The sequence below is a fragment of the Musa acuminata genome, chromosome BXJ2-8, assembly GCF_036884655.1.
Source record: "Musa acuminata AAA Group cultivar baxijiao chromosome BXJ2-8, Cavendish_Baxijiao_AAA, whole genome shotgun sequence".
NCBI lineage: Eukaryota > Viridiplantae > Streptophyta > Magnoliopsida > Zingiberales > Musaceae > Musa > Musa acuminata.
Genome location: NC_088345.1, coordinates 39,220,338 through 39,292,426, shown reverse-complemented (window position 1 = coordinate 39,292,426; position 72,089 = coordinate 39,220,338). Strand labels below are relative to the sequence as shown.

The 72,089-nt window shown below is 43.2% G+C and overlaps 1 protein-coding gene, 2 non-coding genes and 2 pseudogenes across 4 annotated transcripts in view; 3 read left to right on the top strand and 2 right to left on the bottom strand.

The window, feature by feature from the left end:
• Positions 1 to 14,119, top strand: part of LOC135619453 (probable methyltransferase PMT2) — a 15,549-nt gene extending 1,430 nt beyond the window's left edge. The window contains exons 3-7 of one of the 2 annotated variants that reach the window (XM_065121465.1): positions 104 to 314; positions 452 to 746; positions 11,831 to 12,220; positions 13,296 to 13,373; positions 13,534 to 14,119. In XM_065121465.1, the coding sequence (XP_064977537.1) occupies positions 104 to 314; positions 452 to 746; positions 11,831 to 12,220; positions 13,296 to 13,373; positions 13,534 to 13,762 (1,203 nt within the window). In that variant the 3' untranslated portion in view covers positions 13,763 to 14,119. The remainder of the gene's footprint in view (positions 1 to 103; positions 315 to 451; positions 747 to 11,830; positions 12,221 to 13,295; positions 13,374 to 13,533) is intronic. The other variant, XM_065121466.1, reaches the window with a different exon arrangement.
• An 11,093-nt stretch (positions 14,120 to 25,212) lies between these two features.
• On the top strand, positions 25,213 to 26,809 carry LOC135620391 (sphinganine C4-monooxygenase 1-like; annotated as a pseudogene).
• Positions 26,810 to 26,880: 71 nt separating this feature from the next.
• Positions 26,881 to 26,954, bottom strand: TRNAI-AAU (transfer RNA isoleucine (anticodon AAU)). The gene has a single exon. It is a non-coding gene; the product is annotated as a tRNA-Ile (tRNA).
• A 22,681-nt stretch (positions 26,955 to 49,635) lies between these two features.
• Positions 49,636 to 51,232, top strand: LOC135620390 (sphinganine C4-monooxygenase 1-like; annotated as a pseudogene).
• Positions 51,233 to 51,303: 71 nt separating this feature from the next.
• TRNAI-AAU (transfer RNA isoleucine (anticodon AAU)) lies at positions 51,304 to 51,377 on the bottom strand. The gene has a single exon. It is a non-coding gene; the product is annotated as a tRNA-Ile (tRNA).
• Positions 51,378 to 72,089: the final 20,712 nt, after the last annotated feature.

Genomic DNA, 72,089 nt, shown 5'->3' with positions numbered 1-72,089 from the left:
GTGTTCTTATAATTTAAACTTTTGTTTAGAGGGACATGGATGAAGCTAGTATTTTTGGCCTTTGCTTTGATTTTGACTGTGTTGGTGATATATATTTTTTCAGGTCGCCAGTTGGGGTGCTTATTTATTTAAAAGGAATGTATTAGCCATGTCGTTTGCACCAAGGGACTCACATGAGGCACAGGTACAGTTTGCCCTGGAACGAGGTGTTCCTGCAGTTATCGGCGTTCTTGGATCCATTGAACTTCCATACCCATCTAGAGCATTTGACATGGCTCACTGTTCAAGGTGCTTGATTCCATGGGGTGCAAATGGTTAGAATTAGTTACATTAAATCTGTTTTTTTGTCAAGTTCATTCATTTGTTCTTGATTTCTTTGCAAAAAGCTCCGTTCTCTAATTGATTCTGATCCTTTTTCTTACACTTTGTTTTTGGTCTTCTTTCTCTTCAGATGGAGTTTACATGATGGAGGTGGATAGGGTTCTCAGACCTGGTGGTTATTGGGTGCTCTCAGGTCCCCCAATCAACTGGAAAGTTAACTATCAGGTCTGGAAGCGCACAAAGGACGATTTTGAGGAAGAACAGCGGAAGATCGAGGAAATCGCCGAACTTCTTTGTTGGGAGAAGATCTATGAGACGGCTGAATTTGCCATTTGGAGGAAGAGAATAAATGCTGAATCCTGCACTCAGAGGCAAGATGAAATTGGAGTAAATATATGTGAAACAACAAACCCAGATGATGTCTGGTAAGTGATATTCTTTCTCTAGCCATTGAAATTCTCAAACAAATGCAAGAGTGTTGAAGATATTTGATGACTGCAGTTGTACATGGGATTTATGGTATAAGTGGTTAATGAGGAATGCTGCCTTTATGACGTTATTCTCTCCTTAATGATTCAGTCTCATAATTGAATTACTTCAAAAACCTTGATTCATTGTGATATTCTAATATTCTTCTTTTTCTATTAGAAAGATTAAGAACAGACTTAATACAAGAAGAAGAATAATTCACAGCATATCCTAGCTGTTTAAGGTTGGTTAGATAGATATTTTCCCGCTGTTGATCTCTTTTCAGGGAAACATAAGTAGTCAAAACTGATAGTATGCAAATATATCATGTTAATTTTTGTTCATGATCTCGAATGTGGACTATAAGTGGTCATTTAGTACATCAGTTTCGAGTTGTGACTTAGAACCCCACAACTGAAATCCCAAAAAGACATCTTAGTGATTTTAATCATCTGTTCAACATGTGCTTTGTCTGTGAGCAAAGCACTGATTTAAAAAAGAAATGCACTATATGTTTTTGTACTGTTGTACATGATATTATGATATTAAAGTAGCTCGAGTGAAATGGGATGGTGTTAGTGAACAAAAGTAACGTGACTCTCAGCACGGTTAGGTCTGTAGGTCGATGTTGGGAGCTTCTTGCGGGGTGAGTATGATGATGAGGTGGTCGTGCCCTCGGGAAGGAATGTTGGTTGGGATCCGGGCCGGCTCATTGCTCTCCTTTGTGCGATAGAGGTATCTCCTGGGTCAACATGCTTGTCGCTCAGGGGTGTCCGCCTTCCTGCAAAATGGCCTTCGTCGGGTGCTTCCCGACTTTGGCCCCTCCGACGAGCAAATCAGTGGAGTATTTGATATCGAGTTTTTTTTTCTCCTCTGGCCGGGCATCAGTCAAGGGTTTTTATACTATTGTGTCAGGATTGGTTACGCTTCGGTTCGGTATGGCCGTTGACCCTTGTGGGATGGGATGGCTTTTCTGACGAGCTGGCATCTTGGGGGATGCCTGAGCGGCGTCAGACGGCACCGCCCTAAGCCCTTGGGATAGTCGTGTCATATAGTGTCTCGGTACAGAACCTGGCTTGACGTGCATCACGAGGTTCTAATGGCGTGTGGCGTTGGATTCTGATATTGGTTGGGATGTGGCGTGTGACATCGGTGATGACTCATCTAGGGGTCAAAATATGCCTTATCACTTCTCCCCCCCCTCCAAGGCGTGCCGCTGGGTCCTTAATGGGTCGGGAGACATGCTTGGGGTTGAAGGACGCGATTTGTTGGTTGCCCGCGCGGGGAAGCCAGATTGACTTGTCGGGGGGCGGTTTTAGAGGGGCGGTGCCCTGTGATTTGGATAAGATTAATCCTACTGATCGAACGGTGGGGACCTGATGAAGCAATACCTAAATGTCAAAATCGTCCAGACAAGACCTGCGGAGCGAACCCAATGTGTCTCAGTTCAGATGACGGGTTTCGCATGGCTCGAAGCTACGATTGCCAAGTTTGTAAGTCGGCAAGCGAATCGAAGCATCTCGATTTAAAGACTTATCGGGGGGGGGTGAATCGGAGTCGACGTGAAGCAGCTTGGACAACGGGTTAGGCTGGTGATTCGGGCGCTAGATCGACCGAGATGTGACTCGGGAATAAGATTGGCCGCGAGGTGTAGCTTGAGCGATGGATCGGGCCTGTGGGCTGAGTGATCAAACCCGGTTCTGGTTCCGGTGCCGACAGGTCACAAGTTGGGAGCGATCGGGAGCGACCCGGGCAGGAAACGAGCCTAGGGACCGAGTGACTCCTCTCGGCTATGGATTAAATCTAGGGACTGAGTGAGTAAGCTCGGCTACGAATTGAATATGGAGATTGAGTGAGTAAGCTCGACTCCGATTGAATCTGGGGACCGAGTGAGTAAGCTCGACTCCGAATCAAATCTGGGGACCAAGTGAGTAAGCTCGGCTCTAAATCAAATCTGGGGACCAAGTTAGTAAACTCGGCTCCGAATCGAATCTGGGGGCCGAGTGAGTGAGCTCGACTCCGATTGAATCTGGGGATCGAGTGAGTAAGCTTGGCTTTGAATCGAATCTCAGGATTGAGTGGGTGAGCTCGGTTATGGATTGAATCTGGGGACCGAGTGACTAAGCTCGGCTCCGAATCAAATCTGGGGACCGAGTGAGTGAGCTCAGCTCTGGATTGAATCTGGGGACCAAGTGAGTAAGCTCGGCTTTGAATCAAATCTGGGGACCAAGTAGGTGAGCTCGGCTCCGATTGAATCTGGGAACCGACTCATACCTGAATGCTGAATGCCGTCACACCACGTGGCGAGTCGGGCGGAGTGTCACAGGGCCTGGCGGGAAACTTCGTTTTGAATGGCCTTTCGGTGGGGGGTCTTGGGTGATGGGATGCCTCTGGCGGGAGTTCCGAGGCAGGCGAATCTAGCGGATCCAAGGGGTTGCGACAAGTCTTTAATGCCACGATTGTTCCTCTCCTCGGGAAGCCCTAATTGCCGCCTTGCCATGGGTTACTCGCCTTTTATAATCCCCATACAGGGCGGTTGCCATCACCTTCGCCATCAGTTTTTCGTCTCGCACTTTGGCTCTTTCTTGCAACTTTGCAGTTCTCCTTTCTTTAATCCCTCGCCCTGGACCTTGGGCTTCTTCCTCGCAACTCTGAGGTCGGGATGTCTCTGTCTTTGTCTTCGTTTTCGTCTTTGTCTTCGTTTTCGTCCTTGTCTCCCTCTCCTTCTCCTTCTCCTTCCCCCCCTCTGCAAATTCCCGGGATGAGGTAGTGAGTGTGTCTTCGAGTAGCGCTTCCTCAGAGGCCTCAAAGGGTTCAGCCGCACTTGAGGCCCTCAAGTTATGGCACGACATGGACACGGTGGTGACCGAGAACCTTTTGAAAGTGCTTCGGGATCGCTACCGCATCCAAAAGTGTTACGGCCTGCACGCCCCTCGGCCTGGGCAGTGGTCGTATGACCAGTTTCCCGACAGATTCGGGTTAACCATGGGGGCACTCGAGGTGGGGCTGCGGTTCTCGATGCACCTTGTTATTAGGGATTGTCTTTACTTTTGGAGGATCTCCCCCTCCTAGGTGTTGCCAAACTCCTGGCGCTACTTAGTGGCTTTCATCTGGGAGTGTCGAAGGGCTGGGATCGAACCATTCCGACCCCTCTTTCTGGCTTGTTTCCGCCTAGGCAGGGGACCAGGCGGGTATTACTTGACCGCCCGCAACGGTTTTAAGATCAGTGGTGCGCCCTCCAACAACAAAGGTTGGAAGAGGCATTTCTTTTATATTAGTTATGATCAAGAGTGGGGCTTCAGCACCAAGTGGGCTTTTCAGACCATCGATAACGCCCTCCCGTCGCCTTCTGCTGGAGACGCAGCAGCCGTGGATCATCTGAGGGGTATCCTGTCCTCTTCTCGGGAAATTAAGGAAATGATCAAGGAGTGGATGGTCGAAGCGGAGCTGAGCCCCGCCATCAGGGGTATGGTCATTCATATGTAATGGATTGTTCACTCATCCCAAACCATCTGACCGCTGCCTATTTTGCAGAAATGGTGGATCTGAGATCGATGAAGAAGATGGCTAGCGCCAAGGCCGTTGAGCCCCCGTCTCGGGATGGGGAGGGCTCTGGAGGTGGGGTTGTCCCGTTGGAGGGCACGCTGAAGAGGGTGTCGGCATCACCGGCATCGGAGCGCCCTCTTAAGAAGACGAAGATGGTGGCTCAGAAGATGCCCGCAAGCCGGGCCACCCGCTCGAGCGCCTCCCTGGAATCGCCCGGGCTACTGCCTAGGGGGAGGGCTTGGGGAGTGTGAAGGGGAAAGGGTCAGCCGGGTCGTCCGGCAGCAACCCTTCCAAGAGGGCGTCGACGTGCCCCTTGTCGGTATGGGAATTGTGCCGCATCTATTCCTGGGCTGAGGGTGGGCAGTACTAAGCCCAGCGTATGACCGATCTTCTGGCCGGGGAGCCCGAGGCCCCCTATGCCGCTCGGTGGCCGACTCTCAAGGCCGACAACCGTCTCTGGGGCGATGGGCTAACCGCTCAAGAGTTCGTCCGAGGAGCGTTGCACCCAGGCCTAGCCAAGGACCTCTACAGCTCCACTTCTGAAGTGCTGGTAGAGGGGTGGCCAAGTCGCTCATTTGGGTAAGTAATGGCTTCCTTCTCCTGCCCAATCCCCTCTTTCTTGGGTGCTGACATCGATCCTCATGCAGAGCCAACACTACGATATGGCGTTGATCGATCGGGTCCTCGACGCCGGGCGGGTGATCGGGCGCCAGTTGGAGATCAACACCGTCCTCCGGCTGGAGAACCTGGAGCTGCAAGACAAGGGGGGTCTAGAGGCTATTGCCATGGCCGAAGAGCGCGCCATGACACTGGGTGAGGAGGTGGCTCGTTTGAAGATCGAGCTGGAAGAAAGCCGGTCACATATCCGTTCACTAGATGACGAGCTACTGACCCTCTCCCAGGATGTCGAGACCGCCAGGGCGATGGCCTGGGCTGCAGAGGAGGCCTTGAAGGAGGAGTGGCTGGGGTTACCCAAAAGGGTTGAGGAGGCAATCGCCGGATATAAAGCGTCCCCCAGGTTTGAACGTGGGTTGGTGAGGTCGGGCCGGGTCATGTACGAGTATGGGTACCGGGTGGCCTGCGCTCGCTTCCGGGCGAAGTACCCGGACTTGGAGCTAGAGTTGGACCCGTTTGTCGATAACTCGGTGGATTAGGACGTCGACATGCCGGCGAACGTCCCCTTCGACGATGGGCCCGCGACTCCTCCGTCGAGCTAGGGGCTATGCCCCCTCTCTTTTTGTCTTTTGCTACAGTCAGGCTTAGGGCCGTGCCACCCGACTGCCATGTATATCTCCTCTATCATTAAGAAGCACTTTTATTTTGGAATTATAACTCGCTATTTTCCCCAACCATGGGTGCACGGGCCCCGTATATCTTTTTTGCATCCCGACCAGCCTCATTTTGGGTAGAATTTCTTTAGGTTTGCCGCATTCCATGTTCTCGGTGGGGGACTTCCCTCCATAGTCTCGAGTTGGTAGGTCCCCTCTCGGACTATGTCATAGACTCGATAGGGGCCTTCCCAGTTGGGTGTGAGCTTTCCCCTTGCTCGGGTCGTGTCACTCACTTTTGCTCTTCGGAGGACGAGGTCTCTAATCTTGATCGGGCACGGGCGGACCCGTTAGTTGTAAATCTGAGCTGTCGCCTTCTTATATGACAAGATATGCATATGTGCCTTAGCTCTTCCTTCCTCGAGGAGATCTAGGTTTTTTGCTCGGAGCCCCTCCTCGGAGTCTCCTTGCTCGTAATTGGAGGTGCGCAGGGGCGGGAATAACGTTTCGGGCAGTAGGATCGCCTCGGTCTCGAACGCCAGGTTGAATGGAGACTCCCCCGAGGCGGTTTTGGGAGTCATTTGCATTGCCTATAGGATGTTGGGAAGCTCGTCCACCTAGGCACCATGTGCGCCTGAGATTCTCCTCTTGAGGCCTTCCATAATCGCCCGGTTCATCACCTCAGTTTGGCCGTTAGTTTGGGGGTGCGCGACCGAGCTAAACTTCAACTGGATCCCGTATAATTGGCAATAGGCCTTGAACTTAGTGTTGTTGAATTAAGTTCCGTTGTCGGTGATGATAGCTTTCGGGATCCCGAATCGGGTGATGATATTATTCCACGTGAAGCTCTGGACTTGCTTCTCGATAATGGAGGCCAAGGGTTCGGCTTCCACCCACTTCATGAAGTAGTCGACCCCGACTATGAGAAAGCATCGCTGACCCGATGCTGGAGGGAAGGGTCCAAGGAGGTCGAGGCTCCATTGGGCAAAGGGCCAGGCCACGTCCATCGGAGTAAGGGGAACGGTTGGTTGGTGCGGCAGTCGGGCGTGCCGCTAGCATTGTTGGCACTGCTACATGTATGACATGGCATCCTGGCGCATGGTTGGCCAATAGTATCCTTGTCGGAGGGTTTTGAAAGCTAAGGTTCGTCCCCCGATGTGCTCCCCACAAATCCCCTCATGAAGCTCGGTGAGGACCACCTTAGCTTCTGATGGTGCGAGGCAGCGTAGGAGGGGTTGAGAGAAGGCCCTTCAGTATAACTTTTCGTCGATGATGCAGTACTAGGCTTGAGTTCGCCTTAACCGTCTCGTAGCCACCGGGTCGTCGGGCTCCCCTCCCCCCGCTTTGTATCGGAGGATCTTCTCCATCCAGCTCGGTGATGAACTCATTTCGGTGACCTCGTGAGTCGCTATTGTCAGGACCACTATGAACTCAGTAGCTGGGGCCGACCTCGGGCCATGGGTGGAAGTTGATCTGGCCAGTGCATCAGCCCGTGTGTTCTGCGGCTAAGGTATTATGGTGACTGAAAGGCGGTTGAATCGGTGGGCGAGTCACTTTGCCTCCATTAGGTATGACACCATCATTGGGTCTCGGGCTTCGTAGCTTCCATTAACGTGTCCCGTTACCAACTGGGAGTCGCTGAAGATTTCAAGGTCACCTACATGCATCTCCAGAATGAAGCGTAGGCTGTGGAGTAGCGCATCGTACTCGGCCTCATTGTTAGAGGCTCGGAATTGCAATTGGAGTGACCTCTCATAGGTTTCTCCCGACGGGTCTTAGAGGATAAGCCCGACCCTGATTGCTTCGGAAGTGGACGAGCCATCTACATGCAGGGTCCACGTGTTCTGATCATTCTCCTGCCTCACAGCATGGTCCTCAGGGGTTAGCTCGGAAATGAAATCAACTAGTGTTTAAGCTTTGATGGCAGTCCTGGGGGAGTACTGAATGTCGAATTCGTTGAGCTCGACCAGCCATCGCAGCATGCGACCTGATGCGTCAAAGTTGGAGAGGATTTGTCGTAGTGGTTGGTCGGTGATCACTTTGATTGTATGGGCTTGAAAGTAGGGTCGTAACTATCGGGCCATCTTGATAAGAGCAAGAGCTAACTTCTCGATCGGGGAGTACCATGCCTCGGGCCCCCCGAGGATATGGATGATGTAATGTATGGGTAGCTACGCTGGTGGTATCTCCCAAATTAACACCAAGCTGACGGCTTGTGCCGAGGCCACCAAGTAGAGATCGAGGGTTTCGCCCGGCTCGGGCGAGGCGAGTCGGGGCAAGCGGGCGAGGCACGCCTTTAACTTTTCGAAGGCTTCTTCGCACTCTGAAGTCCAGGTAAAGTTGTTGACTCGCCGCAGAGTCCGGAAGAAGGGGAGGCACTTGTCACCTGAACGCGACACGAACCTATTGAGGGCTACCAACCTCCTGACAAGTCGCTGCACCTCTTTGGCCGAGCGGGGGGAGCGCATCTAGGTAACAACCCGCACCTTTTCTGGGTTGACGTCTATCCCTCGCTAGTGAATGACAAAGCCGAGGAACCTCCCCAAGCTGACTTCGAAGATGCACTTCGTAGGGTTCAAATGCATGTTGAACCACCTGAGCATTTAGAACGTTTTCGTCAGGTCGGCCAGGTGTGTTCTTGCGACCTTGCTCTTTACAATCATGTCTCTACATACACCTCCATATTCCTCCCGAGCTGGTGCTTGAAAAGTTTATCGACCATCCTTTGGTAAGTCGCCCCAACGTTCTTTAGGCCGAAGGGCATCACCTTGTAATAATATGCCCCTCAATTGGTGATGAAGGCAGTGTCTTCTTGGTCTTGGGTTGCCATCCGGATTTAGTTGTAGCCTGAGAATGCATCCATGAACGTAAGGCGTTCATGGCCTGTGGTGGCGTCGACTAACTGCTCTATCCTGGGGAGTGGACAACAGTCCTTGGGGCATGCCCGGTTGAGATCGGTATAATCAACACACATCCTTCAGCTTCCATTAGGTTTTTTAACGATGACTACATTCGATAGCCATCGGGGGTATTTAACCTTAGTAATGAATCCGGCCTTTATAAGGCGATCGACCTCATCCCCGATCGCCTTTTGTCGGTCGGGGGTGAACCTCCTTGGTCTTTGTCTCACCGATCGTGCCTTGGGATCGATGTTGAGCCGGTGTTGGGCCACTTCTGGGTCGATCCCGGGCATCTCCTCGGGGGACCACACGAATATGTCAGCGTTCTTCCTCAAGAAGTCAATGATGTGGAACTGGTCTGCTTCGGGGAGCGTGGCTCTGACCTTGACGGTCTGGTCAGGACGGCTCTTCAGGGGTACCTCAATGAGTGGCTTGGGAGGCTCCAACGGCATTTGCGGTATGGGTTCTTCATGGGGATCGGGAACCGGAGCTAGGTGCGATTTTCTTGGGAGAGTAACCATGGTGACGTAGCATCGCCTTGACTCCCCTGGGTCACTTCAGGCCTCCCTGATCCTTACTGAGGTCAGAAACTTGATGGTCCTCATGGTAGGTGGAAACCACCGCCTTTATCTTGTTAAGCGTTGGGCGGTCGAGGATGACGTTGTAGGCCGAGGGCAGATCGACTACCATAAAGGTGGTCATTATCGTCTTCGCCCTCGGCTCCTCCCCAATGGTGATAGGGAGGACCATGGTCTCGAGCGGGGAGATGGAATCCCCTGTGAATCCTGTGAGGGTTGACATCATAGGGGTAAGGTCTCTCTCGGTCAAGCCAAACTTCTTGAAGGCGTCGAAGTAAAGAACGCTGGCGGAGCTCCCGGTGTCAACCATCACCCTCTTAACTCGGGCATTGGCGATCTGGATGGAGATCACCAGAGCGTCGTCATGGTGGGAGCACTCGGCCTCCCTAGCCTCGAAGGTGATTTCAGGCTCAAGATCGGGCCAGGGACGTTTCTCGACAGTGCTGCGGGCGTAGGCCTTTCTCGCCACAGAGCTGCTGCCATCGGCCGCTGGTCCCCCGAAGACTCTCGATGGGTCCCTTAGGGTGTGGAGTCGCCTCCGGTGATTTGAGGTAACGTCCGAGGTGATCTCTCCGGATCAGCGCCTCTATTTGATTCTAGAGGTTACGACAGTCCTCCGTGTCATGACCGTAGTCCCGATAGAACCTGTAATATTTAGACCGATCTTTTTGAGTGGCCTTCATAGGATGAGGCTATTGCAAGAGAACTGTCTCCTTGATTTGGGGGAAGATCTCGGTGCGGGACGTATTTAGGGGGAGAGGCGGGGGCCTCGGGAGTGGTAGCTCTTGTCGGCCGAGCCCGTGGCGGGGTGTCGCCGGGGCTGCTGAGGTCGTTCCCCAAGATAGTTCTGCCCTTGGCCTTTTGCCTTCCATGTGCTTCCTTGCCACTAGCGCCTCGGTGGCGACGTACTGGTTGGCGCGTTGTAGCATTTCGGAAATGGTCGTTGGTGGCTTCTCAATCGGCGACTAGAAGAACCTCGAATGCTTCAAACCCATCAGAAAGGCGTGCAAGATTAGAGAGGGGTGAACGTCCGGAAACCCCTAGATCTTGGTGGCAAAATGTGCCACGAACTGAGAGAGCGACTCGTCTTCGTGATGGGATAGCGTGAGTAGGTTGGTCATGGAAGGCCTGGGTCGTGCGCTGGTGAGGAAGTTTTGCTCGAACTCCCCGGCAAGTTGGTCGAAGGATGAGACTGAGGATTGGCGTAGCCAGCTGAACCATGTTCGTGCCGACCCCCTTAGAGTGGTTGGAAATGCCCGGCACATCAATGCATCGGAGGTGCCGTAGAGGGCCATTTGGGTCCGGAATGCGGAGATGTGCTCCATGGGATCAGAGCCGCCGTCATATGTCTCCAATGTCGGTAGCCTAAAGTTGAGGGATACTGGCTTGTCCTGTACTTCTTGAGTGAAAGGGGACTCGCCTGAGCCACCTTCACTGGACTCACTCCGTGATTTTCGAAACTCGCGCTAGAATGCGTCCAAGCATTGGTTGACATGGGACAATTGGGCCCTAAGTGAGTCGTCCGTCGAGTCGGACGATATGGTGTCAAGATCGAGATGAGGTAGCGCGGCTCGGTAGGGTGTGGGTATGTTCTGCCCGGGAGGACCTCTCGGGTTTGTCGCTTGCTCTTGGGCTTCTTTGATCCTGACCTGCTCCCCGCTCGGGGGCTACCGGGTTAGGTCGGTCGGGGACGTCGCTAGTCGCATGATTTGGGGAATGATTGGAGCGAGCGTCTGCATCATGCTTGCCATGGCCTACACTTGCTTGGTCAGGCTAAGGAACGCCTCGGGTGTCACAGCCAAGGGCCTTGTGGTGAGCCCTGGGGGTGACAATCCCAGGTCATTGAACAAACACCAGTAGCGATCCGACGTCGAAGCCGGGATCCCCCCGTCTCCGGGGGCGGGGAGGGCCTGACTTTCTAGCTCAACGAAAGGGAGGTTAGTCGGTGGTTCTCTCCCAGGGAGAACTCTTGTCAGCTGCTCCTGCGACATTGGCCCTCCTTCTAGCACCAAAATTTTAGTGAACAAAAGTACCGTAGCTGATGAGTCAGCACAGTTAGGTCCGCAGGTCGATGTTAGGAGCTTCTTGCAGGGTGAGTAGGATGATGAGGTGGCCGTGCTCTCGGGAAGGAATGTTAGCCGGCATTGGTCGGGATCCGGGCCGGCTCACTGCTCTTCTTCGTGCGATGGAAGGTATCTCCTGGGTCGAGACGCCCGCCGCTCGGGAGTGTCTGCCTTCCTGCAAAATGGCCTTCGTCGGGTGCTTCCTGACTTTGGCCCCCCTCATGAGCAAATTAGTGGAGTATTTGATATCGATTTTTTTTTTCTCTTTTGGTCGGACGTCAGCTAGGGGTTTTTATACTATTGTGTGAGGATTGGTTGCGCCTCGGTTCAGTGTGGCCGCCGCTGACCATTGTGAGATGGGATGACTTTTCTGACGAGCTGGCGTCTTGGGGGATGTTTGAGCGGCATCAGATGGCACCACCCCGAGCCCTTGGGATAGTCGTGTCGCATAGTATCTCGGTATGGAACCTAGCTTGACGTGCGTCACGGGGTTCTGATGGCGTGCAGTGTCGGATTCTGATATTGGTTGGGACGTGGAGTGTGATGTCGGTGATAACTCATCTGGGGGCTAAAATATGTCTTATCAGATGGTAAATCACATATGCTTGCTAATGTTTCTCCAAGTTGTTTTTGTACATGCACATATTTATTTCTCCATAGCCTCTTTCATATTTTGGTGATGTTAGGTACAAGAAGATGCAACCTTGCATAAATCGGTATCCTGAGGTTGGTAATCCTGAAGAGTTTGCTGGCGGTGAATTGAAGCCATTCCCTCAGAGGCTAAATGCTGTTCCACCTAGAATATCCAGTGGTTCTGTGCCAGGATTCTCAGTCAAATCTTATCATGAAGACAACAGACTGTGGCAAAAGCATGTCAAAACTTACAAGAAAATAAATGATTTACTTGACACTGGAAGGTACCGCAACATAATGGATATGAATGCACGTTTGGGTAGCTTTGCTGCAGCAATTGAGTCTCCAAAATTGTGGGTGATGAATGTTGTTCCTACAATTGCTGAGATATCCACTTTGGGTGTCATATATGAGCGTGGGCTAATCGGCATAAATCATGACTGGTATTTATTTGTTGATTAATTTTATTAAGAATTTAAATTTTCATAAGAAACATGCTGAATCTTAACTCCACTGAGGAATTTACTATTGCTATCAAACTTATATCTTCTTTTAAACTTGCTCAAATAGCAAGCCTTTTACTTGTGGGAATTGTAATTATCCAAAGAGTTATTTGTTATCTATTCTTCTCGATGACCTGCCTATGTTTGACTGGTTCAGTTTTGCAATATAGGTTTTGATTCGTCATGCGTGCTTGTTTTTATTATCATATGTTTACCAAGTCAAGATATATCTGGACTTTAGATTGTTACAAACAGTGTAAAAGTTTGTACTTCTGAACCTTGGATCTTATTTGCTGTTAGCTGTTACATTGTTGACCTTAGGATCCTATCATTTAAGTTTTTTCCTATATACAAACACATAAAAAGGGCTTATATGCTACAGCCAAAACAACAGAGACCTTAAATTTCCAACTTAGCATTAATATGCAAGTATGGTAAAATTCTCCAGTCCAGCTATAACCAAGGAAGATCATAAGAGTTTCTGTAACACCTAGAAGGCCTGTGATCTGTTACATTGGTTTTAATTAAACCTTGTACATCCAGGAAGCATATTGTTGGTTGCAAAGGAATATTATGGTGTAGGCTTGCTGGTTTTAATTGAAAAGATTTGGTAGCTGCACTAAATTGTCTGCTGTGGCTTTGAAAAACATTTTCTAAATATTATTTGTGGCCTTCTATTATTTATCCTATGTGCATATATAAACTTTGGTTCATTGAAAATTATAAGGCTGATAAATGCCGCCTCTTTTAAATGATACAAGTCATTTAATGCTTACTTAAATATGAAGTGAGTCGACTTCAAGTTTTACTACATTACTTAATGGATTCGAGATGATGGAAACCCTTCAACATGTACTTTTTCTGTATATATTGAAATCACTATATTGAAGCATATGATTTTTCCAATTTTATGAAAAATATCTATTGTTTACTTGTGTTTTTATTACTTTTGTCCTTTAAACTTGTCATTAGGTGTTCTGTCTTCAACCTTTTAACTTTTTGCTTCTTGGTTTAGGTGTGAAGCGTTTTCAACATACCCAAGGACGTATGATCTCATACATGCCAATGGTGTTTTCAGCTTGTACCAGAACAAGTAAGTTCATGTTTGGGTTTTGGGCAATACGTAATGACATGATGGTTTGCACACGTCCACACGAGATGGGTCTGTGGACCAAAATGAGGTTTAAAGATTTCATCCTCATGCTATGATAGAATCTTTTACTAAATTTACATGTTTTATGCAATCATAACAGATGCAAAATGGAAGATATTCTTCTGGAGATGGACCGAATTTTGCGGCCAGAGGGTGCAGTCATATTACGTGATGACGTTGACGTTCTGATGAAGGTAAAGAAGATGGTTACCGGTATGAGATGGAACACTAAGTTGCTTGATCATGAGGACGGTCCCCTCGTTCCCGAGAAGATATTGGTTGCTGTAAAGCAGTACTGGATTGGTGGAAGCAAAAGTGACGAACAATGAGGTTGGCAAAGCATCTGTGCATACCTTTGATCCTGGAACGAGCCTCAACTTGCCGCAATGCTGCCATCAAGTGGGTTCACCAGCATTGACTTCTGACTTCAACCTCAGGTGGCAAATACTTTGGCTAGAGTTTTGTGACCATGTCATTTTGCTCTAAGCCTTTAGCTTTTCAACTACTGAAATTTTCCTTCATCACTCTTGTGTTCTTTCATTTATTTATTTTTTTCCAGAGAAAAACGTAGATGCTTCCTTCTAATTTTCTAGGTCTTGGTTCGTGTAAGATTGAGGTTACAAAACTACTGGTGTTTGTGTATCCTCTTGATTGTGTCTCTGGGTAGGATGAATTTTGTTTTTTCAGTGATCTTGTTTTCCTTGTTAGAACGAAGTTCTACTGTAAGCCAAATTGACGACCATCCTACTTGAGATCTTGATAGGTTCTCCCGGGAGATCTCTTAGGAACATTAACTTGATTCTTGCATCTGTGCTTGTGATGATACTTGGTTGCTAAGTGAAACTTCGACATTGATAATTAGGTTTCTTAAAAGTGGATATATACATTGACGGGGTTTTCAATGTGCTACTTTTTATTATTTCAACAACAAATATAGTCAAATTTGATCATTACCCTATCAAAATTGATCCGACCTTCTCTGTTTGTTTGTTTCAATCTCGTTGTATTGATTCAAAACCTCGAGCAGAGCTGCTTGTGTAGTTTAAGTAGGAGGGTTTCAAGTTCATTTATCTCTTAACTATTGACCGCTGCAATATCGTGAAGCAGCAACAACAATGGGGAATAATAATCTTTAGCCACTGCCTCTAAATCCTCTCCTTCGATCCCATAACCAACACCTTCAAGCGTGAGCCTTGATCTTGAACTGGCCGCGAAGATAATAAGAATACAGAATCCCTCTCGTCATGTCACGGTCCTAGACCTTGATGAAGTAACCATTAGAGACTAAGCCTATATGAAAAATTCATCGGCAAAGCCCCCTTTTTGGAAGTCATCAAGGCGAGGCTCTTGCACTCTCGAAGCTACAATCTAAAGTCTAGCAGCATGCTTTTTATGTTTTAGGTTTTAGTTGGAAGCTGATCTTACAAACACATTCACTAGGGATTCATAGTCGCTAGTTACAAGTGTCATACAAGCCAATTATATGGGTGATATGATGATACATATGACATGATACATACTTTTTTTATTATTTAATTTTTTTATTTTATATTATCTATTACATGTATTATGATTTTTATGGATCTATGCAATGAGAATCGGATTGTGATAAGATCACGATAATGAAATCGATTTATCTTTAAATACGAACCCTAAATAATCTCGGTCATATGTCACTCGAGAGAGACATCGAGATGACCGGATAAACTAGTGTGTTGTATACCCGTCTATATGATTGAGGCAGTTGGTCTCATAGCTGCTCGTGTGGGGACACTAGGGATATCGCTCAGGTGCTCATTGGAAAATGAGTTCACTGATTGATCCGCTCATGGAATATTAGATAGTTGATAATACTTCATTGTTAAACAACAATTTCGTCATCCTAGTAGTATATCTAGTCCTTTGACTTGAGGTACTAAGGATATCCTGTATGAGTACTTTACTCTTTGATTCCAAAATTATAGACTTGGAAGTTCCAAATCTAGCACAATCAGTCATCAAAAGTGGGAGTCAATCTTACGAGAGCTATTGACTATCGATAGAGGATCATCTACTCTCGGTGTCATAAGAGAAATATCCTATGTGTTCTTGCTCAGGAAAATCCTTAGCTAGGGTCATTCGGATTGAGAGAGAAAGAGTTCTCCAGGAGAAAATAATTCACGGAGCTAGAAAAAATTTTGATAGGTATGACTCATGGCCAGCTCAATATTAGGTCTAGAGGGTCACACACATATGGTAGGTGTTACGACAAGTAGAGATTCATATATGAGATATCCGTTGAAGCCCATATCTTATTAGATATCCAATAAACCCCTGAATTATTAGATTCTATGGATGAGATCAAATAAGAGCCAATGAGATTATTGGGTAGTTGGATAGAGATTCAGTACCCAATAGGGCATGATCCATCAGGGTTAAGTTGACAAAGGGTCTCTATAAATAGGAGGGAACCAAAAGGCCATAGGCTATACCCCTTTTGACTATCACCTCCTATTCTCCTCTCTCCCTCTCCTCTTCAACCAACAACCCCTATTTGAGGCATGTGGACAATAAGAAGGGTCGACCCCTTCTTGATTGCATGGTGCGTGTGAGGAGGAGATATGTGCAGCGATTTAAGGAGCATATTCATAGCCCCTATCATATGGATCACCGCTAATGAGGAGGATATTTGACCTTCTTTATCCTCTCCTATAGATCTGTAGGTTTTCAGAGATATATAATCTCCCTAAGTAACACACATCCCTTAACATGTGTGGTTTTTTGGTTTGATGGGTTTTTGCGCATCAATCTTCGCACGACGACAAAAGACTATTTTTCTGTGAAAATTTAAGAATTTTTATTTCTGTTCTTCTGTTGTGCATGTGATATCGCCCTAGATTTTCTAATAATCACTTATAAGGTGGCAAGCTTTGAATCTATTCCCATGGAGGGAGTGTTCCTAATCATTGAAGAAATCCATCACGATTGCCTCAATAAGGATCCATTTCTCAGGTCTACCCATCAAACTATTGTTCCTAAGAATTTTCCTCTAAATCATAGCCACTATCGACAACCTAATGAAGATGGATGCCGTCACGACCTCTAGAGCAAGGGTGAGGTTTGATAGAGTCTATATCATGATCGACTTCTCTCAATTATTCCCATGAGGGATTTAGGTAAAAATAGAAGCATCTAACTTCTTCCAATTGATCACCTATGAGAATCTATCGAACTTCTACTTCTATGAAAATGACCCATGGTATGGGCTTTGGATTGAGGTCTAGTGTAGAACTTGCTATATTATCATTACCCACCCATTATTGCATAAAACGACTTCATCCCTATGCCCAGTGAACCTAACCCCAACTAGCTCCAACTCAGATAGGGCCATTCCAAGTCTAGCTCCATCCCTTCCAAACCAGCCAAGCTCAACACAACCAAGTCTAACTCAAACCCCAATGGACATTCACTAAACCTTGTCAACTTCACCTCTCACAAATTTAGCATGTTTCGTGCCGTCGGTGTATGCTTTGTCATCATTGATGACCTTCCTCCTCCCAAGATGCATCTATGTTAGGGGCATGTCTCTCCCCGCCTCTCTCCAAGATGATGTTACAGTCTCCTACCTCTAATCCTACATCCTCATCAAATGTACCTCTTGACAACCTATATCATCATACCCATTCCCATGAGGTATGCCCCTTTCTTGAGCCCCCACTCCCTCAATATTCCTCCTTGCAACCTCCGCCTTCAATCTCTCCTTCCCCAGGTGTCTCCCAGTTCATCCCCAAATGTTTCTCCTTCCCCTCTTATCACCTACATTCTCCTACCTCTGATCCTACATCCTCATCAAATGTACCTCTTAATAACCCATATCATCATACCCATTCCCCTGAGTATGCCCCTTTCTTGAGCTCCCACTCCCTCAGTATTCCTCCTTGCAACCTCCGCCTTCAATCTCTCCTTCCCTAGGTGTCTCCCAGTTCATCCCCAAATGTTTCTCCTTCCCATCTTATCACCTAACACTCCCCCAAATCAGCTAGCAACCCTCCTTATCTATAATCCTTTTGAAGTCCTCTGTCACAAGGATGCATTCCATATCCAAACCGACCCCATAGTCCCTTTGTCTTTTAGATCTCATTCCTCTCTCATTGCCCTGAAGCCCATGACCAAGGTTCCGCTAGATAAAGATAGACTAATCAACAATCTATTTAAATCTCTAGTTGATAGGGTCATTGAGGCATTCAAGAGGACTGCTGACAATATACTTGAGGATGATAGTCTAGGATCACTCGTAAGCTTGGCCCCAAGTATCGTAAGCCACCCGTCTCATCTATTCCCAACCAAAGCCTTGACACCCGAAGAATAACCCAAGAAGAACTCAAGGAAAGATCAGCAAAGGGTTTGTACTATGATGAAAAGTGGAGTATGGAGCACCAATGTAAACAAGGGCAATATATAATGATTGAGCCAATTGGAGAGGAACCGAAAGCAGAAGAGTTGGACTCCGATTATGAAGGTATGGAAACTTATGAAGATATTGAAGTCATTACACATCCCTCATCCATATAATATCCCAGAGATCATATATTGGGTATGGTGCTATCAGACATATACGATTTCTTCTCGAGTCTCGCTCTAATCGAATTCTCCCGGAGAACTCTTTCTCTCTCAATCCGAATGACCGTGGCTAGGTATTTATCTGAGTAAGAACACATGGGATATTCCTCTCATGATGTTGAGAATGAGTGATCTTCTATCGACACTCAATAGCCCTTATAAGGTCGACTGTCACTCCTAATAACCGAGGACATCCAAACCTATAAGTCCGGTATCAAAGAGTGGAGCACTCATACAGGACATCCTTGGTGTCTCAAGTCTAATGACCAGATACACCACTAGAACTATTGAGTCACTGTTTAATAATAAGGCATCATCAACTATCCAGCATTTAATAAGCGGATCAATCAGTGAACTCATTCTCCAATAAGCAACTGTACTGTATCCCTAGTGCCCCCACACGAGCAGCTGTGAGATCAGCTACATCCATCATATAGACAGGTATATAGCACACCAGTCTATCTGGTTATCACAATGTCCCTCTCGAGTAACCTATGACCGAGATTATTTAGGATCTGTGTTTAAAGGTGAATCGATCTCATTGTTATGATCTCATCACGATCTGATTCCCATTATACAGATCCAAGGACATCACAATATATATATATATATATATATATGCAATAGTTAAAATAAAGTGATAAATATCAAAATATAATAAGCAAACAGATTTCTTGTCAAGTCACACGTGCCATCACTCACGTGATTGGCTTGTTGGGCACCTATGACTAACAATCTCCCATTTGACCTAAAGCCAATCACTTATATGTCTAATCCTCACCAGACCCTTGTGACGCTTAAAGACAATCTAAGACAATGGCTTTGTCAGTGGATCTGCAATGTTATCTTCGAATGTAACTCTTTCCACTACTACATCTCCTTAGGTCATAATCTAAGACAGTTGGAACCTCCTCAGAACACTTCTGATGAGACTTGGGTTCCCTTATTTGAGTAATCTCCCCACAGTTGTCGCAATATAAGGAATCAGCTCTTTGCTACTTAGCCCGACTCTTAGACCGGTGATGAACTTCTTCACCCAATCTCCCTCCTTTGCTGCATCTGCTGTAGTAATGTACTCTGCCTCTATGGTCGAGTCAGTAGTAGTATCTTGCTTGGAACTCTTCTAGGATACTGCTCCTCCATTCAAGGTGTACACATACCCCAAATTCGACTTGCTATCATCGACATTAGACTAAAAACTTGAGTCTGTGTAGCCTTCAACCCTGAGGCTACTACCTCCATATACTAGTAAAAGACTCTTAGTCCTTCTCAAGTACTTAAGGATACACTTTACTACTTTCCAATGCTCCAAGCCTGGATCCGCCTAATACCTGCTTGTGACACTCAAAGCATGCGTTATATTAGGCCTAGTACATAGCATGACATACATGATAGACCTTATCGCTGTGGCATAAGGTATCATATCAATGTTCGCCCTTTCTTCTGGAGTCTTTGGGAACATACTCCTAGAAAGCAATATCCTATGTCTCATCGATATAAGACCTCTCTTGGAAATTTCCATGCCAAACCTTTTGACAATAGTTTCTATATACCTGGACTGGGACAAGCCAAGCATCCTCTTGGACCTGTCTCTATAGATCCGAATCCCTAGATGCTTCCCCTAAGTCCTTCATGGAGAAGTATCTAGATAACCAAGCCTTTACTACGTATAACATTCCTATGTCATTCCCAATGATCAGGATGTCATCCACATATAATACTAAAAAGGTGATAGCGCTCCCACTTACCTTCCTATATACACAAGGCTCATCTTTATTCTTAACGAAGTCATAAGATCTGATTGCCTCATTAAATCTTATATTCTAACTTCGGGAAGCTTACTTTAGTCCATAAATGGATTTAAGCAACCTGCACACCTTATCTGGGTAGTTTTTTGGATATGAATATCTCATGTTGTGTCATATACACCTCCTCCTCGAGGTTCCCATTGAAGAATGTAGTTTTCATATCCATTTGCTAGATCTCATAATTATAGTGTGTTGCAATGGCCAATAGAATTCGGATGGATTTTAGCATTGCTACAGGTGATAATGTTTCGTCATAGTCAACACCAAGTCTTTGACGATACCCTTTAGCCACTAGCCTTGCTTTATAGGTCTTTACCTTTCCACCTACTCCGATCTTTTTCTTAAAGATCGACTTATAACCGATGGGTACAATACCATCGGGTGCATCAACTAGGTTCTAAATCTTGTTGAAGTACATAGAATCCACTCAGACTTCATAGCTTCTTGCCACTTCCCAGAGTCTATACTCATAATAGCCTCCTCGTAGGTTTGAGGATCAATGTCCTCAACATCTTCTCCTCTAATATGTCCCACATATCTCTCAGGAGGATGAGATACTCTGCCAGACCTATGTAAAGTTGAAACTTATGTGTTAGGTACCTGAACAGACTTAGGATGTAGAGTGGTGCTTGAGCTTGGTTCTCCGACCTCGCTCAACTCTATCATGCTCCCACTATCTCCGCCAAGAATGTGTTCATTCTCAAGGAACACTGTTCTCTTGGCTAGAAAGACCTTTTGGTCCTCGAGATGATAGAAATAATACCCACAAGTTTCCTTGGGGTATCCCACAAATTTGCATCGCTCTATCCTCGATTCTAACTTATATGGGTTGTGTCTTTTAACGTGGGTAGGGCAGCCCCAAATCTTAACAATCTTAAAATTAGGCTTCTTCCCTTTTCATATCTCATATGGTGTAGACACTACCGACTTAGTTGGAACCCTGTTCAGAAGGTAAGCTGTAGTCTCTAGGGCATATTCCTAGAATGAGATGGGTAGGTCAGCGAAACTCATCATGGACTATACCATGTCTAATAGCATACGATTTCTCTTTTCAGAGACACCATTGAGCTGAGCTGTATAAGAAGGTGTCCACTGGGATAATATCCCATGGTCCTCGAGGAACTAAGTAAACTCTGTAATTAAGTACTCACCTCCTTGATCTGATCGAAGAGTCTTGATACTCTTTCCAGTCTGGTTCTCCACTTCATTCTTATACTCTCTAAATTTTTCAAAGACATCGGACTTGTACTTCATTAAGTATACATATCCATACTTTGAGAAATCATCAGTAAAAATAATGAAGTAGGAGTAACCACCAATGACATTAATTGACATGGGTCCGCATACATCACTCGGTATGAGTTCCAGCAGCTCAGTGGTTCTCTCTCCAATTCCACTAAATGGAGAGTTGGTCAATTTTCCATGAAGGCAAGGCTCGCAAGTTGCATATGACTCATAGTCGAATGGATCTAGATATCCATCATTTAGCAACTTTTGAATCCCTCCCTCTTGGATGTGACCTAGCCGACAATGACACAGGTAAGCACTATTCATCTCATCTCGTTTCTGCTTAGACACACTTACATTCATGATATGTTGAGTAGTGTATAGCATAAATAAACCATTATGCAATGTTCCTTTCATGATGATTTCATCATCTAATAATATCAAACAACCATTATTCTCAAAAACTAATTTATATCCACTAACATAAAATGGAGATAATGTTTTTGATAATTGAAGTAACAAAATAACATGCATCTAATGCAATAAAAGCTCAATCAAGTAGATGTAGGGCGACCTCGCCGACAGCTACTATAGTAACTTTTGCTCCATTACCCATCTTTAGGTCCATCTCATCTCTTTCTAGTCTCCTAGGCCTTGCTAGAACCTATAATGAATTGCATATATAATAAGCACTACCAGTATCCAATACCCATGTGTTATCATAAGAGTCTGACAAATGGAGACTGATCGTGAATATACCTAAAGCTTCTCCAAGCTTCTATTTCGCCCTCTCTGCAAGGTACTCTTTGCAATTCCTCTTCCAATGCCCATCTTTGCCACAGTGGAAGCACTGGCCTTAGTCCTTTGTCGGGTCTTTCTTAGCAACCTTTGGTTTACCTAGTCTGCCCTTGCTCTTACCTTTCTTAAGGGACTTTTTTGCTTTCCTTTTCTTTCTGGTCTCACTAGTGTAGAGAATTAACTTCTCTTTCTTAATAGTACTCTCTGCCTCCCTCGACATATTGAAGAGCTTTGGGAGAGTCACCTCAAGCTTGTTCATATTAAAATTCATTATGAACTGTGAAAAGGAATCTAGTAGGGACTGAAGCATAAAGTCCACACATAAGTTATCCTCTAGGACCATTCCTAGTTCTATGAGTTTCTCCATCCACTCGATCATCTTTAAGACATGGGTCTGAACCAGTGTCCCATCAGTTATCTTAGCTTGGAAGAGGCTTTTGGATATCTCATATCGCTGGTCCTTCCTTGTTCCTATAGTAACTTTTGCTCCATTGCCCATCTTGAGATCCATCTCGTCTCTCTCTAGTCTCCTAGGCCTTGCTAGAACCTACAACGAATTGCATATATGATAAGCACTACCGGTATTCAATACCCATGTGTTATCATAAGAGTCTGACAAATGGAGACTGATCGTGAATATACCTGAAGCTTCTCCGAGCTTCTATTTCGCCCTCTCTTCAAAGTACTCTTTGCAGTTCCTCTTCTAGTGCCCATCTTTACAACAATGGAAGCATTGACCTTTGTCCTTTGCCGGGTCTTTCTTAGCAACCTTTGCTTTACTTGGTCTGCCCTTGCCCTTACCCTTCTTAAGGGACTTTTCTGCTTTCCTTTTCTTTCTGGTCTCACCAGTGTAGAGAACTGGCTTCTCTTTCTTAATAGTACTCTCTGCCTCCCTCAACATATTGAAGAGCTCTGGGAGAGTCACCTCAAGCTTGTTCATATTAAAATTCATTATGAACTGTGAAAAGGAATCTAGTAGGATTGAAGTATAATGTCCACACATAAGGTATCCTCTAGGACCATTCTTAGTCTTATGAGTTTCACTATCCACTCGATCATCTTTAAGACATAGGTCTGAACTAGTGTCCCTTCAGTTATCTTAGCGTGGAAGAGGCTCTTGGATATCTCAAATCGCTGGTCCTTCCCTGTTTCTCAAACAATTTGTGGACATGTAGGAGAATGGATTTGGCATCCATCTTTTCATTTTGTCTCTGTAACTCAAGAGTCATAGAGCCCAATATGTAGCACTGAGCAAGAGTGGAGTCATCAATGTACTTCACGTAGCGAGCGATCTCATCCTCACTTACCCCTTCCTCGGGCGTAGGCATTACTGTATCAAGGACGTACGCGATTTTCTCCGCAATGAGAACAATTCTCAAGTTGCGGAGCCAATCTATATAATTTAGACCAATGAGGCGGTTGACATCAAGTATGCCACGTAAGGGATTTGAAATCGATATTTTCTGAAAATAAAGATATAGTAAAAATAAATAACATGCAGATTTTACAAGAAATAAACAATCAAGATATGGACTTCTATCTTAATATGCTTCCACTATTTTACTAGTGTGTCATACGACACCCTCAGCACATGAAACGGAAGTCTCCGACAGACTTCTAGTGGGGATCAGGATCCAATCAGCGTCTTAGTGTAACCTCAAGGAACTAGACCAATCACACTAATCTTAAAAGGTAGGCAACTCTTGTCGATCACAACTCCTTATGATTCCCGTCCTGTTTAGCCTCCTAATCACCATGGTCTCGAGGGACTCGACCAACCATGATGTTCGGTTAAGTCAACACATTCTTTACAAGATGAATATGATTTGATGATATACCCTCGAGGGACTCGACCAAGCATACCATGTCCTCAGGTCACTGGTGACATCTCTATGTCGTAAGCAAGATAGCGAATCGCGATATAAGTGAGTCTCAAGGGACTCGACCAACTCAACATACACCGGGAATCGGTTCCTACCTATAACGATGGAAAGCCACGTGGGTCAATCTAATTGCCTCACGTTTACAGACTTAATATTATCGAGAGAGAGATGTTTCTATGATTCGATCTCCTAATATGACATGTCACACGTATACATATTTAATATATATCTACATCGCATATAAATATATATACATATGTAGTATGTGTATAAGCAATCACACCAGATGATCTTGGACCACAACCTAATGTGATCAGGCCCGAGCCAGTAGGCCTAATCACTCACATCAAAATCTATGTGTGCAACGGTGCATCTCGATGCCCTATGATCGTCCATCTCATCTTCGTCGGTTCCATTGACATCTCGATGCATCTTTATGCATCGCGATCATCCGTCTCGTGGGTCCCACGATTGCATCCATGCTCCCGTTGTGCCTTCTCATGTGATTACAACTTAATCATAAGCATACGGACCCGACAATAGATGAGAAATATAATGGAGGCTCGTAGACCCCAATAATAATAATCACAAGTACACACATCACACGGTCCATGATCATCCGTCCACACATCAAACATTATATATATATATATAAATCATTATCATGTAGGACTACTAGAGAATAATAAAAAATAATAATCAACTAAACTTTTTAATTAATTATATTTTCTGAAAACAAGGACATATAGGGAATTTCTAAATTCCTAGGGGTATTTTCGTAATTATAGTAAGGGAGGGGTCTAAATTGTTGTTTCCACTATTAAGTAATAATCCCTTCACCGATTCGTATCCCAAATTATCGATCGTCTTCCATCATCTTTCATGTATCACCAAATCATCATGTTCATATGATCTTTATAATCAATTTTCATATCACCAAACTAGGATAATGATATAATTGATATGCGGATTCTTATAGTAAACCATTGTCCCTCGTTTTTATATTTTCTTTCTTCATATTTCCCACTATATCTCTAACCGGCTAATACACAACTCTCGTTCAATGGACCATAGTTGAACTAGTCTAATTCATATAAAAACATTATAACTGATATAAAAATCTTCTTATTTAATTATTTTTGTTCCTAAATCAATATTGATATTTATTTAAAATTATATTATTGTATAATTTTATTAAGTTTGAAGTCAATTTATCTCAATTATAATATTTTTAAAAATGTTTATAATATTTCGATGAAGGTGCCAAAAATAAGGTAATAACAATGTGAATCTTGGCTTAGACTGATTCATCCTATTGTCCGATCCATAGGTAGTAATTCTTTTGTTTCAACTATCTCCCTCATGATGTCTTCATTGAGCATCAATATACTCCAAATTACTTCACATATCGGGCATCAATATAGTCCAAATCACCTAGCCAGAATAGTACATAAGAGGCCTAATATGACGTTGAGTCCACATGACATATCCTCTAGCTCAATTTTAGTTGAGCTCCAGGTCAATCTTAATACCATTGGTTACGACTTGAGCTTATGAAATAGGTGATACATTAATTTGCATGTTGTGAGCGACGAGAGCGGGATAGCGAAGCCACAGCCGTCGCCGGTGGTGATCGCCGCCCAGTTCTTGGCGGCTATGTTGGTGCTCGACACATGGCAGTGCTTCATGCAGACGTACATGCACGCGAACAAGTCCGTGTACAAGCACGTGCAGTCGAAGCACCACACGCTGGTCGTCCCCTACGCCTTCGGCGCGCGGTACAACCATCCACTGGAGGATCTGCTACTCGACACCGTTGGCGGCGCGCTCGCCTTCTTCGTCTCCGGCATGACGCCGTGGACGGGCTTCTTCTTCTTCTCCTTCGCCACCGTGAAGACGATGGACGACCACTGCGGGCCGCCTTCGTCGTCTCCGGCATGACGCCGCGGACGGGCGCCTTCTTCTTCTCCTCTGCCACCGTGAAGACGGTGGACGACCACTGCGGGCTGTGGCTCCCGGGCAACCTGCTGCATGCGTTGTTCAGCAACAACAGCGCCGACTATGACGTCCACCACCAGCTTAACGGCAGCAAGTACAACTTCTCGCAGCCCTTCTTTGTGATGTGGGATAGGATTATGCGAACCTACATGCCCTGCTCGCTGGAGACGAGGAAGGAGGGGAGGGTTCGAAGCCCGGCCGATCAAACCCAAGAGCTAATGGATCCATCCATATCTTGCGTTTAAGATTCTCGTGATTAAAGGTGCCACTGTGTTCTGATTCGTGTTGGATTGGTTGCAAATATGAAGCAAATAAAAGGTAAATTTCTTTTTTTTTTTTGTAATAGAAAATTTAAATGGAAACATGAAATGTGGATTTTTATTATATTTTAATCTTAAGAATATTTTATGATTAATGATTAAGAGGAATCTAGATTATTTATTTATATGTTTTCATATTTTCGATATAATAAGTTTATCTATAATTTTTAATATCGTTCTTTAAGAGCCACGTGATTAAAGGTGTTTCGCGTTCAGATTCGTGTTGCATTTGTTGCTAATGTGAAGTAAATAAAAGGGAACTTTATTTTTTTTTTCTGTGATAGAAAATTTATGGTTTATAATTGATGATAGGATGAAATTGTCAATGCAATGGAAACTTGACAAGTGGATGATTTTTATTATATTTTAGTTTGAAAAAAAATAAAAGGTTCTGAAGAAGATGTTTTGATTAATGATTAAGATCGTATGAATCTAGATTATTTATTTGTTTGTAGATTTTTTTATTTTTAATATATAAAGTTTATTTATATTTTTATTGTATTTTAATTTGAAGAAAAAAAAGCTGTTTGGATTTTATCAAGCAGATTCGAAGCTTCGACATTCACAGTTGATGTTTGGATCAATGGGTAAGATTGTCCGAATCTATATTTTTATTTATTTATTCTTTATCTATTAAGTTTATTTATAACTTTTAAAATATTAATACAAATATTCTGTAATCAAGCAGATTCGAAGCTTCACCAACTGTGATCGTTTAACACCGAGTTACATTGTTAATAAGATATTTTGTTTTACCAAACTATATTTATTAAAATGTATATTATTATATTAATAAAATAAAAATTATAACTAATGGCCCATGCAGGTTTCGAACCTGCGACCTTCGCGTTATTAGCACGACGCTCTAACCAACTGAGCTAATAGGCCAATATATTTTTATTATTACGATATACTTATTAATAAAATATTAATATAGACTACTCGATGTCTATGTTTTAATATCATTATTTTTACAATATTTTATTTATTTAGTTATTAATTTTGTATCTCACCTCGAATGAGCTAATAGATCGATATATTTCTTAAATAAATAATAATTCCTCAATTATTTTATAGTTTGATTAAAATATAACTTAATTTGATATTTTTAAAATTAAATTTTTGTATATCCCATTAAGCCAAAACCAACTAAGTTCATTTTGTAAATAAAAAGTATAATGATTGTTGTTTTCAATAGATTAAAAATTTTAATATATTATTTATATAATAATACTCTAAAATTAAAATTTTTTATTGGCCATGGCGTATGCGTTTTTTTTAGCATGAAATTTACTAACTCAAGGTTGGTTGTCTTATGACAAGAGGGAGGAACGACCCAACTCGATTTGGGCTCGATGATGGACAATGCGTGTGATCCTGAGAAGCTAAGAATGGTCAGAGAAGGAATAAGGCGTAATAAATTTAGATTTTGATTGATCACTTACTGTATTATCCGAAATCTCATAAAAATTTGATATCGAGGTTGCCTGACCCTTATCCATCTGATGATCAAAGTTAGTATTGTATGATATATATCGAAAGTAAGGATGTGGAAGAGCTTGAGAAAGGATAAAAAGAGAGTATTTAAACCTAATCACTTGTGACAGTTTTAGCCGTTAGGTAGTTATAGGGAGGCATAACCACCTACTAAGATGGCAATTGAGGTGGAACAACCTTCACTGAAATGGATTAACCACTCATTATGGTGGCATAATATATGTTGATGTGACTCAACCATCTATCAAGGTGGTATAGCGTTTGTTAATATGGCTCGACCACTTGAAAATGTGGCATAACATCTACTTATGTAGCTCAACCACTTGTCAAGGTGGCGTAATGTCTAATGATATGGCTCAATCAATTGTTATGCTAGCATATTGCCTAATTGTTGAAGTGGTGACCTTCATTAATGAGGTGGAGGTGTCCATGTGTTGGTCCTTGAGCAGTCAATATGTGTCCCCTTATTGTGTTTCATCGTGGAAGATTTTTTAAGCGAAATACAATGTTCATTTTTGATGGGCATTGAATACCTCTTAGGAGAGGATTGGCCATGGATCAAGTGTTGTTGTGCTAGGTCTCAATCGGTTATACTTTGAGTCTAACCTACCAATGTTAGGTTGGGAGATTGTTAGCACGCTTGTCCCGTCCACATTGTAAAGGAAAACCGAACGATGATCGTTAGGTTAGTGAGACTTTTGTCGATCAACTACGATAATACTGACCCACTCGGATCGGGTAGGGAGAACTTTACAACCTATCAAACTGTCTACTTAGGGAAAGTGGGGCCTACGATAGAGCTGGAGAAATCACATTGAACTAATATGATTGATTGTAGTAATTCCCCTTTTTTTTCTCCTAATTTGTCCACATTAGGAAGAGATCTCTTGGAGTTCTGTTACGCCCATATTGGGTATATTTTCTACATCTGGATCTACTTACATTGGAAAGATATTAGTTAGCGCCACCTACTTTTATTTCTCTCGACCTCCTAATCTGCCCTTTTTTTAGGATTATATAAGGTGCCTCTATGATAGAAATGACAAGCTCCTAAGGTGCCACTTATACGAAGATTGAGGTTGGAAAATGTTTCTCATCCCTACGATGTCCAAGTTAGTGACTCGAGATTTATAAGTGCAGGTCCAAATAATACCCCTTTCCTCTATGTTAAAGGTGAGCTTTTATACCTAATCGTAAAGAATAATAAGGATGCTTCCAATTACGTTTTTGACTATAAATGCACCCCGAATACATTTGGCCTTATACCTCCTTTATGATAAATTTCTTTTTATATGGGTCGGGTTTTCTTGAATTACGCATTTCAGACATATTTAGCTTTGTGCCTACACTGTGATGAATTTTTCTTTATGTGGATCAGACTTTCCTAACTCATGTGCCTTAGACATATTTAATCCTGTGCATTTATTGTGGTTGATTTCTCTTTACTCGAGTCAGGTTTTCCCGAGCATGTTTGGCCTTGTGCCTTTGCCATAGTGGATTTCTCTTCATGTGGGTTAAGTTTTTTCGAATCATGCCTCGGGCACATTTGATCTCGTTACTCCATTGTGACAAATTTTTCTTTACGTGGGTCAGGTTTTTTAGACTCGCACCTCGAGCATATTTGGCCTCATACCTATACCATGATGAATTTCTCTTCATGCAAGTCAGGTTCTCTCGACTCACAAGCCTTAGGCACATTTGATATTATGCCTCCGTCGTGACGGATTTCTTATCATGTGGGCTAAGTTTTCTCGATTCCTTGGGGTATAACCTAAACATTATATCACTTTACTTCATCTATCTTTTTAATCCACTATAGCCTTGTGATTGTGATCCTCTCTGGACATGAATATACATTCCTTAAAGAGGAAGATGCCTTGCTCCTCTTTGGGCATGGCGGTGGCCTCTTCGGCCTCGGCCATTATTTGTGAGTCATCGCTCAAGGCTTTGAGTCTAACTTAGTATAACTACCATGGTAGCACTGACAAGCCAAGAAAGAAGTAGAAGGTTATCATGAAAAAGGTGCCTCACCCCCAAAGGGGTGGGGAAACTGAGGAGCCAGGTCTACAGAAAGAGCCTCCTACCTTCATAGCATTAGCACCTTCAAAGGGTTCTCGAAGTTCTCGATCTTATTCAAGGAAAAGAGGGGATCGGTCAAGGTCGATGTTTGACTTATGCAAGGGTAAGCCCTTGTTGTTCACGGCTATATAAATAGATGACATGTCAGACTTGGCCCTATGAGCTCCACTACAACCAAGATGGGAGGGTTTGCATGAGGAGCAGAAGGTGTAGAGTGATAGCATGGCCTTGGAGCAGTACAACCATGAGTCCTTATGTTCGGGGGGGTAGCGAACCAGATCTACCATTCCCTTTTGAAGGTTCTGATTGACACTTGCTACCATAATGATGTGTTGATAAGTTAGGCCGTGGTTAGTCCCTTCAATTTCACATTGCTCACCTATCCAACTTTGATTTATAACATCACCACTATGTAATGGCCCTTATCGACTATGTACACAACGCTAGCTTTGTCATCCACTAGTAGGCCCTTATAATCGATGATCTTCGAGAAGAGATCAAGGGGCTGAAGAAGGGAGGAGCTTTTACTACGGTTGCCGAGGTAGAGGTTCGAGGAGCCGAGCTAGTGTAGCAATTTGAGGAAGCTGAGCTATGCCTCGTCGACCTTTCCAAGTAGTTGAAGGAACTTCGAAGTAATAACCAAGCCACAGAGGTGATTTATTGTAGCTCACCTAGGAGCTAGATTCGATAAGGGCGCATGACTCGGAGATTGACAAGCAGGTTGTGGCAGACAATGAGTAGGCTCAAGATCTATGTGATGCACTAAAGACTGAGTGACACATGATACCAAAATATCGGGAGGTGGCGATTGTCGATTACAAGGCATCTACCGATTTAAAAGGAGTCTAGAGAGGATGAAGGTCATCTTATATGAGTTCGGGTACCAAATCACCTTAGCATATTTCAAGATAAGGTATCCCAAGTTGAAGCTTGAGGAGGACCCATTCATTGATTATCTCGAGGATTAAAGTGTTTTGATAGTAGACAAAGTACCCTTTGATAATAGCCACAATCCACCGCGTTATCCCGATGCCTAAGTTACCATCTTTGATCATGCTTGTCTTTTGCTTTAGAGTCATCGGGATGTTGGGTGTGTTTGCCCTATTAAGCCTTTATTTTGATAGATCGGGGTCTTATTCTAGATGTAGAAGCTGAACCAGTTTGATGTAATTTTGTTTAAGTAATGAAGTTTCTTTTTCTTAATTTGTAATGATTGTCTCTTGAAGATACACTCAACAACTAGTGTCTTAGATTTTGTAGATCAACATCCAATGCTCAGGGTATAGTCTTCCCTGACCTGATCTCAAGGGAGGCCTTAGGGGTAAAACTTCTTTAAGTTTGTAATACACCATATTCTCAACAATATCACACCTTTTGTTGTCTCGAGGTGATATGTTTCATCTCGAACAATCTCGATGATTCGATACGACCCTTTTCGGTTTGGCCTTAACTTTCCCTGGGGCCCAATCGGGTCACTGACTTCAACTTTGCGGAGATCTAAGTCTCCGAATCCAACTGCTCGAGGGCAAATGCTTTAGTTATATTGCTTGTCCACTGGCTTTTTATATCTAAGTGTCTGTATATATGCTTCTACTCTAACTTTACTGATTAGATCAAGTCCGACTCAATGTCCTTCAAAGGTTTTCTCATCAAAGCTCTCAACCCAAGGTGTCGAAAAGACTATCTCAGATAGTATGAAAGCCTTAGTGCCAAAGGCTAAGCTAAATAGTGATTCTCTTGATCTAGTCTTAGGTGTCATCTAGGTGGCCTGCAAGATGCTCGGTAGTTCATCTACTCAAGTACCCTTGGCTCCATCGACTCTCTTCTTTAACCATTCGAAAATGGCTCGGTTGGTAATCTCAATAAGACCATTGATTTGAGGATGAGCCATCGAATTGAACCTTAGTAAAATCCCATAAGATTGATAGAATTCCTTGAACCACACATTGTTGAATTATATTCCATTATCGGTAATGAGGACCTATGATATTTTGAAGTGGGTGATGATATTTTTTATATAAATCCCTCGACTTGTTTCTTAGTGATCAACACTAATGGCTTAGTTTTTATCCACTATATGAAATAGTCCTCTCTCACGATGAGGAATCTCTATTGGCCTTAAGCTGGCAAAAAGGGTTCGAGTAGGTCTATCCTCCATTAGGCGAAGGGCCATCCATAGTCGATTAGGCTTAAAGGGACTACTGATTGATGTTGTATCTTAGTAAACTTTTGACATCTGTGACATCTTTAAGCATAGATTATTGCATCCTTGTGTAACATCAGCTAATAGGACTCCTGCTAAAGCACTTTGAAGGCAAGAGTTTGTCCATCAATGTGCTCCCCAAAAATACCTTCATGCACCAAAGCGAGTATGCTCTCGGCCTCTTGTGGTGTTAGGTATTTAAGGGGTGGTTGGCTAAAAGATATAGGATATAGACGGTCATTAATTATACAATACCATGCTTAATGATACTTGACTCTTTTGGCCATTGTGGGGTTAGTTGGGAGTATCTCATCTCTTTTGTAGCATGAGATCTCACCCTTCTAGCTTGATTCTTCCTTGATTATAAACACATCATGCTTTTCAATGGTTTAGGTCGACAACGCCTCGACCAATGGCCAACCCTCGCTCAACGCTCGAGTGGATGCTAACTTGATGAGTCTATCAGTTTTGGTGTTTTCTTCATCGGGGACCCATAACACATTGAGTTGAGAGAAACTATGAGCCAATTTTTGTACCTCGATGAGGTATTTCACATATTGGGAAATCTAAAGGCAACATCACATGTGTAGCAGAAGAACATAAAATAAAAATATCAAATTTTTCAAAAGATGTTCATCGTCATACAAAGATTAGTACATAAAAATCCGTCAAATTGAAAACCACGTTTGAGATAGTTGTGTTACCTAGAGAGATCGTATATCCTTGAATTCCTGTAGAACTATGGGAGAGGATGGAGGAGGTCAAGTGCCCTCCTCTCTAGCAGTGATCCACTCGGCAAGGGCTGTGAAGACACTCCTCAAATTGCTACCTAAATCTATACACCATCTATCTAAGAAGGGGAAGGGGAGAGGAGAATAGGAGGTGGTAGCCAAATGGCCTAGCCTATGGTCCTTTAGTTCTCTCCTATTTATAGAGGCCCCTATCAATTTAACCTTAATGGATCCTACCCTATTGGGTATTGGATCTCTATCCAATTACCCAAACATCTTAGATTAGTGGGTGTCTACCCAATAATCTATTATTAGCTCTTATTGGATCTCATCTATAGGATCCAATAATTTAGGGGCTTAATGAATATCTAATAAGATAGGGGCCCCAATAGATATCGAGCTAGTCATGAGTCATACCTATTAGAACCCCTTCTGGCTTAGTGAATTATTATCTCCATAATAGTTTGTTCGACTCATCGACTACGAACGTACTAGGCCACTATGCCGCAGTCCCTAAACGATACAAGAAAATACTATCCTTTGGACCTATCTATCCTCAATTATCGTGTACCTATAGTCCCTCATCCATTTAATATGGTAAAGACCATATACCGAGCATGGTGCTATTAGGCCCATATAGTTTCTCCTTGAGTCTTGCTCTAATCGGATTCTCCTAGATAATTCTTTCTCTCTCAATCCAAATGACTTTAGCCAATGATTATCTGAGCAATAATACATGGGATATTTTTCTCATAATACTAAGAGTGGATGATCCGCTATAGACACTTAATAGCCCTCGTAAGGTTGGCTGCCACTCCCAATGACCGGCTGTACTAGATCTGAGACTTCCAAACCTACATGTCTGGTATCAAAGAGTGGAGTACTCATATATGATATCTTTGGAATCTCAAGTTTAAGGACCAGGTATACCATTGGGATGACGAAATCATTGTTTGATAATGAGGTATCATTAACTATCCAGTATTCTATGAGCGGATCAATAAGTGAACTCATTCTCTAATGAGTACCTGCACTATAGCCCTAGTGTCCCCACATGAGCGACTATGAGACTAGCTGCCTCTATCATATGGATGAATATACAATACATCAGTCTATCTTATTATCTCGATGTCCCTTTGAGTAACGGAGGACTAGAATCATTAGTATTTATAAGCCCCAACCCAGTTCAAATTTGGAGATCAAAACTGTCAATTCCCGGAATTCCGGGATCAGGCGGTTACACCTCTTGACTGGGGTGGTTGCATCGCCTGGCAGAGCTCGAAGACTGAGCCTCTAGGCGGTGCCACCTCTGTCAGGGGCGGTTGCACCTCTCTGCTAGAGCTCGAAGACTGAGCTCAGGCGGTTGCACCTCCTGACTGGGGCGGTTGCACCGCTTGCCAAAGCTCGAAGACCGAGCTCAGGCGGTGCTACCTCCTGTCAGGAGAGGTTGCACCGCCCAGTCTCGCATGGAGACTGAGCCCAGGCGGTTGCACCTCCTGGCTGGGGCGGTTGCACCGCCCAGTCTCCCTGGGAGACTTAGCCCAGGCGGTGCTACCTCCTGGCTTGGGCGGTTGCACCTCCCACAGTAATCAAGGTCCGAATGGGTAGATCCATTCGGCCCAAATTGGGTCTTTCAGGGGCCCAATTGCCCTAAGATTAAGCCAATGGGATCACCTCTCATTACCAACTTAATCATTGTGCTAACTATGATAAATCCTAAGACAATTTCTGCAGCTTGCTCCGGTGCGTCAATCGCTTCTTCCGACGAGTTTTCGGCGAACTTCCGTCGATCATCCGATGAACCCTCGGTGATTCTCCTGCGGACTTCCAGCAAACTCCTGGACTTGCAACGATCCACTTGGCGAGTTCCGACGAGCTTCTTTGGCAAGCTTATGGACTTCTCGGATTTGTTCCCGCAGAACCTCCGACGACTGTCCTAACTTCCGTCGAGCTCTCGAACTCCCAACGTGATCATTGTCATGACTCCGGCGTAACTCCTGCTGCATGTCTTACTTTCATCGTAGTTAATCGTGCACACTTATCTCAACATATAGGTTAGACAACAAATGACAATTGATTTCATCATCAAAATCCGAGATTCAACATGATGGACCTAAGTAATCTGCAAACCTTATTTGGGCTTTCTTTGGATATAAATCCCTCAGGTTGTATCATATACACCTCCTCATCGAGGTTTCCATTGAGGAATATAGTTTTCATATCCATCTGCCAAATCTCAAAATCGTAATCACTTGTGACAGTTTTAGCCGTTAGGTAGTTATAGGGAGGCATAACCACCTAATAAGATGGCAATTGAGGTGGAACAACCTTCAATGAAATGGATTAACCACTCATTATGGTGGCATAATATATGTTGACGTGACTCAACCATCTATCAAGGTGGTATAGCGTTTGTTAATATGGCTCGATCACGTGAAAATATGGCATAACATCTACTTATATAGCTCAACCACTTGTCAAGGTGGCGTAATGTCTATTGACATGGCTCAATCAATTGTAATGCTAGCATATTGCCTAATTGTTGAAGTTGTGACCTTCATTGATGAGGTGGAGGTGTCCATGTGTTGGTCCTTGGGCAGTCCATATTATTCATATTCATATCACGTGTCCCCTCATTGTGTTTCATCATGGAATACTTTTCAAGCGAAATGCAATGTTCATTTATGATGGGCATTGAATACCTCTTACGAGAGGATTGGCCATAGACCAAAGTGTTGTTGTGCTAAGTCTCAATCGGTTATACTTTGAGTCTAACCTACCAATGTTAGGTTGGGAGATTTTTAGCACGCTTGACTCGTCCACATTGCAAAGGAAAACCAAATGATGATTGTTAGGTTAGTGATACTTTTGTCGATCAACTACGACAATACTGACCCACTGGGATCAGGTAGGGAGAACTTAACAACCTATCAAACTGCCTACTCGGGGATGTTAGGATCGAGAGCACTAAGAGGGGGGGGGGTGAATTAGTGCAGCGGAAATCTTATAATAAATTAAAAACCAAAAGCTGCGTTCGTTCAAAAACTATTATGATGCAAAAGCAAATTCTCAGTTTGTATCTAAGTGCAGTTTGCGTCTAAGCGCAGATTGCGTCTAAGCGCAGTTTTGCGTCTAAGCGCAGATTGCGTCTAAGCGCAGTTTTGCGTCTAAACTCAGATTTACGTCTAAATGCAGATTTACGTCTAAACGCAGATTTACGTCTTAACGCAGTTTTACGTCTAAACGTAGTTTTACGTCTAAACGCAGATTTACGTCTAAACGCAGTTTTACGTCTAAACGCAGTTTTACGTCTAAACGCAGTTTTACGTCTAAACGCAGATTTACGTCTAAACGCAGTTAGACGCAGATTTACGTCTAAACTTTGAAACTCGTTTGTATACTCGCAGAAGGCAGTATGCAGTTCAAACCAAGACGTAAACGTGAACTGAAGTCTGATGATTGAGCGAAGAAAGCCGATTTACGTCTGAATGCAGTTTTACGTCTAAATGTTGAAACTCGTTCGTAAAATCGTAGAGGACAGATTGCAGTTATCAATAGGATTAAAATGTAAGCGTAAACTGCAAGGAAGCTCGTTCGTAAAAACACGGAAAACAGTTCTGCAGAATCAAACGTAAACGTAAACTGTAATGTATGAAAATACGAGTTTACGTCTGAATGCAGATTTGGAAGAACAGCACTTAGAACTTGTTCGTGAAAGCGCAGAGAGCAGTAGTGATGAGGGAGGTTTGCAGTAATGATAAAGTGCTCGAAAATAAACGCAAACCAGAGATTTAGAGTGGTTCGGTCAGCCTTGACCTACTCCACTTTTGGCTTCCTCCACCGATGAGGTTGCCGACGTCAACTAGGTGCCTTCCTTCAATGGGCGAAGGCCAAACTTCCCTCTTACAGTTTCTCTCCTTTTGGCAGGCTTAGGAGACAACCTTTACAGACCTTTCTCTCCTCACTTTACAATTGAAAACTTGAAGAACAGAAGGAGGAGACTTAAAGGCTTTACAACACTTTTGAGCTCTTTAGAATCACAGAAAAGATCACAATTTCGGTATGGGTCTGTGTCTTTTCAGTGCTGAATGGGTGGGGTATTTATAGGCCCCAACCCAATTCAAAATTCGAGCTCAAAACGATCAAATCGATCAAATCCCAGAATTTCTGGGATCAGGCGGTTGCACCTCTCGACTGGAGAGGTGGCACCGCCTGGCAGAGCTCGAAGACTGAGCTCTGCCGATTGCTTCTCTCTGCCAGAGCTCGAAGACTGAGCTCGATGGTTGCATCACCTGGCAGAGCTCGAAGACTGAGCTTGGTGATTGCATCACCTGGCAGAGCTCCAAACTGAGCTCGGTGGTTGCATCACCTGGCAGAGCTCCAAGCTGAGCTCAGGCTGATCCACCTCTCTGCCAGAGCTCGAAGACTGAGCTTGGTGAATGCATCACCTGGCAGAGCTCGAGACTGAGCTCAGGCTGATGCACTTCTCTGCCAAAGCTCGAAGACTGAGCTTGGTGGTTGCATCGCCTGGCAGAGCTCGGGACTTGAGCTCTGGCGGTGCAACCTCTTGGCTGGGGCGGTTGCACCTCCCAGCCGTGCAGCCCTGGCGGTTGCACCTCCTGGCTGGGGCGGTTGCACCTCCCAGCCCCACAGCCCAGGCGGTTGCACCTCCTGGCTGGGGCGGTTGCACCTCTCAACCCCACAGCCCAGGCGGTTGCACCTCCTGGCTGGGGCGGTTGCACCTCCTGGTGCAATCAGGGTCCGAATGGTTCACTCCATTCGACCCACTTTGAATCTTTTCAGGGGCCCAATTGCCCCAAGATTAAGCTAATGGGATCACCTCCCATTTTCATGCTTAATCATCGTGCTAACTACGATTATCTCTAAGACAACTTCTGCAGCTTGCTCCGATGCGTCAATCGCTTCTTCCGGCGAGTTTCCGGCCAACTTCCGTCGATCAACCGATAACCCTCGGTGATCCTTCTGCGGACATCCGGCATACTCCTGGACTTTGCGACGATCCACTTGGCGAGTTCCGACGAGCTTCGCTTGGCAAGCTTCTGGACTTCTCGGATCTGTTCTCTCTGAACCTCCGACGACCGTCCGAACTTCCGTCGAACTCTCGAACTCCCAACGTGATCATGATCTTGACTCCGGCGCAACTCCTGCTGCTTGTCTTACTCTCATCGTAGTTAATCCTGCACACTTATCTCAACACATAGATTAGATAACAAATGACAATTGACTTCATCATCAAAATCCGAGATTCAACAGGGGAAAGTGGGGCCTACGATGGAGCCGGAGAAATCACATTGAACTAATATGATTGATTATAGTAATTCCCCCTTTTTTTTTTCCTAATTTGTCCACGTTAGGAAGAGATCTCTTGGAGTTATGTTACACCCATATTGGGCATATTTTCTACATATGGATCTGTCTACATTAGTAAGATATTAGTTAGCTCCACCTACTTTTATTTCTCTCGACCTCCTAATCTGCCCTTTTTTTAGGGTTATATAAGGTGCCTCTAAGATAGAAATGGTGAGCTCCTAAGGTGCCACCTATACGAAGATTGAGGTTGGTAAAGGTTTCCCAACCTGATCCCTATGATGTCCAAGTTAGTGACTCAAGGTGTATAAGTGCAGGTCCAAATAATCCCCCTTTTCTCTATGTTAAAGGTGAGTTTTTATAACTAATCGTAAAGAGTAAGAAGGATGCTTTCAATTACCTTTCTGATCATAAATGCACCTCGAACACATTTGGCCTTATGCCTCCATTATTGTAAATTTTTCTTTATGTGGGTCGGGTTTTCTTGCATTGCGCACTTCAGGCACATTTACCCTTGTGCTTACACTGTGATGAATTTTTCTTTATGTGGATCAGGCTTTCCTAACTCATGTGTCTTAGACACATTTAGCCTTATGTATTTATTGTGGTTGATTTCTCTTCACTCGAGTTAGGTTTTCCCGAGCACATTTGGCCTTGTGCCTCTGCCATGGTGGATTTCTCTTCATGTAGCTTGAGTTTTTTCGAATCATGCCTCGGGCATATTTGATCTCATGCCTCAATCGTGACAGATTTCTCTTCACGTGGGTTAGGTTTCTCAAACTCGCACCTCGAGCATATTTGGCATCATGCTTATGCCATGATGAATTTCTCTTCATGCAAGTTGGGTTCTCCCGACTCATAAGCCTTAGGCACATTTGACATTATGCCTTCGTCATGATGGATTTCTTATCATATGGGCTAGGTTTTCTTAATTCCTTGGGGTATAACCTAAACCTAATATCACTTTACTTCATCTATCTTTTTAATCCACTATAACCTTGTGATTATGATCCTCTATGGACATGAATATACATTCCTTGAAGAGGAAGATGCCTGGCTCCTCTTTAGGCATGGTGGTGGCCTCTTTGGCCTCGGCTACTATTTATGAGTCATCGCTCAAGGCTTCAAGTCTGACTTAGTATAACTACCATGGTAGCACTGACAAGCCGAGAAAGAAGTAGAAGGTTATTATGACTATTTATAGAGGTCCCTTGTCAAACTCTAATGGATCCTCGCCTAGTGGGCATTGGATCTGCATCCAATAACCCAAGTCTTTCAGATTAGTGGATTTCTATCCAATAATCTCTCTTATGGGATCCAATAATTCGGGGGCTTATTAGATATCCAATAAGACAAGGGCTCCGTCGGATATCTCATATCCGAACCTCTACTCATCGTAATGCCTACCATATGTGTGTGACACTCAAGGCCCAATATCGAGCTGGCCGTGAGTCATACCTGTCAGAACTCCTTCTGACTCAATGAATTATTATCTCTGTAATAATTCACTTGACTTATCGACTACGGACATACTAGGCCACTACACCGTAGTCCCCAGACGATATAGGGGAATCCAATCCATTGGACCTGTCTGTCCTCAATTACCGTGTACCTATAGTCCCTCATTCATCTAATATCCCAGAGACCGTATATCGAGCATGGTATTGTCAGACCTATACGGTTTCTACTTGAGTCTCGCTCTAATCGGATTTTCCCGGGGAACTCTTTCTCTCTCAACCCGAATGACCCTGTCCAGGGATTTGTCTGAGCAAGAACACATGGGATATTCCTCTCATGACGCCGAGAGTGAATGATCCTTTATTGATACTCAATAGCCCTCATAAGGTCGACTACCACTCCCAATGACCAGTTGTACTAGATCTGGGACAACCAAACCTATAAGTCTAGTATCAAAGAGTGGAGCACTCATACAGGACATCCTTGGTGTCTCAAGTCTAAAGACCAGATATACCACTAGGACTACAGAATCGTTGTTTGACAATTAGGCATTATCAACCATCTAGCATTCTGTAAGCGGATCAATCAGTGAACTCATTCTCCAATGAGCACCTGTATTGTATCCCTGGTGTCCCTACATGAGCAGCTATGAGACCCACTGCATCCATCATATGGACGGGTATACAGAACACCAGTTTGTCCGGTTATCACGATGTCCCTCTCGAGTAACTTATGATCGGGATTATTTAGGATATGTGTTTAAAGGTGAATCGATCTCATTTTCGTGATCTCATCACGATCCGATTCCCATTGCACAAATCCAAGGACATCACAATATATATATACATATATGCAATATTTATAAAGTGATATATGCAAAAATATAATAAGTAAAAATATAATAAGCAAAAAGATTCTGTATCAAGTCACACGTGCCATCACTCATGTGATTGGCTTGCTGGGCACTTATGACTAGTAAGGCCTTCGATGGAGTCGAAGAAATCACATTGAACTAATATGATTAATTGTAGTAATTCCCCTTTTTTTTCTCCTAATTTGTCCATATTAGGAAAAGATCTCTTAGAGTTCTGTTACGCCCATATTGGGCATATTTTCTACATCTGGATCTGCCTATATTAGAAAGATATTAGTTAGCGCCACCTACTTTTATTTCTCTCGACCTCCTAATCTGCCCTTTTTTTAGGGTTATATAAGGTGCCTCTATGATAGAAATGGTGAACTCCTAAGGTGCCACCTATACGAAGATTGAGGTTAGTAAAGGTTTCCCAACCTGATCCCTACGATGTCCAAGTTAGTGACTCAAGGTGTATAAGTGCAGGTCCAAATAATCCCCCTTTTCTCTATGATAAAGGTGAGTTTTTATAACTAATCATAAAGAGTAAGAAGGATGCTTCCAATTACCTTTCTGATCATAAATGCACCTTGAACACATTTGGCTTTATGCCTCCATTATTGTAAATTTCTCTTTATGTGGGCCGGGTTTTCTTGAATTATGCACTTCAGACACATTTAGCCTTGTGCCTACACTATAATGAATTTTTCTTTATATGGATCAGGCTTTCCTGACTCATGTGCCTTAGACACATTTAGCCTTATGCATTTAATGTGGTTGACTTATCTTCACTCGAGTCAGGTTTCCCCGAGCACATTTGGCCTTGTGCCTTTGCCATGGTGGATTTCTCTTCATGTAGGTTGAGTTTTTTCTAATCATGTCTCGAGCACATTTGGCCTTGTGCCTTTGCCACGCTGCCCTAGTCCGCCATTGTGCTGCCCCCTTGGGTCGCAACCGCAGACGCCCGTTGCCGCAGCCCCTCCTTGCAACGGTTGGAGAAACATAGCTTCCTCTATTGCCGCAGCCCCTCGTCGATCGCAGCCACGCCTCGAGCGCCGTTGCCTTCCAACCGACCCACCACTGCTGCCAGCCACTGTGCGACGACCGCCGCTCGCCTCCCAACCGCCGCTCCCCCTGGCTCGGGCAAGAACGACCACCACCACTCCCCCTTGCTCTGCCCCCTTGGTGACCGAAACATGGCAATCCTCTTGCTGTTGCGAAATAGTCATCGGTCCTCTTGCTACTGCGAACGTCGGTTGCCACCACCGTCGCCGCTGCTGCCCAACCAGCGACGACGCCACTCGTCGCTTAGCCTGCCACCATCAATTCTTATTTTCCACTGCAACCTCAACCTCGGCAATGCCACTGTAGCCGCCCTCCAATAGCATACGCAGCAAGCTCTTGTGCAGCCGCTTCAACCTCGGCAACACACGCACCGACTCCTATTCTCAACCTCGGCCGCTTCAACGGCACCATCATGTCCTCAACTGCACGCAATCACTCGGCATCACCAAGGCCTCCTTCCATAGTGCGGTAGAGACAGAGCAACACTGCCTTCCATCCGTGCCATCGCAACCACCGTAGCGATAGGCCCTTGGCGACGCTGCCCCCAGCCGCACCACCATCGCTGCCTCCCAGCCCTCAGCAGTAGCGATCCCTCCACGCAGCGACCACAGCAAGCATCGTTGCCTTATATGCAGTGAACACAGCTACATCCCCGCATCCTCGCAGCAACCCTTCATTCCAATAGTGCTACCACCGATTGCATCACAACAACAACAACATCGAGTAGGGCAGTGATTTATGCCTTAGTCTTGATACCAAAAACATAAGTTGAGATTACAGATTTGCAGTCTTACGAAATGGCCACCAATAACTTAGTGAAGACACAAATGGAAGCATTGGAAATTAGAATTAAGAACCGATTGTAAAAAATACTTAATGATTTCAAAAAGGACTTACTGGGGAGCCTTAGTAAATTTCAACAAGATAGAAGCTCAAGTTCTATGTTGCATAGATCTAGAAATACTAGAAAAGGGCCCCAAGATTATGACATAATCTACTCATATATGAAGGTAAATGGATAGCTCGTCAAAATTTGTCAGATTTCTACTGTGTTGAAATATTATAGTAGGTTTAAAAGATTGTCAAATCAAGCTAGAGATTGGTCGGAATGATAACTTCTAGATACATTTATTGAAGTGCTTATTCCAGAGATCCGATATGAAGTTAAGGCTCGTCAACCCCGCACTATAATAGTTGCGATCTCATTCTTGTTGAATCTTGTATTTTGATAATGAAACTACTTGATATGTGTTTATGTTTTAATCTGCGTTTTGAGTGACGCAGGATGCTTCGATCAGGATGAGACAATTAAAGCAGGAAAAATCATGTTGTGTTGGAGGAGCATGTCAGAAGATTGGATGTCGGGCCGGTGGATCGGTCGACGTATCGACAAAAGGCTTCGGGCCGTGGACTCGGGCATCAGGCTAAGAAGAGCAGGTATTGTGCCAAGGATATCAGAGTTGCCGAGTCAACTGGCCGATTAGGCAATAGACTACAGGAGAGGACGATGCACCGAAGAATCGGACGAAGCATCGAGGGATGCATTGTGCTTGTGACAAATTCTACTTGCATCTTCAAGAGCAGATTTTGGACAAAGTTATTCCATATGCAGGGTACTAAATTGAAAAGGAGTACGACATATCACCCACAAACCAACAGCCAGACGAAAGTTTTAAATAGGTGCTTGGAGACAGCCCAAAGCCACCCACCAAATATGACTACCCAAAGAGAACTCCAGACCCAGCCAAGTGCCATTATTGATCGACGGATCGTGACTCGACGACGACGACCCACTAATGAAGTGCTAATACAGTGGGCGAACCTACCAATAGAAGATGCCACTTGGGAGAACTATGACGACTTGAAGATCAAATTCCCAGAATTCACGAATCATCAGCCTCGAGGACAAGGCTGATTTGAAGAGGGCAGGTCTGTTAGGACTCTAGTTTGGAGAGTCCTAATTGAGAGGGACATTCATGTAAAACTGTTAGGACCCTAGCTAGGAGAGTCCTAATTGAGAGGGACATTTTGTTAGGACTCTAGCTAGGAGAGTCCTAATTGAGAGGGGCATTCATGTAGGAGGTTTTTTCTTATAGAAGAATTAGGAGTTGTAAAGGAATAGGAGTCTTGAGTAGGAGTCCTATTAGGAGTTGGTTAGAAGTAAGAGTCTTAAGTAGGATTCCTATTAGGAGTTAGGGTTTAGAAGCCCTATAAATAGCCATGTATTCCTTCTCTTTTCTTAAGCAATAGATGAATCTTTTCTGCAGCCTTTGAGTAGCAACTTGGAGGGAGGAACCCCTATAGAGCTCCAAGGAGGTCGATCCCCTAAAGAGATCAACCCCAAGTTTAGAATCTGCAAGGGTTCTAACAAACCGCCCCTGATAGGAGGTGGCACTGCTTAAGCTCAATCTTCGAGCTTTGGCAGGAGGTGCAACCGCCTCAGTCAGGCGGTGGCACCGCTTGAGCTCAGTCTTCGAGCTCTGACAGGAGGTGCAACTGCCCTTAACAGGAGGTGGCACCGCCCAGAGGCTCAGTCTTCGAGCTCTGCCAAGCGGTGCAACCGCCCCAGTCAGGCGGTGCAACCGCCAGATCCCGGAATTCCGGGAATTGACAGTTTTGAGCTCCAAATTCAAACTGGGTTGGGGCCTATAAATACCCCACCCTTTCAGTGCTGATAGTGCACCCAGAAACCACCAAAATTCTGATTTTACATTATGATTTTGTGAGCTCAAAAGTGTTGTATGAGTTGAAAGTTCTTCTTCCTCTTTTCTTCCAAGTCCTAATATGTTAAGAGAGGAAAGGAAATTCTGTAAGGGTTGTCTCCTAAGCCCGTCAAAAGGAGTGAAACTGTAAAAGGGTGGTTGGCCTTTGCCTATCGAAGGAAGGCCTCTAGTTGACGTCAGTGACCTCGTTGGTGGAGGAAGACAAAAGTGGAGTAGGTCAAGATTGACCAAACCACTCTAAATCTCGGTTTGCATTTACTTTGAGCATCTTATGTTTACTGCAAACCTCCTCAAAAGCTTACTGCTTTCTGTGCATATACGATTGGGTTTCAAGCTTTACACTTTCCGAATCGGCGTTTAGACGTAAATCAGTTTTATCGTACGATCATCATATTTCAATTTGCATTTACGTTTTGATTTCTATCATAACTGTAAACTACCTTTATATCTTTGCTTTAACTGCATCTCGCTTAATCAAATGATTTATGAATCAGCATTTAGACGTAAATCAGTTTTTTCGTACGAATATCATATTTCAGTTTGCGCCTACTATCTGATTTGAACCATAACTGCAAACTGCATTTATATCTTTGCTGCATCTCGCTTATTCAAAAGTTAAAGTGATTTACGAATCGGCTTTCTTACTGAAATCACTTTTATCGAACGAACACAGTTTTTTTTTTTAATCGAAAAAGGTTTTCTACTGTACTAATTCACCCCCCCCTCTTAGTGCTCTTGATCCTAACACTAAGTCCTTCATGGAGAAGTATCTAGATAACCATGCCTTTACTAGCGATAACATTCCTATCTCATTCCCAATAATCAGGATGTTATCCACATATAATACCAAAAAGGTGATAACGCTCCCACTTACCTTCCTATACACACAAGACTCATCTTTATTTTTAACGAAGTCATAAGATCTGATTGCCTCATCAAATCTTATATTCTAACTTCGAGAAGCTTTCTTTAGTCCATAAATAGATCTAAACAATCTGCACACCTTATTTGGGCAGTTTCTTGGACACGAATCTCTAAGGTTGTGTCATATACACCTCCTCGAGGTTCCCATTGAGGAATGCAGTTTTCACATCCATTTGCTAGATCTCAAAATCATAGTGTATTGTAATGGCCAATAGAATTCGGATAGATTTTAGCATTGCTATGGGTGATAAGGTTTCATCATAGTCAACACATTGTCTTTGACGATACCCTTTAGCAACTAGCCTTGCTTTATAGGTCTCTACCTTTCCACCTACTCCGATCTTTTTCTTAAAGATCGATTTACAACCGATGGGTACAATACCATCGGGTGCATCAACTAGGTTCCAAACCTTGTTGGAGTACATAGAATCCATCTCAGAATTCATAGCTTCTTGTCATTTCCCAAAGTCTATACTCATAATAGCCTCCTCGTGGGTTTGAGGATCAATGTCCTCAACATCTTCTCCTCTAATATATCCCACATATCTCTCAGGAGGATGAGATACTCTGCCAGACATATGTAAAGTTGAAACTTGTGTGTTAGGTACCTGAACAGACTCGGGCTGTAGAGTGGTGCTTGAGCTTGGTTCTCTAACCTCGCTCAGCTCTATCATGCTCCCACTATCTCCGCCAAAAATGTGTTCCCTTCTCAAGGAATACTGCTCTCTTGGCTAGAAAGACCTTTTGGTCCTCGAGATGATAGAAATAATACCCACAAGTTTCCTTGGGGTATCTTACAAATTTGCACCGCTCTATCCTCGATTCTAACTTAATTGGGTTGTGTCTTTTAACGTGGACAGGGCAGCCCCAAATCTTAACAACTTTAAGATTGAGCTTCTTCCCTTTTCATATCTCATATAGTGTAGACACTACCGACTTAGTTGAAATCCTGTTCAGAAGGTAAGCTGTAGTCTCTATGGCATATCCCTAGAATGAGATGGGTAGGTCAGCGAAACTCATCATGGACCGTATCATGTCTAATAGCATACAATTTCTCCTTTCAGAGACACCATTGAGCTGAGGTGTATAAGGAGGTGTCCATTGGGATAATATCCCATGGTCATCGAGAAACTAAGTAAACTCTGTACTTAAGTACTCACCTCCTCGATCTGATCGAAGAGTATGGATACTCTTTCCAGTCTGGTTCTCCACTTCTTTCTTATGCTCTCTGAATTTTTCAAAGACATCGGACTTGTACTTCATTAAGTACACATATCCATACCTTGAGAAATCATCAGTAAAAATAATGAAGTAGGAGTAACTACCAATGGCATTAATTGACATGGGTCCACATACGTCACTATGTACGAGTTCCAGTAGCTCAGTGGTTCTCTCTCCAGTTCCACAAAATAGAGAGTTGGTCAATTTTCCACGAAGGTAAGGCTCGCAAGTTTCATATGACTCATAGTCGAATGGATCTAGGTATCTATCATTTATTAACTTTTGAATCCTTCCCTCATGGATGTGACCTAGCCTACAATGACATAAGTAAGTACTATTCACCTCATCTCATTTCCGCTTAGATATACTTACATTCATGATATGTGGAGTAGTGTCTAACATAAAGAAACCATTATGCAATATTCCTTTCATGATGATTTCATCATCTAATAATATCGAACAACCATTGTTCTCAAAAACTAATTTATATCCACTAATTGTTAAACATGAAATGGAGATAATGTTTTTGATAATTGAAGTAACAAAATAACATGCATCCAATGCAATGAAAACTCTATCAGGCAGATGTAGGGTGATCTCGCCAACAACTATTATATCAACTTTTGCTTTATTGCCCATCTTGAGGTCCATCTCGTCTCTCTCTAGTCTCCTAGGCCTGGCTAGAACCTACAACGAATTGCATATATGATAAGCACTACCGGTATTCAATACCCATGTGTTATCATAAGAGTCTGACAAATGGAGACTGATCGTGAATATACCTGAAGCTTCTCCAAGCTTCTATTTCGCCCTCTCTTCAAAGTACTCTTTGCAGTTCCTCTTCTAGTGCCCATCTTTGCAACAGTGGAAGCATTGGCCGTTGTCCTTTGCCGGGTCTTTCTTAGCAACCTTTGCTTTACCTGGTCTGCCCTTGCCCTTACCCTTCTTAAGGGACTTTTCTGCTTTCCTTTTCTTTCTGGTCTCACCAGTGAAGAGAACTGGCTTCTCTTTCTTAATAGTACTCTCTGCCTCCCTCAACATATTGAAGAGCTTTGGGAGAGTCACCTCAAGCTTGTTCATATTAAAATTCATTATAAACTGTGAAAAGGAATCTAGTAGGATTGAAGCATAATGTCCACACATAAGTTATCCTCTAGGACCATTCTTAGTCTTATGAGTTTCTCTATCCACTCGATCATCTTTAAGACATAGGTCTGAACTAGTGTCCCTTCAGTTATCTTAGCGTGGAAGAGGCTCTTGGATATCTCATATCGCTGGTCCTTCCCTGTTTCTCAAACAATTTGTGGACATGTAGGAGAATGGATTTGGCATCCATCTTTTCATTTTGTCTCTGTAACTCAAGAGTCATAGAGCCCAATATGTAGCACTGAGCAAGAGTGGAGTCATCAATGTACTTCACGTAGCGAGCGATCTCATCCTCACTTACCCCTTCCTCGGGCGTAGGCATCACTGTATCAAGGACGTACGCGATTTTCTCCGCAATGAGAACAATTCTCAAGTTGCGGAGCCAATCTATATAATTTAGACCAATGAGGCGGTTGACATCAAGTATGCCACGTAAGGGATTTGAAATCGATATTTTCTGAAAATAAAGATATAGTAAAAATAAATAACATGCAGATTTTACAAGAAATAAACAATCAAGATATGGACTTCTATCTTAATATGCTTCCACTATTTTACTAGTGTGTCATACGACACCCTCAGCACATGAAACGGAAGTCTCCGACAGACTTCTAGTGGGGATCAGGATCCAATCAGCGTCTTAGTGTAACCTCAAGGAACTAGACCAATCACACTAATCTCAAAAGGTAGGCAACTCTTGTCGATCACAACTCCTTGTGATTCCCGTCCTGTTTAGCCTCCTAATCACCATGGTCTCGAGGGACTCGACCAACCATGATGTTCGGTTAAGTCAACACCTTCTTTACAAGATGAATATGATTTGATGATATACCCTCGAGGGACTCGACCAAGCATACCATGTCCTCAGGTCACTGGTGGCATCTCTATGTCGTAAGCAAGATAGCGAATCGCGATATAAGTGAGTCTCAAGGGACTCGACCAACTCAACATACACCGGGAATCGGTTCCTACATATAACGATGGAAGGCCACGTGGGTCAATCTAATTGCCTCACGTTTACGGACTTAATATTATCGAGAGAGAGATGTTTCTATGATTCGATCTCCTAATATGACATGTCACACGTATACATATTTAATATATATCTACATCGCATATAAATATATATACATATGTAGTATGTGTATAAGCAATCACACCAGATGATCTTGGACCACAACCTAATGTGATCAGGCCCGAGCTAGTAGGCCTAATCACTCACATCAAAATCTATGTGTGCAACGGTGCATCTCGATGCCCTATGATCGTCCATCTCATCTTCGTCGGTTCCATTGACATCTCGATGCATCTTTATGCATCGCGATCATCCGTCTCGTGGGTCCCACGATTGCATCCATGCTCCCGTTGTGCCTTCTCATGTGATTACAACTTAATCATAAGCATACGGACCCGACAATAGATGAGAAATATAATGGAGGCTCGTAGACCCCAATAATAATAATCACAAGTACACACATCACACGGTCCATGATCATCCGTCCACACATCAAACATTATATATATATATATAAATCATTATCATGTAGGACTACTAGAGAATAATAAAAAATAATAATCAACTAAACTTTTTAATTAATTATATTTTCTGAAAACAAGGACATATAGGGAATTTCTAAATTCCTAGGGGTATTTTCGTAATTATAGTAAGGGAGGGGTCTAAATTGTTGTTTCCACTATTAAGTAATAATCCCTTCACCGATTCGTATCCCAAATTATCGATCGTCTTCCATCATCTTTCATGTATCACCAAATCATCATGTTCATATGATCTTTATAATCAATTTTCATATCACCAAACTAGGATAATGATATAATTGATATGCGGATTCTTATAGTAAACCATTGTCCCTCGTTTTTATATTTTCTTTCTTCATATTTCCCACTATATCTCTAACCGGCTAATACACAACTCTCGTTCAATGGACCATAGTTGAACTAGTCTAATTCATATAAAAACATTATAACTGATATAAAAATCTTCTTATTTAATTATTTTTGTTCCTAAATCAATATTGATATTTATTTAAAATTATATTATTGTATAATTTTATTAAGTTTGAAGTCAATTTATCTCAATTATAATATTTTTAAAAATGTTTATAATATTTCGATGAAGGTGCCAAAAATAAGGTAATAACAATGTGAATCTTGGCTTAGACTGATTCATCCTATTGTCCGATCCATAGGTAGTAATTCTTTTGTTTCAACTATCTCCCTCATGATGTCTTCATTGAGCATCAATATACTCCAAATTACTTCACATATCGGGCATCAATATAGTCCAAATCACCTAGCCAGAATAGTACATAAGAGGCCTAATATGACGTTGAGTCCACATGACATATCCTCTAGCTCAATTTTAGTTGAGCTCCAGGTCAATCTTAATACCATTGGTTACGACTTGAGCTTATGAAATAGGTGATACATTAATTTGCATGTTGTGAGCGACGAGAGCGGGATAGCGAAGCCACAGCCGTCGCCGGTGGTGATCGCCGCCCAGTTCTTGGCGGCTATGTTGGTGCTCGACACATGGCAGTGCTTCATGCAGACGTACATGCACGCGAACAAGTCCGTGTACAAGCACGTGCAGTCGAAGCACCACACGCTGGTCGTCCCCTACGCCTTCGGCGCGCGGTACAACCATCCACTGGAGGATCTGCTACTCGACACCGTTGGCGGCGCGCTCGCCTTCTTCGTCTCCGGCATGACGCCGTGGACGGGCTTCTTCTTCTTCTCCTTCGCCACCGTGAAGACGATGGACGACCACTGCGGGCCGCCTTCGTCGTCTCCGGCATGACGCCGCGGACGGGCGCCTTCTTCTTCTCCTCTGCCACCGTGAAGACGGTGGACGACCACTGCGGGCTGTGGCTCCCGGGCAACCTGCTGCATGCGTTGTTCAGCAACAACAGCGCCGACTATGACGTCCACCACCAGCTTAACGGCAGCAAGTACAACTTCTCGCAGCCCTTCTTTGTGATGTGGGATAGGATTATGCGAACCTACATGCCCTGCTCGCTGGAGACGAGGAAGGAGGGGAGGGTTCGAAGCCCGGCCGATCAAACCCAAGAGCTAATGGATCCATCCATATCTTGCGTTTAAGATTCTCGTGATTAAAGGTGCCACTGTGTTCTGATTCGTGTTGGATTGGTTGCAAATATGAAGCAAATAAAAGGTAAATTTCTTTTTTTTTTTTGTAATAGAAAATTTAAATGGAAACATGAAATGTGGATTTTTATTATATTTTAATCTTAAGAATATTTTATGATTAATGATTAAGAGGAATCTAGATTATTTATTTATATGTTTTCATATTTTCGATATAATAAGTTTATCTATAATTTTTAATATCGTTCTTTAAGAGCCACGTGATTAAAGGTGTTTCGCGTTCAGATTCGTGTTGCATTTGTTGCTAATGTGAAGTAAATAAAAGGGAACTTTATTTTTTTTTTCTGTGATAGAAAATTTATGGTTTATAATTGATGATAGGATGAAATTGTCAATGCAATGGAAACTTGACAAGTGGATGATTTTTATTATATTTTAGTTTGAAAAAAAATAAAAGGTTCTGAAGAAGATGTTTTGATTAATGATTAAGATCGTATGAATCTAGATTATTTATTTGTTTGTAGATTTTTTTATTTTTAATATATAAAGTTTATTTATATTTTTATTGTATTTTAATTTGAAGAAAAAAAAGCTGTTTGGATTTTATCAAGCAGATTCGAAGCTTCGACATTCACAGTTGATGTTTGGATCAATGGGTAAGATTGTCCGAATCTATATTTTTATTTATTTATTCTTTATCTATTAAGTTTATTTATAACTTTTAAAATATTAATACAAATATTCTGTAATCAAGCAGATTCGAAGCTTCACCAACTGTGATCGTTTAACACCGAGTTACATTGTTAATAAGATATTTTGTTTTACCAAACTATATTTATTAAAATGTATATTATTATATTAATAAAATAAAAATTATAACTAATGGCCCATGCAGGTTTCGAACCTGCGACCTTCGCGTTATTAGCACGACGCTCTAACCAACTGAGCTAATAGGCCAATATATTTTTATTATTACGATATACTTATTAATAAAATATTAATATAGACTACTCGATGTCTATGTTTTAATATCATTATTTTTACAATATTTTATTTATTTAGTTATTAATTTTGTATCTCACCTCGAATGAGCTAATAGATCGATATATTTCTTAAATAAATAATAATTCCTCAATTATTTTATAGTTTGATTAAAATATAACTTAATTTGATATTTTTAAAATTAAATTTTTGTATATCCCATTAAGCCAAAACCAACTAAGTTCATTTTGTAAATAAAAAGTATAATGATTGTTGTTTTCAATAGATTAAAAATTTTAATATATTATTTATATAATAATACTCTAAAATTAAAATTTTTTATTGGCCATGGCGTATGCGTTTTTTTTAGCATGAAATTTACTAACTCAAGGTTGGTTGTCTTATGACAAGAGGGAGGAACGACCCAACTCGATTTGGGCTCGATGATGGACAATGCGTGTGATCCTGAGAAGCTAAGAATGGTCAGAGAAGGAATAAGGCGTAATAAATTTAGATTTTGATTGATCACTTACTGTATTATCCGAAATCTCATAAAAATTTGATATCGAGGTTGCCTGACCCTTATCCATCTGATGATCAAAGTTAGTATTGTATGATATATATCGAAAGTAAGGATGTGGAAGAGCTTGAGAAAGGATAAAAAGAGAGTATTTAAACCTAATCACTTGTGACAGTTTTAGCCGTTAGGTAGTTATAGGGAGGCATAACCACCTACTAAGATGGCAATTGAGGTGGAACAACCTTCACTGAAATGGATTAACCACTCATTATGGTGGCATAATATATGTTGATGTGACTCAACCATCTATCAAGGTGGTATAGCGTTTGTTAATATGGCTCGACCACTTGAAAATGTGGCATAACATCTACTTATGTAGCTCAACCACTTGTCAAGGTGGCGTAATGTCTAATGATATGGCTCAATCAATTGTTATGCTAGCATATTGCCTAATTGTTGAAGTGGTGACCTTCATTAATGAGGTGGAGGTGTCCATGTGTTGGTCCTTGAGCAGTCAATATGTGTCCCCTTATTGTGTTTCATCGTGGAAGATTTTTCAAGCGAAATACAATGTTCATTTTTGATGGGCATTGAATACCTCTTAGGAGAGGATTGGCCATGGATCAAGTGTTGTTGTGCTAGGTCTCAATCGGTTATACTTTGAGTCTAACCTACCAATGTTAGGTTGGGAGATTGTTAGCACGCTTGTCCCGTCCACATTGTAAAGGAAAACCGAACGATGATCGTTAGGTTAGTGAGACTTTTGTCGATCAACTACGATAATACTGACCCACTCGGATCGGGTAGGGAGAACTTTACAACCTATCAAACTGTCTACTTAGGGAAAGTGGGGCCTACGATAGAGCTGGAGAAATCACATTGAACTAATATGATTGATTGTAGTAATTCCCCTTTTTTTTCTCCTAATTTGTCCACATTAGGAAGAGATCTCTTGGAGTTCTGTTACGCCCATATTGGGTATATTTTCTACATCTGGATCTACTTACATTGGAAAGATATTAGTTAGCGCCACCTACTTTTATTTCTCTCGACCTCCTAATCTGCCCTTTTTTTAGGATTATATAAGGTGCCTCTATGATAGAAATGACAAGCTCCTAAGGTGCCACTTATACGAAGATTGAGGTTGGAAAAGGTTTCTCATCCCTACGATGTCCAAGTTAGTGACTCGAGATTTATAAGTGCAGGTCCAAATAATACCCCTTTCCTCTATGTTAAAGGTGAGCTTTTATACCTAATCGTAAAGAATAATAAGGATGCTTCCAATTACGTTTTTGACTATAAATGCACCCCGAATACATTTGGCCTTATACCTCCTTTATGATAAATTTCTTTTTATATGGGTCGGGTTTTCTTGAATTACGCACTTCAGACATATTTAGCTTTGTGCCTACACTGTGATGAATTTTTCTTTATGTGGATCAGACTTTCCTAACTCATGTGCCTTAGACATATTTAATCCTGTGCATTTATTGTGGTTGATTTCTCTTTACTCGAGTCAGGTTTTCCCGAGCATGTTTGGCCTTGTGCCTTTGCCATAGTGGATTTCTCTTCATGTGGGTTAAGTTTTTTCGAATCATGCCTCGGGCACATTTGATCTCGTTACTCCATTGTGACAAATTTTTCTTTACGTGGGTCAGGTTTTTTAGACTCGCACCTCGAGCATATTTGGCCTCATACCTATACCATGATGAATTTCTCTTCATGCAAGTCAGGTTCTCTCGACTCACAAGCCTTAGGCACATTTGATATTATGCCTCCGTCGTGACGGATTTCTTATCATGTGGGCTAAGTTTTCTCGATTCCTTGGGGTATAACCTAAACATTATATCACTTTACTTCATCTATCTTTTTAATCCACTATAGCCTTGTGATTGTGATCCTCTCTGGACATGAATATACATTCCTTAAAGAGGAAGATGCCTTGCTCCTCTTTGGGCATGGCGGTGGCCTCTTCGGCCTCGGCCATTATTTGTGAGTCATCGCTCAAGGCTTTGAGTCTAACTTAGTATAACTACCATGGTAGCACTGACAAGCCAAGAAAGAAGTAGAAGGTTATCATGAAAAAGGTGCCTCACCCCCAAAGGGGTGGGGAAACTGAGGAGCCAGGTCTACAGAAAGAGCCTCCTACCTTCATAGCATTAGCACCTTCAAAGGGTTCTCGAAGTTCTCGATCTTATTCAAGGAAAAGAGGGGATCGGTCAAGGTCGATGTTTGACTTATGCAAGGGTAAGCCCTTGTTGTTCACGGCTATATAAATAGATGACATGTCAGACTTGGCCCTATGAGCTCCACTGCAACCAAGATGGGAGGGTTTGCATGAGGAGCAGAAGGTGTAGAGTGATAGCATGGCCTTGGAGCAGTACAACCATGAGTCCTTATGTTCGGGGGGGTAGCGAACCAGATCTACCATTCCCTTTTGAAGGTTCTGATTGACACTTGCTACCATAATGATGTGTTGATAAGTTAGGCCGTGGTTAGTCCCTTCAATTTCACATTGCTCACCTATCCAACTTTGATTTATAACATCACCACTATGTAATGGCCCTTATCGACTATGTACACAACGCTAGCTTTGTCATCCACTAGTAGGCCCTTATAATCGATGATCTTCGAGAAGAGATCAAGGGGCTGAAGAAGGGAGGAGCTTTTACTACGGTTGCCGAGGTAGAGGTTCGAGGAGCCGAGCTAGTGTAGCAATTTGAGGAAGCTGAGCTATGCCTCGTCGACCTTTCCAAGTAGTTGAAGGAACTTCGAAGTAATAACCAAGCCACAGAGGTGATTTATTGTAGCTCACCTAGGAGCTAGATTCGATAAGGGCGCATGACTCGGAGATTGACAAGCAGGTTGTGGCAGACAATGAGTAGGCTCAAGATCTATGTGATGCACTAAAGACTGAGTGACACATGATACCAAAATATCGGGAGGTGGCGATTGTCGATTACAAGGCATCTACCGATTTAAAAGGAGTCTAGAGAGGATGAAGGTCATCTTATATGAGTTCGGGTACCAAATCACCTTAGCATATTTCAAGATAAGGTATCCCAAGTTGAAGCTTGAGGAGGACCCATTCATTGATTATCTCGAGGATTAAAGTGTTTTGATAGTAGACAAAGTACCCTTTGATAATAGCCACAATCCACCGCGTTATCCCGATGCCTAAGTTACCATCTTTGATCATGCTTGTCTTTTGCTTTAGAGTCATCGGGATGTTGGGTGTGTTTGCCCTATTAAGCCTTTATTTTGATAGATCGGGGTCTTATTCTAGATGTAGAAGCTGAACCAGTTTGATGTAATTTTGTTTAAGTAATGAAGTTTCTTTTTCTTAATTTGTAATGATTGTCTCTTGAAGATACACTCAACAACTAGTGTCTTAGATTTTGTAGATCAACATCCAATGCTCAGGGTATAGTCTTCCCTGACCTGATCTCAAGGGAGGCCTTAGGGGTAAAACTTCTTTAAGTTTGTAATACACCATATTCTCAACAATATCACACCTTTTGTTGTCTCGAGGTGATATGTTTCATCTCGAACAATCTCGATGATTCGATACGACCCTTTTCGGTTTGGCCTTAACTTTCCCTGGGGCCCAATCGGGTCACTGACTTCAACTTTGCGGAGATCTAAGTCTCCGAATCCAACTGCTCGAGGGCAAATGCTTTAGTTATATTGCTTGTCCACTGGCTTTTTATATCTAAGTGTCTGTATATATGCTTCTACTCTAACTTTACTGATTAGATCAAGTCCGACTCAATGTCCTTCAAAGGTTTTCTCATCAAAGCTCTCAACCCAAGGTGTCGAAAAGACTATCTCAGATAGTATGAAAGCCTTAGTGCCAAAGGCTAAGCTAAATAGTGATTCTCTTGATCTAGTCTTAGGTGTCATCTAGGTGGCCTGCAAGATGCTCGGTAGTTCATCTACTCAAGTACCCTTGGCTCCATCGACTCTCTTCTTTAACCATTCGAAAATGGCTCGGTTGGTAATCTCAATAAGACCATTGATTTGAGGATGAGCCATCGAATTGAACCTTAGTAAAATCCCATAAGATTGATAGAATTCCTTGAACCACACATTGTTGAATTATATTCCATTATCGGTAATGAGGACCTATGATATTTTGAAGTGGGTGATGATATTTTTTATATAAATCCCTCGACTTGTTTCTTAGTGATCAACACTAATGGCTTAGTTTTTATCCACTATATGAAATAGTCCTCTCTCACGATGAGGAATCTCTATTGGCCTTAAGCTGGCAAAAAGGGTTCGAGTAGGTCTATCCTCCATTAGGCGAAGGGCCATCCATAGTCGATTAGGCTTAAAGGGACTACTGATTGATGTTGTATCTTAGTAAACTTTTGACATCTGTGACATCTTTAAGCATAGATTATTGCATCCTTGTGTAACATCAGCTAATAGGACTCCTGCTAAAGCACTTTGAAGGCAAGAGTTTGTCCATCAATGTGCTCCCCAAAAATACCTTCATGCACCAAAGCGAGTATGCTCTCGGCCTCTTGTGGTGTTAGGTATTTAAGGGGTGGTTGGCTAAAAGATATAGGATATAGACGGTCATTAATTATACAATACCATGCTTAATGATACTTGACTCTTTTGGCCATTGTGGGGTTAGTTGGGAGTATCTCATCTCTTTTGTAGCATGAGATCTCACCCTTCTAGCTTGATTCTTCCTTGATTATAAACACATCATGCTTTTCAATGGTTTAGGTCGACAACGCCTCGACCAATGGCCAACCCTCGCTCAACGCTCGAGTGGATGCTAACTTGATGAGTCTATCAGTTTTGGTGTTTTCTTCATCGGGGACCCATAACACATTGAGTTGAGAGAAACTATGAGCCAATTTTTGTACCTCGATGAGGTATTTCACATATTGGGAAATCTAAAGGCAACATCACATGTGTAGCAGAAGAACATAAAATAAAAATATCAAATTTTTCAAAAGATGTTCATCGTCATACAAAGATTAGTACATAAAAATCCGTCAAATTGAAAACCACGTTTGAGATAGTTGTGTTACCTAGAGAGATCGTATATCCTTGAATTCCTGTAGAACTATGGGAGAGGATGGAGGAGGTCAAGTGCCCTCCTCTCTAGCAGTGATCCACTCGGCAAGGGCTGTGAAGACACTCCTCAAATTGCTACCTAAATCTATACACCATCTATCTAAGAAGGGGAAGGGGAGAGGAGAATAGGAGGTGGTAGCCAAATGGCCTAGCCTATGGTCCTTTAGTTCTCTCCTATTTATAGAGGCCCCTATCAATTTAACCCTAATGGATCCTACCCTATTGGGTATTGGATCTCTATCCAATTACCCAAACATCTTAGATTAGTGGGTGTCTACCCAATAATCTATTATTAGCTCTTATTGGATCTCATCTATAGGATCCAATAATTTAGGGGCTTAATGAATATCTAATAAGATAGGGGCCCCAATAGATATCGAGCTAGTCATGAGTCATACCTATTAGAACCCCTTCTGGCTTAGTGAATTATTATCTCCATAATAGTTTGTTCGACTCATCGACTACGAACGTACTAGGCCACTATGCCGCAGTCCCTAAACGATACAAGAAAATACTATCCTTTGGACCTATCTATCCTCAATTATCGTGTACCTATAGTCCCTCATCCATTTAATATGGTAAAGACCATATACCGAGCATGGTGCTATTAGGCCCATATAGTTTCTCCTTGAGTCTTGCTCTAATCGGATTCTCCTAGATAATTCTTTCTCTCTCAATCCAAATGACTTTAGCCAATGATTATCTGAGCAATAATACATGGGATATTTTTCTCATAATACTAAGAGTGGATGATCCGCTATAGACACTTAATAGCCCTCGTAAGGTTGGCTGCCACTCCCAATGACCGGCTGTACTAGATCTGAGACTTCCAAACCTACATGTCTGGTATCAAAGAGTGGAGTACTCATATATGATATCTTTGGAATCTCAAGTTTAAGGACCAGGTATACCATTGGGATGACGAAATCATTGTTTGATAATGAGGTATCATTAACTATCCAGTATTCTATGAGCGGATCAATAAGTGAACTCATTCTCTAATGAGTACCTGCACTATAGCCCTAGTGTCCCCACATGAGCGACTATGAGACTAGCTGCCTCTATCATATGGATGAATATACAATACATCAGTCTATCTTATTATCTCGATGTCCCTTTGAGTAACGGAGGACTAGAATCATTAGTATTTATAAGCCCCAACCCAGTTCAAATTTGGAGATCAAAATTGTCAATTCCCGGAATTCCGGGATCAGGCGGTTACACCTCTTGACTGGGGTGGTTGCATCGCCTGGCAGAGCTCGAAGACTGAGCCTCTAGGCGGTGCCACCTCTGTCAGGGGCGGTTGCACCTCTCTGCTAGAGCTCGAAGACTGAGCTCAGGCGGTTGCACCTCCTGACTGGGGCGGTTGCACCGCTTGCCAAAGCTCGAAGACCGAGCTCAGGCGGTGCTACCTCCTGTCAGGAGAGGTTGCACCGCCCAGTCTCGCATGGAGACTGAGCCCAGGCGGTTGCACCTCCTGGCTGGGGCGGTTGCACCGCCCAGTCTCCCTGGGAGACTTAGCCCAGGCGGTGCTACCTCCTGGCTTGGGCGGTTGCACCTCCCACAGTAATCAAGGTCCGAATGGGTAGATCCATTCGGCCCAAATTGGGTCTTTCAGGGGCCCAATTGTCCTAAGATTAAGCCAATGGGATCACCTCTCATTACCAACTTAATCATTGTGCTAACTATGATAAATCCTAAGACAATTTCTGCAGCTTGCTCCGGTGCGTCAATCGCTTCTTCCGACGAGTTTTCGGCGAACTTCCGTCGATCATCCGATGAACCCTCGGTGATTCTCCTGCGGACTTCCAGCAAACTCCTGGACTTGCAACGATCCACTTGGCGAGTTCCGACGAGCTTCTTTGGCAAGCTTATGGACTTCTCGGATTTGTTCCCGCAGAACCTCCGACGACTGTCCTAACTTCCGTCGAGCTCTCGAACTCCCAACGTGATCATTGTCATGACTCCGGCGTAACTCCTGCTGCATGTCTTACTTTCATCGTAGTTAATCGTGCACACTTATCTCAACATATAGGTTAGACAACAAATGACAATTGATTTCATCATCAAAATCCGAGATTCAACATGATGGACCTAAGTAATCTGCAAACCTTATTTGGGCTTTCTTTGGATATAAATCCCTCAGGTTGTATCATATACACCTCCTCATCGAGGTTTCCATTGAGGAATATAGTTTTCATATCCATCTGCCAAATCTCAAAATCGTAATCACTTGTGACAGTTTTAGCCGTTAGGTAGTTATAGGGAGGCATAACCACCTAATAAGATGGCAATTGAGGTGGAACAACCTTCAATGAAATGGATTAACCACTCATTATGGTGGCATAATATATGTTGACGTGACTCAACCATCTATCAAGGTGGTATAGCGTTTGTTAATATGGCTCGATCACGTGAAAATATGGCATAACATCTACTTATATAGCTCAACCACTTGTCAAGGTGGCGTAATGTCTATTGACATGGCTCAATCAATTGTAATGCTAGCATATTGCCTAATTGTTGAAGTTGTGACCTTCATTGATGAGGTGGAGGTGTCCATGTGTTGGTCCTTGGGCAGTCCATATTATTCATATTCATATCACGTGTCCCCTCATTGTGTTTCATCATGGAATACTTTTCAAGCGAAATGCAATGTTCATTTATGATGGGCATTGAATACCTCTTACGAGAGGATTGGCCATAGACCAAAGTGTTGTTGTGCTAAGTCTCAATCGGTTATACTTTGAGTCTAACCTACCAATGTTAGGTTGGGAGATTTTTAGCACGCTTGACTCGTCCACATTGCAAAGGAAAACCAAATGATGATTGTTAGGTTAGTGATACTTTTGTCGATCAACTACGACAATACTGACCCACTGGGATCAGGTAGGGAGAACTTAACAACCTATCAAACTGCCTACTCGGGGATGTTAGGATCGAGAGCACTAAGAGGGGGGGGGGTGAATTAGTGCAGCGGAAATCTTATAATAAATTAAAAACCAAAAGCTGCGTTCGTTCAAAAACTATTATGATGCAAAAGCAAATTCTCAGTTTGTATCTAAGTGCAGTTTGCGTCTAAGCGCAGATTGCGTCTAAGCGCAGTTTTGCGTCTAAGCGCAGATTGCGTCTAAGCGCAGTTTTGCGTCTAAGCGCAGTTTTGCGTCTAAACTCAGATTTACGTCTAAATGCAGATTTACGTCTAAACGCAGATTTACGTCTTAACGCAGTTTTACGTCTAAACGTAGTTTTACGTCTAAACGCAGATTTACGTCTAAACGCAGTTTTACGTCTAAACGCAGTTTTACGTCTAAACGCAGTTTTACGTCTAAACGCAGATTTACGTCTAAACGCAGTTAGACGCAGATTTACGTCTAAACTTTGAAACTCGTTTGTATACTCGCAGAAGGCAGTATGCAGTTCAAACCAAGACGTAAACGTGAACTGAAGTCTGATGATTGAGCGAAGAAAGCCGATTTACGTCTGAATGCAGTTTTACGTCTAAATGTTGAAACTCGTTCGTAAAATCGTAGAGGACAGATTGCAGTTATCAATAGGATTAAAATGTAAGCGTAAACTGCAAGGAAGCTCGTTCGTAAAAACACGGAAAATAGTTCTGCAGAATCAAACGTAAACGTAAACTGTAATGTATGAAAATACGAGTTTACGTCTGAATGCAGATTTGGAAGAACAGCACTTAGAACTTGTTCGTGAAAGCGCAGAGAGCAGTAGTGATGAGGGAGGTTTGCAGTAATGATAAAGTGCTCGAAAATAAACGCAAACCAGAGATTTAGAGTGGTTCGGTCAGCCTTGACCTACTCCACTTTTGGCTTCCTCCACCGATGAGGTTGCCGACGTCAACTAGGTGCCTTCCTTCAATGGGCGAAGGCCAAACTTCCCTCTTACAGTTTCTCTCCTTTTGGCAGGCTTAGGAGACAACCTTTACAGACCTTTCTCTCCTCACTTTACAATTGAAAACTTGAAGAACAGAAGGAGGAGACTTAAAGGCTTTACAACACTTTTGAGCTCTTTAGAATCACAGAAAAGATCACAATTTCGGTATGGGTCTGTGTCTTTTCAGTGCTGAATGGGTGGGGTATTTATAGGCCCCAACCCAATTCAAAATTCGAGCTCAAAACGATCAAATCGATCAAATCCCAGAATTTCTGGGATCAGGCGGTTGCACCTCTCGACTGGAGAGGTGGCACCGCCTGGCAGAGCTCGAAGACTGAGCTCTGCCGATTGCTTCTCTCTGCCAGAGCTCGAAGACTGAGCTCGATGGTTGCATCACCTGGCAGAGCTCGAAGACTGAGCTTGGTGATTGCATCACCTGGCAGAGCTCCAAACTGAGCTCGGTGGTTGCATCACCTGGCAGAGCTCCAAGCTGAGCTCAGGCTGATCCACCTCTCTGCCAGAGCTCGAAGACTGAGCTTGGTGAATGCATCACCTGGCAGAGCTCGAGACTGAGCTCAGGCTGATGCACTTCTCTGCCAAAGCTCGAAGACTGAGCTTGGTGGTTGCATCGCCTGGCAGAGCTCGGGACTTGAGCTCTGGCGGTGCAACCTCTTGGCTGGGGCGGTTGCACCTCCCAGCCGTGCAGCCCTGGCGGTTGCACCTCCTGGCTGGGGCGGTTGCACCTCCCAGCCCCACAGCCCAGGCGGTTGCACCTCCTGGCTGGGGCGGTTGCACCTCTCAACCCCACAGCCCAGGCGGTTGCACCTCCTGGCTGGGGCGGTTGCACCTCCTGGTGCAATCAGGGTCCGAATGGTTCACTCCATTCGACCCACTTTGAATCTTTTCAGGGGCCCAATTGCCCCAAGATTAAGCTAATGGGATCACCTCCCATTTTCATACTTAATCATCGTGCTAACTACGATTATCTCTAAGACAACTTCTGCAGCTTGCTCCGATGCGTCAATCGCTTCTTCCGGCGAGTTTCCGGCCAACTTCCGTCGATCAACCGATAACCCTCGGTGATCCTTCTGCGGACATCCGGCATACTCCTGGACTTTGCGACGATCCACTTGGCGAGTTCCGACGAGCTTCGCTTGGCAAGCTTCTGGACTTCTCGGATCTGTTCTCTCTGAACCTCCGACGACCGTCCGAACTTCCGTCGAACTCTCGAACTCCCAACGTGATCATGATCTTGACTCCGGCGCAACTCCTGCTGCTTGTCTTACTCTCATTGTAGTTAATCCTGCACACTTATCTCAACACATAGATTAGATAACAAATGACAATTGACTTCATCATCAAAATCCGAGATTCAACAGGGGAAAGTGGGGCCTACGATGGAGCCGGAGAAATCACATTGAACTAATATGATTGATTATAGTAATTCCCCCTTTTTTTTTTCCTAATTTGTCCACGTTAGGAAGAGATCTCTTGGAGTTATGTTACACCCATATTGGGCATATTTTCTACATATGGATCTGTCTACATTAGTAAGATATTAGTTAGCTCCACCTACTTTTATTTCTCTCGACCTCCTAATCTGCCCTTTTTTTAGGGTTATATAAGGTGCCTCTAAGATAGAAATGGTGAGCTCCTAAGGTGCCACCTATACGAAGATTGAGGTTGGTAAAGGTTTCCCAACCTGATCCCTATGATGTCCAAGTTAGTGACTCAAGGTGTATAAGTGCAGGTCCAAATAATCCCCCTTTTCTCTATGTTAAAGGTGAGTTTTTATAACTAATCGTAAAGAGTAAGAAGGATGCTTTCAATTACCTTTCTGATCATAAATGCACCTCGAACACATTTGGCCTTATGCCTCCATTATTGTAAATTTTTCTTTATGTGGGTCGGGTTTTCTTGCATTGCGCACTTCAGGCACATTTACCCTTGTGCTTACACTGTGATGAATTTTTCTTTATGTGGATCAGGCTTTCCTAACTCATGTGTCTTAGACACATTTAGCCTTATGTATTTATTGTGGTTGATTTCTCTTCACTCGAGTTAGGTTTTCCCGAGCACATTTGGCCTTGTGCCTCTGCCATGGTGGATTTCTCTTCATGTAGCTTGAGTTTTTTCGAATCATGCCTCGGGCATATTTGATCTCATGCCTCAATCGTGACAGATTTCTCTTCACGTGGGTTAGGTTTCTCAAACTCGCACCTCGAGCATATTTGGCATCATGCTTATGCCATGATGAATTTCTCTTCATGCAAGTTGGGTTCTCCCGACTCATAGGCCTTAGGCACATTTGACATTATGCCTTCGTCATGATGGATTTCTTATCATATGGGCTAGGTTTTCTTAATTCCTTGGGGTATAACCTAAACCTAATATCACTTTACTTCATCTATCTTTTTAATCCACTATAACCTTGTGATTATGATCCTCTATGGACATGAATATACATTCCTTGAAGAGGAAGATGCCTGGCTCCTCTTTAGGCATGGTGGTGGCCTCTTTGGCCTCGGCTACTATTTATGAGTCATCGCTCAAGGCTTCAAGTCTGACTTAGTATAACTACCATGGTAGCACTGACAAGCCGAGAAAGAAGTAGAAGGTTATTATGACTATTTATAGAGGTCCCTTGTCAAACTCTAATGGATCCTCGCCTAGTGGGCATTGGATCTGCATCCAATAACCCAAGTCTTTCAGATTAGTGGATTTCTATCCAATAATCTCTCTTATGGGATCCAATAATTCGGGGGCTTATTAGATATCCAATAAGACAAGGGCTCCGTCGGATATCTCATATCCGAACCTCTACTCATCGTAATGCCTACCATATGTGTGTGACACTCAAGGCCCAATATCGAGCTGGCCGTGAGTCATACCTGTCAGAACTCCTTCTGACTCAATGAATTATTATCTCTGTAATAATTCACTTGACTTATCGACTACGGACATACTAGGCCACTACACCGTAGTCCCCAGACGATATAGGGGAATCCAATCCATTGGACCTGTCTGTCCTCAATTACCGTGTACCTATAGTCCCTCATTCATCTAATATCCCAGAGACCGTATATCGAGCATGGTATTGTCAGACCTATACGGTTTCTACTTGAGTCTCGCTCTAATCGGATTTTCCCGGGGAACTCTTTCTCTCTCAACCCGAATGACCCTGTCCAGGGATTTGTCTGAGCAAGAACACATGGGATATTCCTCTCATGACGCCGAGAGTGAATGATCCTTTATTGATACTCAATAGCCCTCATAAGGTCGACTACCACTCCCAATGACCAGTTGTACTAGATCTGGGACAACCAAACCTATAAGTCTAGTATCAAAGAGTGGAGCACTCATACAGGACATCCTTGGTGTCTCAAGTCTAAAGACCAGATATACCACTAGGACTACAGAATCGTTGTTTGACAATTAGGCATTATCAACCATCTAGCATTCTGTAAGCGGATCAATCAGTGAACTCATTCTCCAATGAGCACCTGTATTGTATCCCTGGTGTCCCTACATGAGCAGCTATGAGACCCACTGCATCCATCATATGGACGGGTATACAGAACACCAGTTTGTCCGGTTATCACGATGTCCCTCTCGAGTAACTTATGATCGGGATTATTTAGGATATGTGTTTAAAGGTGAATCGATCTCATTTTCGTGATCTCATCACGATCCGATTCCCATTGCACAAATCCAAGGACATCACAATATATATATACATATATGCAATATTTATAAAGTGATATATGCAAAAATATAATAAGTAAAAATATAATAAGCAAAAAGATTCTGTATCAAGTCACACGTGCCATCACTCATGTGATTGGCTTGCTGGGCACTTATGACTAGTAAGGCCTTCGATGGAGTCGAAGAAATCACATTGAACTAATATGATTAATTGTAGTAATTCCCCTTTTTTTTCTCCTAATTTGTCCATATTAGGAAAAGATCTCTTAGAGTTCTGTTACGCCCATATTGGGCATATTTTCTACATCTGGATCTGCCTATATTAGAAAGATATTAGTTAGCGCCACCTACTTTTATTTCTCTCGACCTCCTAATCTGCCCTTTTTTTAGGGTTATATAAGGTGCCTCTATGATAGAAATGGTGAACTCCTAAGGTGCCACCTATACGAAGATTGAGGTTAGTAAAGGTTTCCCAACCTGATCCCTACGATGTCCAAGTTAGTGACTCAAGGTGTATAAGTGCAGGTCCAAATAATCCCCCTTTTCTCTATGATAAAGGTGAGTTTTTATAACTAATCATAAAGAGTAAGAAGGATGCTTCCAATTACCTTTCTGATCATAAATGCACCTTGAACACATTTGGCTTTATGCCTCCATTATTGTAAATTTCTCTTTATGTGGGCCGGGTTTTCTTGAATTATGCACTTCAGACACATTTAGCCTTGTGCCTACACTATAATGAATTTTTCTTTATATGGATCAGGCTTTCCTGACTCATGTGCCTTAGACACATTTAGCCTTATGCATTTAATGTGGTTGACTTATCTTCACTCGAGTCAGGTTTCCCCGAGCACATTTGGCCTTGTGCCTTTGCCATGGTGGATTTCTCTTCATGTAGGTTGAGTTTTTTCTAATCATGTCTCGAGCACATTTGGCCTTGTGCCTTTGCCACGCTGCCCTAGTCCGCCATTGTGCTGCCCCCTTGGGTCGCAACCGCAGACGCCCGTTGCCGCAGCCCCTCCTTGCAACGGTTGGAGAAACATAGCTTCCTCTATTGCCGCAGCCCCTCGTCGATCGCAGCCACGCCTCGAGCGCCGTTGCCTTCCAACCGACCCACCACTGCTGCCAGCCACTGTGCGACGACCGCCGCTCGCCTCCCAACCGCCGCTCCCCCTGGCTCGGGCAAGAACGACCACCACCACTCCCCCTTGCTCTGCCCCCTTGGTGACCGAAACATGGCAATCCTCTTGCTGTTGCGAAATAGTCATCGGTCCTCTTGCTACTGCGAACGTCGGTTGCCACCACCGTCGCCGCTGCTACCCAACCAGCGACGACGCCACTCGTCGCTTAGCCTGCCACCATCAATTCTTATTTTCCACTGCAACCTCAACCTCGGCAATGCCACTGTAGCCGCCCTCCAATAGCATACGCAGCAAGCTCTTGTGCAGCCGCTTCAACCTCGGCAACACACGCACCGACTCCTATTCTCAACCTCGGCCGCTTCAACGGCACCATCATGTCCTCAACTGCACGCAATCACTCGGCATCACCAAGGCCTCCTTCCATAGTGCGGTAGAGACAGAGCAACACTGCCTTCCATCCGTGCCATCGCAACCACCGTAGCGATAGGCCCTTGGCGACGCTGCCCCCAGCCGCACCACCATCGCTGCCTCCCAGCCCTCAGCAGTAGCGATCCCTCCACGCAGCGACCACAGCAAGCATCGTTGCCTTATATGCAGTGAACACAGCTACATCCCCGCATCCTCGCAGCAACCCTTCATTCCAATAGTGCTACCACCGATTGCATCACAACAACAACAACATCGAGTAGGGCAGTGATTTATGCCTTAGTCTTGATACCAAAAACATAAGTTGAGATTACAGATTTGCAGTCTTACGAAATGGCCACCAATAACTTAGTGAAGACACAAATGGAAGCATTGGAAATTAGAATTAAGAACCGATTGTAAAAAATACTTAATGATTTCAAAAAGGACTTACTGGGGAGCCTTAGTAAATTTCAACAAGATAGAAGCTCAAGTTCTATGTTGCATAGATCTAGAAATACTAGAAAAGGGCCCCAAGATTATGACATAATCTACTCATATATGAAGGTAAATGGATAGCTCGTCAAAATTTGTCAGATTTCTACTGTGTTGAAATATTATAGTAGGTTTAAAAGATTGTCAAATCAAGCTAGAGATTGGTCGGAATGATAACTTCTAGATACATTTATTGAAGTGCTTATTCCAGAGATCCGATGTGAAGTTAAGGCTCGTCAACCCCGCACTATAATAGTTGCGATCTCATTCTTGTTGAATCTTGTATTTTGATAATGAAACTACTTGATATGTGTTTATGTTTTAATCTGCGTTTTGAGTGACGCAGGATGCTTCGATCAGGATGAGACAATTAAAGCAGGAAAAATCATGTTGTGTTGGAGGAGCATGTCAGAAGATTGGATGTCGGGCCGGTGGATCGGTCGACGTATCGACAAAAGGCTTCGGGCCGTGGACTCGGGCATCAGGCTAAGAAGAGCAGGTATTGTGCCAAGGATATCAGAGTTGCCGAGTCAACTGGCCGATTAGGCAATAGACTACAGGAGAGGACGATGCACCGAAGAATCGGACGAAGCATCGAGGGATGCATTGTGCTTGTGACAAATTCTACTTGCATCTTCAAGAGCAGATTTTGGACAAAGTTATTCCATATGCAGGGTACTAAATTGAAAAGGAGTACGACATATCACCCACAAACCAACAGCCAGACGAAAGTTTTAAATAGGTGCTTGGAGACAGCCCAAAGCCACCCACCAAATATGACTACCCAAAGAGAACTCCAGACCCAGCCAAGTGCCATTATTGATCGACGGATCGTGACTCGACGACGACGACCCACTAATGAAGTGCTAATACAGTGGGCGAACCTACCAATAGAAGATGCCACTTGGGAGAACTATGACGACTTGAAGATCAAATTCCCAGAATTCACGAATCATCAGCCTCGAGGACAAGGCTGATTTGAAGAGGGCAGGTCTGTTAGGACTCTAGTTTGGAGAGTCCTAATTGAGAGGGACATTCATGTAAAACTGTTAGGACCCTAGCTAGGAGAGTCCTAATTGAGAGGGACATTTTGTTAGGACTCTAGCTAGGAGAGTCCTAATTGAGAGGGGCATTCATGTAGGAGGTTTTTTCTTATAGAAGAATTAGGAGTTGTAAAGGAATAGGAGTCTTGAGTAGGAGTCCTATTAGGAGTTGGTTAGAAGTAAGAGTCTTAAGTAGGATTCCTATTAGGAGTTAGGGTTTAGAAGCCCTATAAATAGCCATGTATTCCTTCTCTTTTCTTAAGCAATAGATGAATCTTTTCTGCAGCCTTTGAGTAGCAACTTGGAGGGAGGAACCCCTATAGAGCTCCAAGGAGGTCGATCCCCTAAAGAGATCAACCCCAAGTTTAGAATCTGCAAGGGTTCTAACAAACCGCCCCTGATAGGAGGTGGCACTGCTTAAGCTCAATCTTCGAGCTTTGGCAGGAGGTGCAACCGCCTCAGTCAGGCGGTGGCACCGCTTGAGCTCAGTCTTCGAGCTCTGACAGGAGGTGCAACTGCCCTTAACAGGAGGTGGCACCGCCCAGAGGCTCAGTCTTCGAGCTCTGCCAAGCGGTGCAACCGCCCCAGTCAGGCGGTGCAACCGCCAGATCCCGGAATTCCGGGAATTGACAGTTTTGAGCTCCAAATTCAAACTGGGTTGGGGCCTATAAATACCCCACCCTTTCAGTGCTGATAGTGCACCCAGAAACCACCAAAATTCTGATTTTACATTATGATTTTGTGAGCTCAAAAGTGTTGTATGAGTTGAAAGTTCTTCTTCCTCTTTTCTTCCAAGTCCTAATATGTTAAGAGAGGAAAGGAAATTCTGTAAGGGTTGTCTCCTAAGCCCGTCAAAAGGAGTGAAACTGTAAAAGGGTGGTTGGCCTTTGCCTATCGAAGGAAGGCCTCTAGTTGACGTCAGTGACCTCGTTGGTGGAGGAAGACAAAAGTGGAGTAGGTCAAGATTGACCAAACCACTCTAAATCTCGGTTTGCATTTACTTTGAGCATCTTATGTTTACTGCAAACCTCCTCAAAAGCTTACTGCTTTCTGTGCATATACGATTGGGTTTCAAGCTTTACACTTTCCGAATCGGCGTTTAGACGTAAATCAGTTTTATCGTACGATCATCATATTTCAATTTGCATTTACGTTTTGATTTCTATCATAACTGTAAACTACCTTTATATCTTTGCTTTAACTGCATCTCGCTTAATCAAATGATTTATGAATCAGCATTTAGACGTAAATCAGTTTTTTCGTACGAATATCATATTTCAGTTTGCGCCTACTATCTGATTTGAACCATAACTGCAAACTGCATTTATATCTTTGCTGCATCTCGCTTATTCAAAAGTTAAAGTGATTTACGAATCGGCTTTCTTACTGAAATCACTTTTATCGAATGAACACAGTTTTTTTTTTTAATCGAAAAAGGTTTTCTACTGTACTAATTCACCCCCCCCTCTTAGTGCTCTTGATCCTAACACTAAGTCCTTCATGGAGAAGTATCTAGATAACCATGCCTTTACTAGCGATAACATTCCTATCTCATTCCCAATAATCAAGATGTTATCCACATATAATACCAAAAAGGTGATAACGCTCCCACTTACCTTCCTATACACACAAGACTCATCTTTATTTTTAACGAAGTCATAAGATCTGATTGCCTCATCAAATCTTATATTCTAACTTCGAGAAGCTTTCTTTAGTCCATAAATAGATCTAAACAATCTGCACACCTTATTTGGGCAGTTTCTTGGACACGAATCTCTAAGGTTGTGTCATATACACCTCCTCGAGGTTCCCATTGAGGAATGCAGTTTTCACATCCATTTGCTAGATCTCAAAATCATAGTGTATTGTAATGGCCAATAGAATTCGGATAGATTTTAGCATTGCTATGGGTGATAAGGTTTCATCATAGTCAACACATTGTCTTTGACGATACCCTTTAGCAACTAGCCTTGCTTTATAGGTCTCTACCTTTCCACCTACTCCGATCTTTTTCTTAAAGATCGATTTACAACCGATGGGTACAATACCATCGGGTGCATCAACTAGGTTCCAAACCTTGTTGGAGTACATAGAATCCATCTCAGAATTCATAGCTTCTTGTCATTTCCCAAAGTCTATACTCATAATAGCCTCCTCGTGGGTTTGAGGATCAATGTCCTCAACATCTTCTCCTCTAATATATCCCACATATCTCTCAGGAGGATGAGATACTCTGCTAGACATATGTAAAGTTGAAACTTGTGTGTTAGGTACCTGAACAGACTCGGGCTGTAGAGTGGTGCTTGAGCTTGGTTCTCTAACCTCGCTCAGCTCTATCATGCTCCCACTATCTCCACCAAAAATGTGTTCCCTTCTCAAGGAATACTGCTCTCTTGGCTAGAAAGACCTTTTGGTCCTCGAGATGATAGAAATAATACCCACAAGTTTCCTTGGGGTATCTTACAAATTTGCACCGCTCTATCCTCGATTCTAACTTAATTGGGTTGTGTCTTTTAACGTGGACAGGGCAGCCCCAAATCTTAACAACTTTAAGATTGAGCTTCTTCCCTTTTCATATCTCATATAGTGTAGACACTACCGACTTAGTTGAAATCCTGTTCAGAAGGTAAGCTGTAGTCTCTATGGCATATCCCTAGAATGAGATGGGTAGGTCAGCGAAACTCATCATGGACCGTATCATGTCTAATAGCATACAATTTCTCCTTTCAGAGACACCATTGAGCTGAGGTGTATAAGGAGGTGTCCATTGGGATAATATCCCATGGTCATCGAGAAACTAAGTAAACTCTGTACTTAAGTACTCACCTCCTCGATCTGATCGAAGAGTATGGATACTCTTTCCAGTCTGGTTCTCCACTTCTTTCTTATGCTCTCTGAATTTTTCAAAGACATCGGACTTGTACTTCATTAAGTACACATATCCATACCTTGAGAAATCATCAGTAAAAATAATGAAGTAGGAGTAACTACCAATGGCATTAATTGACATGGGTCCACATACGTCACTATGTACGAGTTCCAGTAGCTCAGTGGTTCTCTCTCCAGTTCCACAAAATAGAGAGTTGGTCAATTTTCCACGAAGGTAAGGCTCGCAAGTTTCATATGACTCATAGTCGAATGGATCTAGGTATCTATCATTTATTAACTTTTGAATCCTTCCCTCATGGATGTGACCTAGCCTACAATGACATAAGTAAGTACTATTCACCTCATCTCATTTCCGCTTAGATATACTTACATTCATGATATGTGGAGTAGTGTCTAACATAAAGAAACCATTATGCAATATTCCTTTCATGATGATTTCATCATCTAATAATATCGAACAACCATTGTTCTCAAAAACTAATTTATATCCACTAATTGTTAAACATGAAATGGAGATAATGTTTTTGATAATTGAAGTAACAAAATAACATGCATCCAATGCAATGAAAACTCTATCAGGCAGATGTAGGGTGATCTCGCCAACAACTATTATATCAACTTTTGCTTTATTGCCCATCTTGAGGTCCATCTCGTCTCTCTCTAGTCTCCTAGGCCTGGCTAGAACCTACAACGAATTGCATATATGATAAGCACTACCGGTATTCAATACCCATGTGTTATCATAAGAGTCTGACAAATGGAGACTGATCGTGAATATACCTGAAGCTTCTCCAAGCTTCTATTTCGCCCTCTCTTCAAAGTACTCTTTGCAGTTCCTCTTCTAGTGCCCATCTTTGCAACAGTGGAAGCATTGGCCGTTGTCCTTTGCCGGGTCTTTCTTAGCAACCTTTGCTTTACCTGGTCTGCCCTTGCCCTTACCCTTCTTAAGGGACTTTTCTGCTTTCCTTTTCTTTCTGGTCTCACCAGTGAAGAGAACTGGCTTCTCTTTCTTAATAGTACTGGGAGAGTCACCTCAAGCTTGTTCATATTAAAATTCATTATAAACTGTGAAAAGGAATCTAGTAGGATTGAAGCATAATGTCCACACATAAGTTATCCTCTAGGACCATTCTTAGTCTTATGAGTTTCTCTATCCACTCGATCATCTTTAAGACATAGGTCTGAACTAGTGTCCCTTCAGTTATCTTAGCGTGGAAGAGGCTCTTGGATATCTCATATCGCTGGTCCTTCCCTGTTTCTCAAACAATTTGTGGACATGTAGGAGAATGGATTTGGCATCCATCTTTTCATTTTGTCTCTGTAACTCAAGAGTCATAGAGCCCAATATGTAGCACTGAGCAAGAGTGGAGTCATCAATGTACTTCACGTAGCGAGCGATCTCATCCTCACTTACCCCTTCCTCGGGCGTAGGCATCACTGTATCAAGGACGTACGCGATTTTCTCCGCAATGAGAACAATTCTCAAGTTGCGGAGCCA